At 41.7% G+C, this 72,089-nt stretch overlaps 3 protein-coding genes across 3 annotated transcripts in view; 1 reads left to right on the plus strand and 2 right to left on the minus strand.

The window, feature by feature from the left end:
* Positions 1-8,828, minus strand: part of iqsec3a (IQ motif and Sec7 domain ArfGEF 3a) — a gene marked incomplete at its 5' end in the record, with an annotated part of 83,325 nt that extends 74,497 nt beyond the window's left edge. Inside the window, 1 exon segment of the mRNA XM_068586109.1 lies at positions 7,984-8,828. Coding sequence (XP_068442210.1) covers positions 7,984-8,828 — 845 coding nt within the window.
* A 7,215-nt stretch (positions 8,829-16,043) lies between these two features.
* LOC137791378 (troponin I, slow skeletal muscle-like) lies at positions 16,044-17,889 on the minus strand. The gene is made up of 6 exons (XM_068586278.1): positions 17,849-17,889; positions 17,412-17,453; positions 17,073-17,204; positions 16,886-16,975; positions 16,608-16,790; positions 16,044-16,478 (listed from the first exon to the last, which is right to left on the minus strand). Exons 1-6 carry the CDS (start codon positions 17,870-17,872, stop codon positions 16,377-16,379), a joined length of 573 nt encoding a protein of 190 aa, XP_068442379.1. The 5' UTR covers positions 17,873-17,889; the 3' UTR covers positions 16,044-16,376.
* A 6,779-nt stretch (positions 17,890-24,668) lies between these two features.
* On the plus strand, positions 24,669-34,078 carry st8sia1 (ST8 alpha-N-acetyl-neuraminide alpha-2,8-sialyltransferase 1). Its single transcript, XM_068586330.1, has 5 exons — positions 24,669-25,487; positions 26,459-26,603; positions 29,901-30,010; positions 31,896-31,988; positions 32,312-34,078. Exons 1-5 carry the CDS (start codon positions 25,309-25,311, stop codon positions 32,790-32,792), a joined length of 1,008 nt encoding a protein of 335 aa, XP_068442431.1. The 5' UTR covers positions 24,669-25,308; the 3' UTR covers positions 32,793-34,078.
* Positions 34,079-72,089: the final 38,011 nt, after the last annotated feature.

Genomic DNA, 72,089 nt, shown 5'->3' on the forward strand with positions numbered 1-72,089 from the left:
GGGCGGCGTGACAAAAAAGAAAAGAAAGCAGATTTTTTTTTTACCACATCACTCACGTACAATAACGTCTTTACTCCAGTACCCACACGTATGACTCATTCAGACTTCATGTCTTGCTTATCGCATTTGCTTCTTTTAGCATCCGGGTTGAAACCTCCAGTGACATCACTGGAAGAGTCATCAGCCCCTCCCATGGCCCTGCGAACCTGATGATGTAATCCTGGCATCATGGGGTTGACGGATGATATAACCACAGTGGAGGGGAAGGGCACGCAGCTTTAATGGTCATCTGAATGTGATGACAATCTACGATGTGGCCAACCCAAAAGCTTTTTAAATATCATGAGGAAAAACACCAACAGGGGCCAACACACGCGGTTAGTCATTTCTACCCGCGGCCTCCACGGAAAGATTAAAATCTTCATTCAATGCGAGGCAAAAAAAACAAAAAACTTTTTGCAATATTAAGCAGAAAAAGCCCGAACGAGCAAGTATACACATTGTTAAAGGGACATGTCTAGATGAAAGGAAAGTAATTGGATAAAGGAATGTGTGTCCGCAGGTAGGAATAATGCAAATAAATGATCAAGTATGCGGGGAAATTAGAAGCTAAGTGGATGTATCCTCTGTTTCTTTTTCTCACACATTACAATAAATCACGGTTGAGCCTCGGTTGAGGCTTTGTGTGATGTGCTGAGAAGACCAGGGAAGCCGATTGGACATGCTGTGCCTGTTCCGATCAGCGCTGCAATGCCTCGAAGCTTTAGGTGGAGGGCTTTGAACATTACTCTGGGTTGTTAAGTTAACCATACCTGACATTTCCCTGGGCAAGTGTGTGCATGGCTCTGTGTGTTTCAGTATGCAGGGAAACAGCAGACATGGAGATTATGTTGGTAAGAGAGCAATGGCCCACAAATGAACTACATAGTATGTATATCAGTGAATATGATACGTAGTTTTACTACACACCTAACATTGGTCATTCAACAAACTGTGTTTTGCCTGTAAACTATGAATAATGTGTTTTACCAGCAGTTTTTCATTAGAATTAGCCAAGAATGCAGCCGTTATCATCATTTTTATCGGATTATTGAGCCATATCCTGCTCAAAAGACCGCAAACACATCATGAAGTCTAATTGAATAAAATACCGGTAATTGAAATCGCAAAATTAGGAAGAAAAATCACGTCTTCAGCCCCAACATGGGCCCATAATTCAACCGCTCGCCTAACACTCGTTGGACACACTCAGATACACACTGGTGCACATGGTGCAAAACAATTAGGATTGTCCGTTGAGGGATTTCCAGGGCTAAGCTCTCAGGGGGAGAAATCTCTGCGACAGATGGGTGGACATTTTTCCATAACTGCACACTGTTCCTTCTTTCAGAGATCCCTATTCCCTGAGCTGCTGCAGAGGTCATTAGCCCACTGCCCAGTGAGAGCCACCACACAGCATTATCTGCCCATGAGGAATCCCACCATATTGTAGGGAAAACACTGAAATAACACAATTTAAACTGTGCATAATGTCCAAGTCACCTGCATGTGTTAGTGTATGGTCAATATGTCTGTGCCATGACAAACACTGCAGCTCATGTTGTGTTGAAAGTTTAAAGAGGTTGTAATGCATTGCAGAGACATTAAAAGAGGGCTGTGTGTGTAGTTGTTCAAACTGTATTGTTGTTAAGCATCTCTTAAAGTGACTGGCTTCCTAAAATGTAATGTCACTGTATTTTCACCGAGGCTTCCCTGACGTCATCTTTAAACATTGTAAAAAAAAAAACTATTTTGAGTTCATATTTTGGGACATTACTATCAGTGAAAAAATTACAAAATGTAATCATGTGCGACGTTTTTTTTTTATATATACAAGCACATCTTTGATTATTTAATCAAATGGTCTGCTTACATTATGCAATCAAATGGAGTGACGACAGAACGCTGATATCATTCACATTTGCAACCACGATGCTGAAAAACGTATGTAGATTGCATTGCAACGACAGACACTGTCTGCTGATTTCTCATTACACCTCCTTTTCATTTGCATGAAGAAGACATGAAATGCATCAATGAGACATGTGAATAATTTACTCCCAACCATGAAGAGGACAAGTCACTAGTATGCAGCTAGTGTAATATGACTAACGGCAAAAGCATATTTCTATACAGAGCTGTTATATGGGTGTGTAATATTTACATATAAAAGACGGTGTCATCTGTGGCATCTGGAAGTGTCAAGGACGAGGATGACACATCTTTCACTGAGTCGGCGTGGTGCCCGAGAGACAGAGGACTGCCAGTTGGGAGCCGTGTTTAAAAAAGAAATCACGGTTGAGCCAAACTGTCATTTTGATTGATTGGGAATTATAGAGGCAGAGGATATCGGAAATAACTGTTTGCCACATTATGTGGAAAGTGGGAAAGCATTTATAGGCTCTTCAGCCCTGTGGGGCTTCTCGGTATGTTTTGTATTAGCCCTATTTTTTTATCTGTCTATTTATTTTGAGCCTTTCTGTCAATCTGTTGTTCTGTATGTCCTTTTTTTTTAAAATGGTCTCCGTAATCATCTCCTCTAGCTTTGGTCAAAATGTGTGGCAACATGAAAGGTGCAGCCAAGCAAACAACAACAAAAAAAAAGGAAAAGATTTATACCGAGTACAGTTTAAGTTTAAGCTAAATTAGTAATGGTGACATGATTCCTAAAAAAGGAATCAAACCAACACTTCAGACCAACAGAAGTGTTCAGTGAGCCAAAACAACTTATATCCTTGATTACCACAGAGCCACAGCATGAATGAAAAAGACAGAAACTCATCCCATATATCCTCTTACAACAGCTGTTCTCTTGTCCTTTTAACACCCAAACACAACACACACACTCTTTACCACACACGAACACACACACACACGGCTGGATTACCGACAACTGGGACTGTCTTTCGCCTTGCTCAACTTGTGCATGAAAACAGCTAATATTCTACCAGGGAGTCAGGAATCACCCGGCAGCTACATCCTCTGAGAAATGAAGCAATTTAAAAGCACTACGCACCAAATGTGATATTCATGATTTGGATTCCAGCAGCAGCCGAGCAAAGCCACCCTGTCATAACAGAGCAGACGTGATTCCCATTCAGACCGAGCGGAGGTGAGGCGAAGTAAAGAGCAAAGGGTTGCAGGAGAGGAGGATCCAGCTCTTGATTGTTTGGTGGCAGGATGGGAAATACAGAGAGAGAATATGTCCATTTGAACTCATCACATCCATCATCCACCTATCTATTTCGCTCTCAATCCCTGTCACTGTCCAGACAAACATGCAGCGAGGCAGAGGTTCTACTTTTCTTTTCGGCTCCAGGGACTGTCTATACAAATCATCACAAAACAATATACATTTTCACATTGTTTTGGTTTTCAACTCTGCAGCTTTACTATGCTGGTTCACTCTCATGGCTCTCATTAACCTTGATTCCAGCAGCCGGCAGCTGTTTCCAGCGAACAGCTCTTTAGAAATCCTCTGTATACTACCTGCCCAGCAACAACGGGCAGACAGAGAGAGTTAGCGATAAGCTGGTGAACATAGCGGAGCATTTAGCGGCTAAAAAAAACTCAAGGAGTTGGTGGAGACCAAAACAAAGCTAAATGAACAAAGGGAACATCGGACTTACACTCATGGTGGACACAAACATGACTCCAAATGAATACCAATGTTGCGTTGTGTGTACTGAATGTGAAGTAGGCAACAAATTCACCATAACACATGTAAAAGGAGGTCATATCATTGTGTTGTGTTTGATGGCTTGTCACACACACTGCCCAAGGTGACCAATAAATCAATGAATATGGTCATAATGTTTGGTTTAATGCTTCAGTGAAATAGACGTAAAAGCATTTGTGGCTTCTGTGCTGTAAGTATGAATCAGAGTGAAACAGAATATTTGAGCTGTGTATAATTACAAGAGATTTAAAAATCCTTTGCATTTGATTGGACCACTAAAAAGTGGGCGGGCTTAGAATGCAGTGTGATAAAGAGCGACACACACCTCTCTTGTTGCTTAATGTTGCAGATTGATGGATGGATGTTGTGATATTTTAGGTTTGAAATGGGTGGTAGCTGACATAAGTACATGTCTTATTTTGTTTAACATGAAGAAACAATCATTCGATTTGTATATCAAAATATATATTTTAATTTTGAGTTAGGGCGAGGACAGCGTTGCCTAGCTAGCCACACAACTGTGTAAGCTTCTGAAAAATGCTTTTTTAACAAAGTTCAGTGTAGCTCGAAGGTTTAACCTTGTATTGAATACACATTGCTCCCACAAAGTAACTCTAATATTTAGAGAAATTACCCGTGATAGATTCAGATAAAAGACCGCCTGGCTTTAAGATAAGACCTGGAGATCAATGCTAGAGTGGAGCCTGTGCTGGAAAATCCGCAGGCTCATTGATCTGAGAGCATCAGAACAAGGATACTGCAGCATCCAGCAGGCACTCAGCAGGGTTACACTGTAATGTATGCTAAGACGCATGTGTGCTGAATTCTCCATCTCTACATGTGCTATCTGTACATCCCAGCGTATGATGGCATGTAGTCTGCGCTCCAGCTGGTGCAAAACCCAGTCGGAGAAAAAACCAGGGCATGGACGGGCGCAGTGGGAGTCACGACCGTTGCGGAAAAAAAGATGCGGGCTGTGGCACGTGAGGGTTTGTGTGCATTAGCGAGTGTTTTGTGTGTGAGAGCGAGAGCTTAAAATATCTGTGAGAGTGTGGGAGGCAGAGAAACAGCAGGGAAGCACCTGCAGCTATATGAGAACCCTGGGATTTCCACCTTAGGCGAAGGGATTGCTGCCTATCAGACACGCACGCGACTCTATGTACACAAACACACCACCTCCTCGCCTTATTGCCACTCTTTTGACTCACACCACTCAAACGCTCGTGTTTTAACACACGCGCATCATGGCAACCCCCCCCTCCCATAGAGCGTATAGACAGAGGACCAAAGGCCGGGATCCTCCAGCCCAGCCAGGAGATGGGTCAAGTGGTGGAGAGCCTGGTGGTTAGAGGATGGGACTGGAGTGTAAGCCTCTGCTTACCTGAAAGGAGAGGTGGGGATAAGATGGTGGAGAAGAAGAATTGTAAGACTACACAGTGAGTTTAGATGAAGTGGAGATGAAGACAGTCAATGAGCGAGAAGGAATAACGACGGTCTCATTTCTCGGCTGACAACGAGGAGAGAGGAAACACCCAGCAATGGAGGCTCAGGGAGTAGGAGGTACAGATGACAGAGAGACGCGTTGAGAGGATTGCTGAAGGCTTCCCTCAGATCACACAAGCCCCTTAACAATCTTATTCAGACTGAATAACACAATTGCAACACTTCAAACTCTCCGTCTGAGAAGTTTGAGCTCGCACCAAAGCGGAAGTCTGTGAGGATGGAATCAACTTTTCAATCACATTGACTGTTTTAAGCTGAAGGCAGCTTCACATTTTTATTCTTCAAATTATGCCACTGGAAGAGATGGGGAACGCGTGACGTGAGTGAGCAAGCATTTAATTGTTCATTTAAAGCTTTGCAAATGAATGTGATGCTTTCTTTCAATCAAGCAAAAGCACAGATGAGCTGGTTAACAGCTGGATCCCAGTTTTTAGGGTTTTTTTTAAAAACTTACTGGCTTCCTTCTTTCCGTACTTCACTTCTTAACTAAATATCCTGTCTACGGTATGTTATTATTCCTAGCCCCTTAATAATTATGGGCGGGACATTGAGTTATTTAAGATGCTGTAAGAGGTTTATTTATTTTTTATTAAAGAAGGTGGAACAGAAACTTGACTTTCCCAAAGCAGACAGTCACATCCTCAAAGTCCCACATCAAGGCATCACTCAGCTAACGCTAAGCTAACTTCATCCCACCTAAAGAAGAAGTATGACATGTTGTGAAATATGCTTCGTGCTTTCTTTGAGCGTTAGACAGGAAGGCCCTGAAGTCTCTAAGAAAGAGGGAAACACTTGTACTGTGCCGCTAACTGTCTTAGGCGACGGATTCGCAAAAGGAGCAACCAAAAGGAAGAATAACCTGGATACATGTACAAACAAATATACACACAACCCTTATTATTAAGTTTGTGACATGCCCCTGTCATCCTCCCACTAATAGAAATGTATTACTCCCCTTGCGGCATTGACAGCACAGCGATACACCATCTTGTCTGACCAGGATCAATGCTCTAAATGGAAATTACAATGCTGCTTCACGTCTCCTGCTTTTCATGTGTCACTGCTTTTACATTAAGGAAATAAGACAGTGTACAGTACTTTCTCTCTCTCTCTCTCTCTCTCTCTCTCTCTCTCTCTCTCTCTCTCTCTCTCTCTCTCTCATTGTTCATTACTAGTATGCAGAACTGTCAGGGGGCATGGTTGGTAAATCACAAAATTAACCCACTTATTGAATCCCCCTCTGACATTTATCTTGTACAACTCATATCTTGTGTGTGTTTGTCCGCCTCTGGGTGAATCCACGAGAAAGCCGTTGTTTTCATTTCAACTTATCCTTGCTAATGCTTGCTATTCCTGACCCTCGCTCTTTAGGAATTATGTCTTAATGGCACTGAATAATCAATCTGGATTAACCGAATACAATGCAAGTGCAGCCGAGTGGAACAGACGGGGCTCAGCTCGGTCCGTTGTGTGTCACTCTGAGTGTGTGTGTGTGTGTGTGGGGGGGGGGAGCTCTGGTAGAATTCATTCATGTGACCTTGACAGTCGCGAACAAATAATATTCAACATCATGGACCGTTCTGAAGCAGATGCAGTGCATGTAAAAAGCAGTAGATTTTATGGAAGGGAATCTATTATTCCCCTGATATATTCCTCCTCGTGTGCCATCCTTCAGTTTGTGTCTTAATGAGGAACAAGCTGTAGTCCGGACAAGCAGACCTCAATCGGGGATGTTTCTTTCTTGTTTCTTTTTAATGTGACGATGTGGAAGTACTGACATTTGTCTCAAAGATTTGCTTTTAGGAGTTAGCGATATGCTGGGTTTAAAATTAAATATGGTTTATAATTTCTACCTCAGCTCAACTTAAAAGCAGATGTTTTTTTTTTTTTTCGAAAACGCTCGTTACACATTCAAAGAGTGGAAACCCAGGGAAGCGCAGTGACCTCACCGAACCGGACAACACATCACATCTAAAAGGACATGTAAAGATTATAAAAAATATTCACCGCATGATTTAACAATTGTCTCCAAAAAAACAACAACACTTAAAGTCTTCAGTCCCACCCAGTGGTGACAGTCTACCTTGGTGCAGAATGAACAATCCTGCTGTTAGATTGCCAGCCTGGGTACTTAAAATCAATATCTATTAAGCATTCAATTGATTCAACAGGACAACAACTGAGTGAATAATGTGAAAATACAGGAGGAGCTAGAATTACCTGTCAGAAAATTAAGCCTCAGCTTGTCAGGGGACGTGAAGTTAATCAAAGGCAAATCCAGCACAGGCCCTATACGCTCTCTGTGATACGACTTTACAATATTTCCGTTGATAAAATCTTTAGTGTCTTGCTTCCCTCGAAAATGTTTCAAGAGCTGACACCCTTACATGGGTGATAACATGCGGCAGCATTACATCTGATGGCCCTTGACGGCATCAAAGGATGCTCTGGCCAAACACACTTTGCTATATTTAGACAAGAAAATATATTCATAGGGTCACAGAATGTAGTATTGAGACTTTTTTTATGACAAGAGAAGAAGAAATACTGTCAGCTGATTTGATACATTGGTTCCAATAGGAGTTCATGTTGCAAACCACACTGAGATGAAAATCCACTAATTTGAAAAGGATTTGCATATTAAAGGTCTATCTTAGTTTGGTTTATCAGTAAAACCGTATTCGAAGTGTAACACAGTAAATCTTTGTTTCTTGTTTGTTTTTTTGCTGTGCACACACACACACAACATGAAAGCTACTTACTCCGCTTTCCTTGCGAGTCCAACTGAGCGGCAGAGAGTGGTGGGAGTCTGCGGAACCAGGGACTTGCAGCAGGGGCTCCTCTTGTCCTCCTCGGCGGAGTCCGGGCTGGCTTGGCTCGCTTTGGGTGACTGCGGCGAGGTGGGGACGAGCTGCAGCTGCTGCGGGTGATGGGAGGACGGCGCAGGAGGGGTCGGGTGGTGCTGAGGCTGGGCCGATAGACCGGGGATCTGCTGCTGTTGCTGCTGCGGCTGCTGTTGCTGTTGCTGCGGCGGCGGCGGCGGCTGCTGCTGTTGCTGCTGCTGCTGCTGCGGCGGCGGCGGCTGCTGCTGCTGCTGCTGCTGCTGCTGCGCCTGCTGCGCCTGCTGACCGAGATGAGCCGCCGCTTTGTTGCTCGCCGGGTGCTGATGGAGGTTGGCCGGCGCCTGAGGACTGGCGCTGCGGTGAGTCGGGTGGTGGTGGGGGTGAGGGTGGTGGTGGTGGTGGTGAGCCGGCTGCTGGACGTAGTGATGGGGGTCCCGCAACTGTCGGTTCTCTCCTATCAGGTCCTCCACCTTTCGCTCGAGTTCGTCGATGCGCTGGCGCTGCGTCTGGATCAGGCTTTGCTGGTTCTGGACGATAGTGGTGAGCTCCTTCAGGTAAAGAACGGCTTTCATTGGATTATCCAGCAGGCTCTCCATTACTAGCTGTAAATGTGGCCGTGTGCCCGACTATATGTGGACTTCTTCAGCTGTTTCTGAGGGCTGCGAAACGTCGATGGGGCCTCTGAACGGTGCGTAACCGGGATGCTCTGGCGGCCGTCTGACGCCTCTACGCTCTGCTGGGGTTGGGTAGACTCTCTCTCTCTCTCTCTCTCTCTCTCTCTCTCTCTCTCTCTCTCTCTCTCTCTCTCTCTCTCTCTCTCTCTCTGATATAAGGGAGGGGGGTGGGGGGGGGGGGGGGGCAGCATCACCAGAGAGCGGAGGCGGGGTCGTAGTGGACCGGTGACGTCAACACGCAGGGGAAACGGTGAAGCTGTCATGCACGTTTCACACGTAAATCCACAGTCTCGGCATCTCATTGCGTTCTACATGTGTGGATATGAGCTCCTCCCTCTCAAAGCCTAGAAACCACAGATCTAAGTCTCAAACGTGGTATGACATCAAAGTGAAAGTCGAGAGCTGCTGTGTATATGGACAATGAATGGGAGGCTGATTTTGTGGACCCACACCATTTTTGTTTTATTTTTTATATCTAAATTAACTTGATTCTATTGTACTCAGTTGTTCTCAGTGTCATCCACACCAGAGGTTTTCAAATGGAGGGTGTATGAGTACCCCTGGCAGGGGGTACTTGAGATTTAAAAAAATATATTGAAAATTAGCATCAATTAAAAAATCATGTGAACATAATTATTATTATAAATTATAAATATTTTATAATGTTTCTTATTTTACAAATATTCAAAAATATAAGTTATTAAACTGAATTGTATATATTCCCTTTTTATTCTCACTTTTCAGTGCAAAACTAACCACATGCCCTGTCAAGTTATGCTTCTTTAAATGTCAAACATGTAATAATCCTACAGACCGAAGCTCTGTATTTGGTTGTGTCTTCTGTATTTGTAGTGTTTTTCTCTCCGCTGTCAAACATGTTTCCTTCATTTGCTTGTGTTTTCTCAGGCATGCAGCACCTCTCAAACACGTCAAGCATTTTTTCTTCACAGTGAAAGCAAGGAGATATAGACTCGTTTATTGTGGTCTTTTACCAAATCTGGTAAAATTAGCATCTGGTGTTGGAAGATGTGACTTCAGCATGTGAAAAGCTTGCGTCCCTTTTGTCCATGTGAACGTGCACGTGACTAGTATCACCTGTGGTGCACTTTTTGTCACACAACACTCTTTGTTTATATGTCACATGGTAGCAGTTTTTGGGAGATTGCCCTGCAGGGATGGATCGAAAAGAATGGCACAGTTGACACTGCAATAGCCTCCTCTTAATGACGCTCACTTAGCAGCACGGTGTGAAAATTATTTGATGAAACATGAATAATTTTGCACATTCACACTCACCAGTTTTGTTCTTTCAAAACATCATAAACGTTTGCAAATTAAATCAGGCAAAGGAGTCTGCCTTTCAGTATGTGCCTCGGTATCTCTGACTTTACCAAAAGGGAAATAAAAAGCAAGTCAACCAGACAGATAGCATGCAAGCAGAGCGAGGAAAGGAAATGGGTTTTAGGTTTGCAGAGATGATCCCTCCTGATAGCGACTGAAGTGATATCTTACTGAGAGAGCGCTGGCTCTTCTGGTAGCTGCTGTGTGATGCTTTTAAGATTCACACTTTCATTTAGTTGTTGCAGTGCAAATGTGCACACATCTACTCCTCGTGTTCTATTGTGAAGTGGGGCCTTTGTGTTTGTGGGTGACTCACTTTTGTCACAATATGCTGTGATAAATGCTATAATATTGTTTAAAGTTGTAAAAAAGTTTTTGAAAAAACAGCTCAGAGGAAGTATTAATATCTTATGACCTTGAGACAGTGACATATTAGGATCACAGTCGTGAGCCAGTGTGGGTTTAGCCGGGTCCCTGCTTCCAAAAGGTTGCTTGATAACCTATAAGTGTAGTGAGAAATGGCTTGCGCACCCAACCGGCGTCGTTTGCTGGCAGGAGACAAAATGAGTTTTGCCGTGAGATTGAAAAAAATGGAAATGCTGCCAGCAGTTATTTTGTTGGTTGACATCAGCAAGGTCCAGCTTTACTTATTATGGACCTTCTGCTGAAAAAGGTGCAACTCACCTTTAACACCAATTATCTCACAGAGAGGTCGGCGGCCTGAGAGAGTCACACATCATTGATCTGAAACGACAAGGACGAAGCTCTAAGTGTGAGGCTTGGGCACAGCATTGCTTTGAGCTAAATGCTAATGTCAACCTGTACCGCAACACAGCAAATGCTAACATGCTGGTTTTAAGCTAAGCAAATGAAACTGTCACTGCCAACTTTTGCTCACAAATGATGTGGCCAAATTTTCCATCTTTAATCCAGATATTTAATCCAATAAGAGGGAGAGAAGCCCACAATGAATGTTTAAAATGAAGTACACTGCTGAGGTGACATCAGGTAAAAGTCATTTTTCTTCTTCGATTTTTTCCCAGCATCTCTACACCAAGATATCTGATTTTATTTTCTCTCACAGATAACGTCATATAGGCATGTTGGGTGCAAAAGCTTGACCAGGCAGCTTAGCAAAGGGTTGATTAAAACAAAATAAAAGCTCTATTGTTAAGTTGAATATAAGGTCTAATTTATATTTATAAACGTCCCCCGGATTAAAGTAAGGGGAACCTTTAACAGCTGCATCTTGTTAACTGCTTTGGTGTTGAAAACCAATAGCCATCAGCCCCCTCCGCCTCCATATTGGACCAAAGGAGATCAATAATGAGAAGACAAGGCCACAGGCACCTACTGTAGATTAATTTACACAATTAGAGGTGATGCATGGAAATGTGTGGATGGTGCAGTGCTGGGATTAAGATGCGCATGGGCAGGGCTTTGAACCTTTCCTTTGATGAAAAATGAGGAGCTAAAGTGTTCTTAAAAGGTCTTAATCGACACTTTCTTAGATTGGGTGAGAATAAGTGTTTAAGATGAATTAATTGTGTGAGGTACACAGTTTTAAACCCTAAAGAGTGATTGTATTTTACCGCCTTTAACAATGTATACACATCTATAAACAAGTCTCAAGTATTGCTCGAGGGCTGCAGCTCACTCCTGTATCGACTCACTTTCCTGTGTAATTAGTAGATTCTCTGTAGCAACGGCCATCACTCTGATGAACAATTAATCAGACGCCTCCATCTGCACCACTTGCACCATTACAAGCTTTCTGCATTAAATATCATTCCTTCATTCTCCATTGTTCTTGTCTATGTATAATATTGTACATGCTAGTTAACTGATAATGTTGATGCTTAGTTTCTGTGTTCGACTCTGTTGTCTTTAATGTATTTTTTATATTTCTCTTGTTTATTTGTGTATAATATGAATATGTACGATGTGTAACCGGAGTCAAATTCCATGTATGTGTACATAAATAAAGCTAAATACATAAAGCTGATTCTGAATGAGATTCATAGTTGGAGTTGGATATGAGGGGAACAAAGACAGACCGAAGCCTGTCACAGGTGGGCGGGGTGAGGCCTGACCTGCTGTGAACCTTCGCTGAAGCTGATGAAACAGCGCTGAAACCGCTTTTAGAAAAAGACTCACAAACACAGAAAATCCTCAAAGAGCTTCTCGCTCTGGTCCACTTAACGTGTCACCTCTTTCAACAAATGAAGGGTTTGACCTCATTCAAGTAAAAAAAACCTTTTAAAAGTCGACAGAAAACATGTTGGCATTGTAAGTGTCTCTCTGAACCCAAAGTATGTTTTCATAAATATGTTTCATAAAAGCCTCGTATCAAGTTTGCAGGAATTCACAGTGGCACATTGTGAAATCATTGGTTTGTTAAGGCAACAATATTACTTGGTTGAGTCGGAAAAAAGACCTTGGTTTGTGTTCAATGTACGTGCCAACATAGGGTAATATAGCCGATTTTCGAACTCAACATAACAAGCAAGTGCAACAATATTATGCAACAAGTTCAAATACATACACTAAATTACTGCTCAAAGCATAATAGAGATTTATTGTGATAGAATTACAAAAAAATGAAATAAGTCTGGCTTATTAGACAACTTGTAGTTTGAGTTCAAGTCAGGCAAAGTTCACTCTTAACCTTTTATTTGGGTCAAATGGATTAGCAATGAATAACAAATGTGTGCCTTCATCACTTTGCTTCCAGTCATTTCCATCTGCTGCTTGTGAATGTTTCATTGAGGTTGAAAAGGATCCACCTCTGGCTCTGAACTCAATTAACACCTTTTGAATGAGGGGAGAATATTGCAAAATGTGTGTGTATGTGCATGTGTGTGTTTAATCCACAAGTCTAATGCTATATTTGAAGCTCATTTTCTGTGTCATTACCTCCAAATATAGACTAACATTTAGGAAAGAAACAGGATTTGCCTCAAGCTGCTTATTTGTCGCATCACCACAGAAAGCTGTAAACACATACAGTAGCTAGTTAGCGCGACATAAGCCCAGAGGTCACAGAAATGGGATTGTTTCGGGGAGGTTGCCAGTTTGCAGCCTCAAACCAACAATGGAATGTCAAAGTGGAGAAGTAAATGAATACATCCTTCCCTTGTCTTCTTGGAAAACAATGTGTTTGAAGCTGTTATTCCAGTGCCAAGAGGTGTAGGAAGCTCAAATTGTCAACCTTTGAAAATGAAAAAGGCAATTTACTCATGGAAACGCAATATCCTTCAGCATAATATCAAAGGCTGTAATAAAAAATAAAAAAATATGGAAGGAAAATAAGAAGACTGTAGATATGTATGAGTGAAAAACATGTTCAACTATATGATGTGAATCATGTGGATTTCATCTATATTGATTTGGACACGTCATGGTGACAGCGGGTACTTACCAGTCCAATCTCCTGACTATCCACCTGTTCCTCGTTCCCTCATTAGCCACACCTCCCACTTCTTGTGTCCAGAACATCCTTGTTGTTCGCTCCAGCCATGTGTGTACTCTGTTGAACTCTTTCAAATGAGCTATTTGAGTTGTTTTAATCTGCTGCGTGTCCATGACCGGCCTGTCCTGCTTTTTTTTAGTTGTTTGTCAGATTCTGTCTGCCTCCATGTTGCTGACATGCCTGTTAAAGTGCTTTTAATTCAACCAGCTCGGCTGGAGTTTCTGCAGTACCTGAACTGTGACAGGATGTTGATAATGGGCGAATTTCATCGTAAGAAAATGTGTTGTGTGCCAGGTTTACTTTCACAACTGAAAACAATTTCACTGCAGTAACATTGTTTTGGGTGCAGTGGGGGGCGAGAGAGCATACAAAAAGGGATATTACATTTGTGTGTACCAGGTTTGTGATATTGGCTGAGTATCACTTAGACTAATTCTGACACTGGCAAACCTCTCTCGCTGAAGGACATTTTGACAAGATACATGACAACATTAGCTGCTGCTCGAATTGAGCCTGGAGCTCTCCGTCTCAGGGCAGCCCCTCTCATCAGCAAGCCCACTCTCTGTTACTGTCAAATATATTCCAATATTGTCAACCCCCCTAGACCCTGCAGCAATAAATACACTGCTCGTGTTGTATACTGAAGATTAATGACATCAATCACGCTCCCTCATCAAAACATTGTAATCTGCTTTAGTGTTGTTGTTGTTTTTCTTCTTTTCCTTTGGGTTATTCCATGAGTGAAATGAACTGGCGTTACTTACAGCCAACCTGGTAATTTTTTTATTGTCAAGCTCCACTTCTTCCATCTTACTACTTGTGGAAATGATGGACTTTGTCTCTTCCAAGACCGCAGAGTCACAGTTTGACTCCACTTCCTTCCTGCAAACATTTTCTATTCATAGAATCCACTGACACTAATATCAAGTGTGACATTTTCTTTAAAGGGGCAAAATTAGAAAGAGCAGATCTACGATTGAAGGATTGCATCCACACGGTTCTCAACATGGCGACAGCGGCTACAGCTAACTGTGATAACAACTAACAGTGTTTATCCGAGGGGGCTCCGGATGGTGGCCGTTAAGATTCAGCAACAAAGCCATAGTTTGGGACCGTGTTATCAGCGGTTATCGCTTCAATAACTTTAAAGTTATCAAATCAAAGAAAGAATCATGCTTTCTTTATGGACACCAGAGTTGTGTTGTTAAAACTCAAGACAATTGTAATTGCAAGTCAAATAATGAACATAATTGCATGAATTTCTATAGCTCAACACAGTTTGAGCTAACTTTTTTTCGTTAATATATAGCTGTAGCTTGTAGCTGTACTGTATTCCTTTGATTGTGGACTGCCACCAAGTGGCACTGACAATGAAGCACAGTGTGTTGCATCCCATCAGCACATGACATCACTGACTCTTTGGTTTAAGATTTTGCACATCAAGCCACACTTGAATGTGTTTGTCATCTTAACAAGTTTCCTGGAAGACTCCAGCGTCCTGACCTTTTGCATTTCACAGTCACCATGTGGTGTTGACAAGAAAGAACTCTGGATGGCACATCTGGAGCATTTGTTGTATGTGAAGGTCTCTCTCATCCCAATCTATTTATAGATGGTGAGTGTGCATTAAGGCCTGGGTTGCTTTTCATTATCAGCTTGCTAAGCCTGAGTGAAAGCGGTCATATATCAGCTTTTCAACGTCACTAAAGACACACATGAGACAGAATGTGACTTTTCACCTTCCAGGTTTTACACAATCATCAGACATTTGTTACTGGTCTTTGGCATGCGTGAGATATGTGCATCTGCTGTCCGTAACCCGCCCATAAAAGCATACAATCCACCAACTGAAGCTATTGTTGGTGATGCTGTCATACTTCAAATAACAATGGCTGGGTGGCTGCCAGTCGACAGAAGAAGCACACGCATGCATGCAATGTGTAGTAAAACAATGGCAGAGGGTTTCACTTTCCAAGGCTAGGAGTTATGGAAGACAGCATCATGGCTACGTTCCAGCGTCGAAGATTCAGGTCACATCTCCTGTGGTTTATTTCTATCATCAAACCACTCTAAAAATATAACTTATCAAGAAGTACTGAAGCAGCAGTAGTTTTTGTCATTATTTCTGGAGTGATTAAAGTCTGAAAAATTAGCAAAACATAATCCTGATGATGGTTGAAACACTGTTTTGGCAGTTATAATATTGGATACCATTTTTCTTTGTTCAAAATGTGTAACAATCTGTAAAAAGTCACCGTCTGTATCATTATTTGTGACTCGCGATTGATTGTTCTTTATCTTCTTTTATGGCTGTGTCTGTAAGATCTATTTAAACATTATGAGGTTGAATTTAGGAAGGTGACACATGTTGCCCTCTCTGGATTTATTGTGCTCCTTCTTAATCCATCATGAGTTAAGCTGCTTTCCATCGTCTTAACGTGCCGCACATAAACCGACATGTGCCAGTGAAATGAAACATGATAAAGTCAATATGGACGTGGAACATCAAAGACTGAAACTTTATTCAAATCCATTTTAATTGTCTCATGATGTCATAAACAAGAATAATGTACTTTTGTAATAAAAAAAACAATGGGTCTCTACTCAAGTGCTTTGAGTCATTGCACAGAAAATGGCCATTTAGGAAATGAAGGCACAGCTAACGTACTTTTTGTGATACATGCTTATGACCTTTGGATTCCTACCGCTTTCAAGTCCCTTAGCCTTCTTATAACTATTCCATGCTTCTATCTCGACTTTACTTTCCTTTTTCCCTATTCTTCGTCAACCGGCTTCATCGTTTGCAGGACTCCTCACAAAGTATCTCACTGTGGTCCTCCGGCTGTATCGAACATCTTCTTGCGGCCCTCCATGCCGGACATGGCCTCCACGTTCTTACGCCAGTCACCCACTTCAGAAGTGAGCACCTGGTGTTCAACAGAAACAAACAATACAAGTAATTAAAACACATTATCTCCCTGAGAGAAGTTGTTGGTTTCTTCCGGCGTGCTGGGAAAACCTGCAGGCTTCATGTTTGGTTGTCTGGAAATGCGTACCTTGTCCTGTTTGACGTCCTCCTTCTTCACCGACTTGAGGTTGGCTCTGAGGTCCATCGAGCCCTTGTGTTTAGATCCCAGGAGAGCTCTCATCATCTCATCTGCCGACACCCTCACCTTCCTCAGGGCAGGCTTTTTGAACTTGCCTCCGAGGTCCTGGATCTTCAGCTTCAGCTCGTGGATCTGAAAAATATGACAAAGAAATACATGAAACAAACTAAGCTTTCTATATGACTATGCTAAGACTGGAGCACTGCATACGGAGAGTGTTCACTTACATCTTTGTTGTGTTTGCTCACTTTGGATTCGCAGTCATATCGCTCCTCGTCCACAATATCAATTTTTGAATGAAGCTCTTTGCACATTTTCTGAAGGAATGGGGGGGTTTAAACACATCACTCAAACATGGAAAGACATTTTCCACGATTGAAAAATCTGTTCTTTTGTGTGGGGTATGACCCTTACTTGTAGATCATCCAGTGATAACCCAGACAGTTGCAAAGGGGGCAAATGTTCTCCGATATAGCGCTCTTTCTCCTCCTCTCTCTCCTGCTTCTCCCTCTCCAAATCCTCACAGGCTCTCGTGAGGAGAAGCATCTGATAGGACCAAACAGATATCAATTTAAAACGTTGGTTTGGTCATGTAAAAGTAGTGAACAGACTCCAAGTTGCAATGAAGTACATTCATAACATTATATGTCAAATGGTGTCTTGGTTGCACATACAGCAGTGATTCTCAACCAGGCGTACTTCTGCAGTTGCCAGGTGGTGTACGTTGATACAAAAGCTTATATCATAACTCACCTTGAGAGAGAGCTTGCGAGAAGCTGAAATCTTCGACTTGGGCTGTGAAAAAAACACATTTTATACAAACACGTCCACCAATGACGGGAAAAATTATTAAGTACATCTTGAACTACAATTTATGGTTTTAAAGGCTTCCATTTTGTAATCACTATGGTATGTTCTTGCTACATCGCCAGCACTTGTGATACATGGAAAGTTTATTAACTGTATACAATAAAAACGTGTACCTATATGGGAAGTCAAGCTCGCCACCACTTACTGCAGCCCCATGTGAGAAGATAACACTTTATTATTAGGATGAGGTCAAGGGGAAAGCTCTCATTGTTGCTGATAACAACTCCGGATCACTGCCAGATCTTTGCCGTGTGCATCAGGACAACATGAACCCCTCTCCATGCATGAAGGATTAACACAGTGGAATATAGCCTGCTCACCTTATCCCCTTTGGGATGATTCATGGCTCTGGGTCTGTTGGGATGCTGGAACACAAAACGGGGACAAAATAGTGTTCATATGAGAACATGAAGACTCATTTATCTATTTGAAGAGTAAATAAAGCAGTCAATTTAATAAATATGAAGCATAAGGGGATCATCTTACCTCACTGCTACTGTTGAGAGAACAAACAACACATGAGAGAAACATATTAGTACAGTTTAGGGGTAATATGTTGCCCCAGTGAATCACAATGTAATTTGACCCATCAAGGCGCCACATAGCAAACACTCCTCAACCCTTGACCATGGGATTAAAGCAAGGACATGGCGAGAACAATTCCCTCTACTATATTCAGCATCTCAGTTGATGTTTTGTTTTTTTTCTTCTTTTTCTTCAGTGTGACTACTGACACCTAACCCAATTTGTGAAAAAAAACTCCCGATCTGACCCGACGGACAGAATCGTAACAGCTGTAGTTGCAAGTAGAAAATCTGGCAAATCGAATATTCTCATGAACTGACGTATTTTACAAAGATCTAGTAATCGCCGCTGTAAAACTGTTAAAACACCGTCTGTAATAACAGCTCTGCCGGACAAACTCGGCCAGACTTTAATGTACATAAACCAGAACAAAATAATTACAAATGATTTTACACAATTTGCATTTAAACCACATACAATGTTTAGAATTGACTGAAAGACTTAAAACTCACAATAAAGCGTTGGTTGTTTTACCTGTGAATGGGTTTCTATAAAGATGTAGAGAGTCAAACGGTGGCCGCTGGAGACAATGGGCAGCTTTTTATGTGAGCCGTGTGGACAGCAGTTATAACGTCTGGTCCCAGGAATGTGCTGGCACGGGACCAAGCATGAAATATCACCTCCCCTGACACTGCAACAACACCAGGGGAGGGTAATAATAAGTCATGAGCATAACCTTAATGGAACTGTTTATCTATTTACTCCTGCTGTGCGCAATAATCATAAATATCCACTGTATCTTTTCACATTTAGGAGTTAATGGAAATGTTTGAAATTGTATTTCCTTTCTTGCCAAGAGTTGATGAACTGAAATCTTGAGCCAGAAGCTGGTTAGCTTAGCATAAAGACTAATGTCCAAAAGTCACATACTGGCACCTTTTCTGAAAGACAACTAATGAACACGCGAGTACAACAACCAAAGTGTAAATAGTCAATTCATAATTCTCAGGGTGATTTTGTGCCAGACTGTTTCTCTGTCTGTCTTATCATCCAACGCTTGGCAAGAAAGCGAATATAATATAAACTGTGCCGTAAACTAAACATTTTAGTAATTACGTTCATGACTTGGAAGTGAAACGAATAATGACTCATACGTCGTCAATATTTCAAACTAAGTAGTAAAGCTGAGTACAATGCACACCCAAATAACTCACACATAGCAAAATCACACAATCATATTCTAAGAATAAGTCATGCTCCTCTCCCATCACAGGCTGCTTATACCTGTCAACGCACAACATTAGATTGAAAGAAACAATTCAGTCAAACTAAATATTGTTCTTTTTCTGGCTGTTCCGGAGTATTTCATCAAACATGTCATCCTGTACAAAGGTTAATCACATGCAGAGCCTACACATGTGTCGCTGTATGGCAGCCATGCAGGGATCGTTGACGCTTGTCGTTGCCACTGATTTGTCCGAGGGGCAAGTGTCAAGGTTAAATAGCAGGAATTACTTCCTGTGACGTTTGATCTTTTCTAATCGCAGTTATTATGATGAAAATACTTGTCGGTGTAAATTACACGGTGCCGCAAAATAACGAGAGGTTGTTCCATGTTCGTCTGAGGAGGAGGAGGTGGAATAGTATAGGTTTGAATCGCTGCTATTGTGAAGATATATGTTTGTCTCATTGGGAAGATTGCAAACAGAACAGTAAAAAAAGATGAGACACAGTTTCTTTTGCAATGGCTGACGTTCTGCCAATGTCCAGGCAGTGACAAATAAACAGATATACATTTAAATAAATGTTTGTCTTTTATGTGTAGTCACTTCACGGCCTCTTTGTCCAGTGTGTTTTTGTATTTGCCTCCGCTGTCAACAGTTTCTTGGCCTTACTTTATTCAGATTCCAGAGCTAATCTTGGCCTGAGCGCTGACACAAATCACTTAACCCCGAAGCATCGTGTTGTTCTTCTTTCTACTGGAATAAAGCTGATGCAAGTGCTAAGGTGTTTTTGGCAAACAGGGCTTTAGCAACAAGGACATCTTCAGCAGAGTAAAGAGTCTACGCTGAGTGTTTGCTCTTTGTGAGTTGTGAGGGCTTTCTTAGAGATTAGAATCCAGGGTGAAAATGAGTGAGAATATGTGTCTGCAGGAACAGCGTGTTAAACTTAAGTGGTGCATTGTGTCTGATCCATCTGCAATTGTCACCTTGAATATCTTTTGCATGTCATGTCCCCCAATACACAGATCTAATATATGCACGGTTTTTAATGACACATAAAATATATTTATATGATTATAAAATAGATATGAACAATTTGTGAAACAAACATGGAATCTAGAGTTTAGTTTAGTTTATTAACTGACGCCTTAGTGGCCGAAAACGACAAAACATAATACATACAAAACATGATGTAAAACAAATGAATATGTCTTTGAAAAGACATTTAATTTAATATAGACTATAAAAATACTAAAATCATGAAATTCAATCAATAAATGTACAAAAAACACAAAAGTCAGTTGTTTTATGTGTAAATAAAAATGACTTGCTGATAATGCCTGTATTATGCAAGACAGTAATAATAAATTAATACACTATTAGCTTCCGTTTCCAAGGGTACACTTGCAGATATTTAACGGAAACTCTGATTGCAAATGTCAAAAAGATTATAAAAGGTGTAAAACACTGTGTGCTGTTGGTTCCTGACACTAATGCCACAGGAGGAAGTGGAGCCGAAGAAGATGCCTCAGTGGGCAATGAGGGCTAATAGAAGGAACAAAACGCGGGGGACAGCAAATGTTCTGTCATCATTTTTTTTTTTTCGTGATCCTCAGCAGGTGGGAGCTCTATTTCTGCTGCAACCCAACTCCTCTCTGTCTCCACACTGACACATGAAGACAAAAAACAAAACACAGGGAGGCCTTGGTACAGCATAGAAGGGCTTGTCATCCACTTTCCACCACCGTCGCTTTCATAAATAGGTAGTTGACAGCTTAATGTGCCGGCCCGTAATTCTCCTTATGCGGTCGTAAATCTGAACAATTGAACTTCACTTTGAACCTTTGTGGTAGACAGAAAGAAAAGGAGAAATTTGCTACAACTGCATTATTCTCTGAGGCAGGCTGTTGATGTGTAATCTTCAAGGATTTCGCCCCCTTGCCTGCTCTTTGAAAGTGTTATAAGTCCTGTCAGTTGTCTGTGTGATCCATCTGAACCCACTGTCATGACACAGCCAGCTCATTCATGAGATGACTAAGAGGTCTGTGGTATCATGTGACATGTGTATTGTACATCAGCATGACCCGGAGAGACACAGTGGGCACTGAACACTAGAAATTAAATGTTTCGGGGACACTGACTTTTCATACTCAGTGGTGGAAAGTACATTTGTTCACATCAAGCCCCAAAGTGCAATTTGGAGGTAATTATCTTATTAGTATTTGCTAATAATACTTGACATTTTCAATGCAGGGCAGGTAATGGAGTACATTTGAACTGCAGCATAGTTTCATTTGAGTAAAGCATGTGAATACCTCTTCCACAACTCGATACTTACTGATATGTATCAGTGTTCTCCATCTTTCTGTATCCACGCAGGCCTGTCTCCTCACCCTTTCTAGGTCGTGTACGGGCCTCCTTAGTGGCACCGTTGGCTGGACACAGAGCAGAGGGAACAGCTGACGCATGACTTCAGCCAAGTAGCCGGCCACTGCCCGCTGCTCTAACCTTCACGCTGCCCGTCAAGTAGCCGACATGTCTCAGCCACCAGCACTGTCACCTGCTTGTCTGTACAGATTAAAGGGGAAGTCCTGCGCAATGGTTCTTGTACTTGTTTGCATGGTTGTAGGCACATTTTATTCTTGTGTTTAAATGGGTTTTCCCCATATTTTTGTGTGTAATATTGTATATTAGTGATTTCCTTTATTTTTATTGTATTGTTATTTTATTAATCTAGTACTAGTAAACTGGTAAATAAAGCAAAACAAAAACATCTAGAGCTGGTAAATTAGACAGCCCTGTTTAAGGGGCTTATCTCCCGGATCTATCGTTGTAGTCATTGTAACACTAAACCACTAATTAAAATGGCAGTCAGTAAATACAGTCCCCTGTGCAGTAAAAATGGAGTAATGTAAGACACAGCCCTGATGCATCACATCTGCAGGCCTGCTATTGGCTGTAATGCTCTGCAATGAAGCGGCCTAAGACATTGTATTGCAATGCTATCCATCAATTTTCTTTAAGATAATGAACAAACCAACATATATTTTCAAAGATCTAAACACAGGTAAATAAATATAATGATTTTAGAATTATACTTCCACATTGGGACACAAGCAGCAACACAGGGCAGCCATGATTCTTCTAAAGAAGTTTCTTATTGTCATTCTTTCAGGGTGACCATACAGGCTGAGGCTGCAGCAGTATCATCTGTTGGTTTTGCTCCATCAGAAGACCAGAATAGCAGATCTTTATCACAAGAGAAGGGAGGCAGTCCTCCATCAGCTGAATCTGCAGCATAGGTGTAGGTAAGCAGTCCTCCATCAGAAGAACAGACAGATGTATCAGACTGGATGAAGTACGACAATCAGTGAAACAGTCAGTGAGTGAATAAAAGCATCAGCGCATCATACTTCATGTGTTCTCTACTTCTAGTGTCAGCAGACAAACGGTCTCTTAGGCTCTGCTGTCTGTGTGCTCAGTCAGGTGGGACTTTGTGATGAAAAAGTTCTGCAGAGCTCGACGTGGAAAGATTCTCTGAACGCCGTCAAGATGCAAAAGATGTTTGGTGAAGTTGACAAAAGCCTTTCTCTCAAATTCATCAGCCTCGCCTTCTTTTTATTTATTTCCGAAAACAGATATAAGTGTCTGCATTTATGTACGGATGTTCTAGTCTTGGCAGTCGCTAAGTCACTTAGTTTCTGTTTTAATATGTGCTTTTTAAACAATCATTTTAAATGATAATATATTGAGATCCTGGACCTCAGTTAAAAGCAACAAGGCAACAAATCCGTGAGTGAGATTTTTTTTTTAAAGCAGACACATTTAGCATCATGGCAAATGTAATTTCAACGTGTTAAGTCTTACCTGACTCACCAAAGGCATCTAAGCTCTGCGATGACATTTTACTCAGTTTAGTATTGCAAGGTTGAGAATAAACCTTCAAGCTTGAATCTTTTCACAATCAGAACGTATCACTGTATTTATGTATAATATATAGCGTGTTCAAATTTGTGATGTATGTAATTATAGTATTACATTGAAGATACCATCTTCTCACATACTACTTCCAGCAAGAAAGTTCACAGCCCGAATGCAAAGTTATTTTAAACGCCTCCAACCCCATGTGATTTCTTTTTTTTTTTTTTTTTTTTTAGAAAACAGACTTTGTCCACACGAGGGGAGCAGAGGGTTTATTATACATCGTTATTGGTGTGCAGGAATTTCAGAACAAAAATGAAAATGTTTAAATATTATAGTACAGAATAGAGCACTGAATAGTTTTGTAAAATATACATTCGGTTAAAATGTCGGGATTGAAAAAGCTGCTCATAAGGTGACTCCATGTTGGATTTGTTGTGTGACCCTCCGCTGCAGCAGCTTCTCAATCCATCATCCTTTTTCCTTCAGTGCAGACAGAGACCAGCAGGGGGCAGCAGCGCGACACATCACTGAGCGGGATGCTTTCATTTGCACATTCATTTGCAGCAGCCAGTGTCAAGTTACCGGGAATACAAACGAGACGCTGAAGCAGGACTTTCAAAATAATACAGACGCTAACACGTGGCTTAGTGATAACACATTGAATGTTGTGTATCTTCAGTGAATGCACAAATGGAAATCATCAGTGTGGAATTGTCTGAGAGTTGAAGCCTAAAAAAAAAAGCACATTTTAATTATGACACCGAGGTTTCTAAAAAGTTACACAAAGAGGTTGTGCCATATGATTAAAGCAGTGAAAAGTGTCCCTTTTGCCGTGGACAGTTGATGAGGTAACGACCCTGTGAGCACAGACACAGACATATTTGAAAAAGGAAATAAACAAAACAAAACAAAATTAAAAGGCTCAATTAACATCGTTGAAAAAAAAACATGACCTAGTAAGCCAGTTTATTCATCTATCCATGCTTTTATTGCACACATGATGAAAGATGTATGCAACCTACTTCATCTATTTCAATACATTCCTGTTGAATAAGCTGTAGAAATTTGAACTTCAGCGTCTTCAGTAACTATCTGGTCACTGATTTGTTTAATGTTTTACATCCTGCGCTGATCTCTGACCCTTTTCGCAACCCTCTCGCATTAAAACAGTCAGCAGGAGACACGTTTTGAACTACGCTGACAGACGTCTAGTGTAAAAATGGTCTAGTCTACATGAGAAGAATAGCATGTGATCCTGTTTCACGTGTTCTCTGTGTGTGTGTGTGTGTGCTCTTATTTTGAAGGTCCTTTTCCGTCGTAACCCGCGCCATTTCTGGCAAACTTGAAGCGCCTCAGAGAGCACAAGAAGCACTTTGTCTCGGCGGAGGAGGGGGTGTTGACAGGAAAAAGAGGGGGAGGTTTTTTTTTTAGGGTGGGGGGTGGTGGTGGTGGTGGTGGGGGTGAGACTGAATTGGACTGGCCCAGTTCACTCTGTACCGCACACCCTGCAAGCAGGACGAGGACCAGCGGATGCCCGAGGACCAAGACCCCGGCGGGCAGGAGAAAGTGGGCACAACGTGGACCGCGATTTAGGATACCGAGAAAGCGGGGAGAGGAGGAAGAGGAGGAGGAGGAGGAGGAGGAGGAGGAGGAGGAGGAGGGGATCCGACTCCGCATGATTCCTCACAGGCAGGCTGTGATGATGGTGGTGATGCACCGAGACCAGTGCGGCGGATTCCTGCAGAGCCCGACACACTGCACCACAGCCCCGCAACCCAGTGTGAGCTGCTGCAGGGTCAGACGCTCCTGCTTCTCTCCGTCAGAGCCTCACCAACGGAACCCGGTTTTCCAGACCGAAGCGTGACCCGAACCACCGGGCAACATCCTGCCAGCTCCGTTCATACTCCACCCCACTAGGACGGGAGCAGGAGCAGGAGGAGGAGGAGGAGGGATGAGACCGGGATTTGCAGCGGGACGGAGAGAGCTTTGAACGGGAGTCCACGTTTTTTGTATTGCACCGGTTCTAATTGGCATGCACCGGTTGTTTTGATCTGTGCAATAGACGAGAGGAGGTGTGTGTGTGTGTGTGTGTGTGTGTGGAGGAGAAGATGTTGGTGCGATGCTACCGGGGAAAGCTGTCGGTGTGGGCCGCTATGTGCGTGCTGGTGCTCTGCTGGTTTTACATTTTCCCAGTCTATCGACTCCCCCGAGATAAAGAAATAGTGGACGAGGTGCTGAGTCACGGGGACGTATGGCAGAAGAACCAGACGGGCATCGATTTCTACAGGTTCGTCTCAGGTCCCACTTCTGTGCCCTTTTTTGTTTTAAAGCATGTGTTTCCCAAAGGATGGCCCGGTGGCCCCAGCTGTCCTTTATGCATGCTTCAGCAGGTCCCTGGGTTAAATAAGAAGACCATGTAATATGTTTCCTTTTTTGTTGATTTTTTTTGTAAACTTTAGAGCACACTAAAGGTAAATAATGGCAATCTATAATAAGGTATATTAAAATTTAAACACAGGGGATAATTATTACCACTGAGTGTGTGTGTGGCCTGACCTCTTTTGTCTGTATTTCAAGTCCCTGAACAAATGGGCATCCTGCCAAAAGACATTCAATATGATGAGACTGTTTATCCAAGAGAAAGTGGTTTCTATAAGTCTTTCAAAAAATACCCCCAATCTTTCAAAAACACCAACTGTTATTGTACCAAACACATATTTAAAGCTTGGCATCGGTCAAAGCTTTGTTTGATATCAGACAGGAACATTTCAGTAACACCAAAAGAGATGCAAACGTATCGTAAACGTTGAAGCAAATCAGATGAACAGGTTGTGTTATATAGGCACAGCTCGGCAAACTCGTTTAAAACATATTCAGTTGAGAACATTCTCCAGGGCAAAGCCAATTAGTATAATAAGAGACAGTGACACCTACAGAGCAGCGGACAGGGAGGATGTGTGATTATCGCTTGGAGCCGTGGTTTTAAAGTCACAGAGCTGTAAAGTCCAATTTCTATCCAATGAATTACTAGAATGTACAGTCCCAACTAATTCACTTATTTCGTAAGCCTGTTACTGCATGTTCATACCCTTAGAAGCTCCAACATGTGATCCTTTTCTTCAGCAAATAACAATCAATTATTATCGCCTGTCTATTACCAGATTCCCAGCCAGCTATCTTGTTGAATCCAATTTGAGTTAAACTGTCCGCAGACCCCCACAGACCAGATTTATCATCTCCCACATCATCTCTCCGCAGGAAGTTGCTGACAGAGTGCTGCGATCCTCGGAAAATGTTTGCAGTGACCAAGGAGAACTCGCCGATGGGCAAGGTCATGTGGTACGACGGGGAGTTTTACCACTCGCACACTGTCAACAATGAGACTTACCCTCTGCTTGTGAAGGTATGTCAACAGAAACACATGGTTTGGTTTCACCCCTTAAAGAGCCAGGTACGTCCTCGCCACAAAACACATTGAGTTTGGTCTCGAATAGGAACTAAGATCCAATTAAATTCAGTCTGGTCTGATGGAAATTGATCTCTCTCCCACTCAGCGCGGAACAACTCTGTTGTGGGACCCGTGGGTTTTTAACCGCGGGTCCTTGTTGGGCCATAATGGAGTCGGGGAGGAGGGCAGTGGCACAGAGAAACCCTCTGAAGGAGAGAGGATTAGCGGGAGAGAGTGTGTGATGGGTCATTGTTAAAGATGCAGACACCGGTTAGAGCATCAGGACACAGTTCCCAGTCATGAAATACACTCCATCTTATTCTTTCACGTCTACATTAATCACCTTGATGTGCTTCTTTCACTTTTTTTCCCGTTTCTATTGTGACATGGTGTGTAACAGTTGGGGAGAGTTTATTTCTCTCGGTGTTTGCGGCTCGACAGGATATGTCCTGTCCTGTTATTTTCCACCTCGGTCTACTCCATGATATAATGTTTCAGACGAGGAAAAAAAACTGAATGGGGATGTTCTTCAAGTGTCTCCTTCCTATGTTGTTTCCCCTTTCCTTTCCATTTAGAGACTCTACTATTGTACATTATGTATGGGCTATTTTTACATGGCGACCTGCCTGTGTGTGGGCGCGCATGTGGATGAGGGTGTTTGCGCCTGGAAAGAGCAAAAAGAAATGAGAACCTCTGGTGCCGGTGCTGTTGCTGTGGTTTTTGTATCCAGGGGCAATGTATCTCTCTAATAATGAAGATTGGATCCCTATTACTGATGCCACAGATTTGCAGGCTAATATCCTGGTTGGTAAATGGTTGATGAATATGTGACCCAAATTTGCAGGCGTGAGCTATGCATGTTCATTCATGAGGGATGGGGGAGGTGAGGGCCAATAAATAAATAAATAAATAAGGAGAATATGAAGAGTGTGTGTGTGTGTGCAGTGGGTTTTAGACCCAGAATTTACTGTTGCAGGTATCGCTACTATATGTGTATCCTCTCAATTCAGAATACATTTTGTTCATCAAATTAGAGCGAATACAATGTGTTGAATCACTGAGTCAGTCGAGAAGATTCATATTTGGATTTTGCAGAATTATTTGCTTTGAGGATTTTCTTCTTTTTCTGTTTTAATATGATTGTGAGCTAAATATTTGGGGAATTTTGACTGCTGGCTTGACAAAACAAAATCAATCACCAGTTTGATGGCATTTTATTGATGAAAATGTTGAACTGATTATGAGAGAAAATCCATAATATACACACAAAAAGAAAACTTTTAAAGAGAGGTGTTGTATCTGCTGTGAAGATATCTGCCACTCCATTTCAGAGGAAAACACAGTTGTAAATGGTTTTGTATTGACATCTGAAAGAAAAAAACAGCCCAAGGTTATGGTGACTCTGCAACATTTTACAACTTTGTGCTTGTGCGAGTCTCCATCTATCGCTCGTGCGGTCTAAATTTGGTAGAGAAGAAGGAACGCAACCAATAGTTAGGTGGGATGGACTAAGCACAAGCTCACACACACATTTATTATGTGGCTTCTCAACTACCAGTGCTGTGATTGCAGGTTCGAACACAGCGAGACAGCCGCACCAAGCTGGCAGCAGCCACCGTTTCTGGGCATCTCTCAGGGAATGTGCCAATTAGGGCTTCAACAGTTAATTGCTGGTTAGTTCAATGGCTCAAACAGGGCATCCATAAACACAGTTCACTGGACTGTACAGTAGATTCCTGTGATTTTAACCAATGCTTCTCAGTTTGACATCACAGTAACGTGAATATATATTTGTCTTCTGGCTAGTTGGTCGGACCAAACAAGACTTGCGAGGGGTATAGGTGTTAATCAATATATCATAGCCAATTAGCCATCAATTACAATGAACAATCCAAACTAAAATATGTCAAGACATTGGATCAATAGCGTGGACCATGTGCTACTGTAAGAAGTGTCCCCCTCTCAAAGTTTAAGGCCAACTTGCTGGACCCCCCCTCCCCTGCTGGATGTGCTGTTAGCAGGGCATTGTCCTCTGACTCAACCCCCCTGTCACGGTCTAAAAGAGACCCTGAGGCATGAAGAGATGCGTGGGTGTGTGTGTGTGTGCCTTTGTGTGTGTGTATTCTTAAGTGTGTGCACTACAGGGGTAATAATGAGCACAATTGTTTCCGCCATCCCCGCTTAATCCATGCCGTTACTTAAATGCAGCCAAGGCAAAGAGTAGGGACATGTTAGGCTCTTTGCCTCATGAAGTGTGGGATTTCAGTGTTCTCTGTAGCAGCTTTGATATGATCCTTTACAAGGATTTATTCAAAAATGATGATAGAGCAGTGATCCCATCCTTGGGGTTACTTGTGGCCTCGTCCTACTTCCCGGATGGAGACTGTGGGTTTGTCAGTCTGCCAATAAATATGAATCCACATATCAAGTCCGCCAGTAGAGAAGCTAAACCATGTTAGATGTGATGATTAAACATTTCAATTAGCTCAAACTTAAGTAATTAGCTAGTAAGCTTTAAAAAAAAGGGCTTCATAGATAAACAGTTGAAATAGCTAAAGTGAGCTAACTTAACATAATGTAAAAATAGAGGAAACGCCCACCGCGGCCACACATTGTAGTACAAATGCAAATTTAACAGCCCTAAACATGACGGTTCATTTGTATTCAAAGTGTTGCAAAATTACAGTTCAAAACAATGAGCATTGACGGATGCTATGATGGACGACTTGAGTGTATTTGTTTGTTTGTTCCCATCGTTGACATTTCTTTTCTATGAGAAACTGTGGGAATGTGGGAACGTTTAGCTCAAAGTTCTCAAGTTGTTCTTGGCCCTTTTCTGCATCCAGTTATTTTAGAATTTGTTTTTTTTTTCAACTTGCCAGTACATCCTTTCTCTTTAGGGATTTACTTGTTTTTTCATGAAGTTATTTCCCCACACAATACAAGACTAAAGCCAGAAATGAAATCTGACTCAGATGCTGTATGACCTCGACTTGGTTTTGTCCACTTCCTTACTTCATATTTTCATGCCAGTTTGTCCATCAGCACATGGCGCTGAGAAGGGAAATTAGCAAGAAGCCAAGGTCCTGTCCTCTGCTGAGCAGAGTGACTCATGCACCTGCATCAATTTTGGGGTGCCGGTTGAGAGAAAATTAATATTTGCTTTTGTGCATGTGTGTCGGTAGCTTTTGTGTGTTCATGTCCGGTCGCTTTTGTGTGTGCTAACAGTGCTGCATCTCTCCCTCTGACCAGGACAACCCTCTGCAGCTGGCGCTGAAGAAGTGTGCAGTGGTGGGCAACGGTGGCATTCTCCGGCACAGCAAATGTGGACGCGACATCGACCAGGCCGATTTTATCTTTCGGTGAGAAAAAAAAAAAAAGGGTCCGTGCGGGACTGTGAGTGCCCGCGTGTGCATTGTATATGACCGGATGATGAGAGCCGGTGTCGACTGCAGCCGAGAGGGAAGGACAGAGACAGAAAAATGGGCCACAGCGAGGGAGGAGAGAAAAGAAGTTGGGCGTGAATAAGCAAAATAGGACTAAAGAGGAGGGAGGAAAAGAATAAATCCATAAAACTCAATGCTATATATATAAAAAGTGAAGTGATGACCAGTTTTCAAAAGGAGAATCATTTGCATATTTTGAATATGACGCCAAGGTGCTTTTCTTGTTTGAAACACATAGTCGAATAGATGCATTTATAGAGCTTTTGATTGAGAAACCGCCTCTAAGAACGGGGCAACTATACTACACCAGAGTGTTGAAGCAGAACGAGACAGGAAAAATTAATATCAGATGTTGGAATTTTAACTCAAACAAAAACATTCTTTGAGAGCGTCGGGAAAGTGACGCCATTGAGAAACAGCTCCATGGGTTTACATTGAAAAGCATTCCACAGATATAGACGGATCTAGAGCAAGCAGAACATTACAGTCATACAAATACAGTTTTATTCAGATTATAGCCAACAAAATGGCAGCAAGGCAGCATCTTCAACACTTTTATGGTGCTACAGATGTCTTGAAGCTCTGTTCTGCCTTGACTTTCCATTTACTTCACAGCAGTCTCAGCCACAAGACACAACATGCAACAAATACCTTTTATGCAATATTACAACAAGCTCACTACACATTGTGATGAGTCTTTGGGCAGCAGCCAAGAGGGAAATCTGACCTTAAAACTGCAAAGGGGCGACCAAAACTATAGACACGGCAGAAACCTATAGAAAACTCCTCGAGCCAGATCTTTGTTCAGGCAATAATAAGGCATCACGATGCCCCCTCAAACTGCATAACCAGTCTGTTCTGAGACTACAGTGCATAGTTGCTCATGAATCAAATAGTTTCTTTCTCGGAGCTGTAGGTTTTTTTCCCAGTTAAAAGTCGAGTGGCGCTCCAATGCGACACTGCATGAGGAAGTTGGAAACTTGTTGCAATCTAGAATATCTGCTAATCAATGCCTTTCCTGTGCTCTTCTTATCATTGAGAGCATTCATTTGTGCACACATTAAACCCATTGAATGATCTCACTGTTAGGCTCTCAGTTTCGCTGCAGGGTTGTTGTAAAAAAAAAAAGTCTGACTAAGACACAGCAACTAAAAGGCTTAAAAGATGTAGATACATCACAAAAATACACAAAAAGACCCCATTTGCCTGCTACAACATATTGCACTCTCCACCTTCAGACCCTCTGCCCCGCATACCCAACTGTCGGCACATCTCAGGAGCTGATTTGATTGTCCGAGATTGCTGTCATGATGTCATTGGCATTCCAAATGACGACGTAACGGCAGATTCTCCCTTGACCCAATGCCCAAGCATCGGCACACCTCTGTGATACGAAGGATGAGAACGTGTGTCCTGCAACTTCATTGGTAAAATGGTTAAATTAACGGATGATCAGAAAAAAAAAGAGTATTTTCAATAAATGCAATGTACTGTAAGGACCAATCCATCCGGTAACACAGAATTACATTCAGCATTTTAGTTTTTAGACCAGCCCGTCCACATTACCATACGTTCTGTCTGGTAGAGATATGAACATGTCTTATCATCATTGAAGCAGAGAGGAGTCGTCTCACAGTTTCATGGTCTGACCCAACAGCTTGCAGAACAGATAGTGAGATCAACTTTAAGCCAGAGCTGTATTACGTTGTTGTTTACACTTTCGGTGCTTCAGCAAGTAACCATTTAGACGACATTTTGTGTGTGACATCTTCAATAAATAATGTGTGTTTTGGTCATTTAGGTGCAACCTTCCACCACTGTCAAAGGAATATGTGGAAGATGTGGGAACCCGAACTCACCTGGTTACAGCCAACCCCAGCATCATAGAGAAAAGGTGATCAGGCCGAATCAATCAAAAAATGCATCAAAAAATATACACATGAATAGGATTAAAAGAGCGGTTGAATAAGAATTCCTACTCTGACTGTTCATTATAAACTGTAACACATTTGTTTTCCTTTGAGTCTGCAGTAAGTGGGTGTGCCTGAACCACCCGTTGTGTTGAGCAGTGTTGCAGCGTTGTATGTGACCATACAGGAAGCTCATTTCCTCCCTAGTCAGGCTTCAAGCGAACCGACAGCTCTACAGATGAGTCAACCGCTCATCAGGTCACATTCAGCCTTCACTCCCGCTCTTTCTCTCTGTCCCTCGCCTCAGATTTCAGAACCTCCTCTGGTCAAGGAAGATCTTTGTGGACAGCATGAAGGTCTACGGCTCCAGCTACATCTACATGCCGGCGTTCTCCATGAAGACCGGCACCGACCCGTCCCTGCGGGCGTACTACGCCCTGGCCGACACGTCCTCCAACCTCACCATGCTCTTTGCCAACCCCGATTTTCTGCGCACGGTGGGAAAGTTCTGGAAGACCCGGAGCGTGCACGCCAAACGCCTCTCCACCGGGCTCTTCCTGGTCAGCCTGGCCTTGGGGCTGTGCGAGGAAGTGACGGCCTACGGCTTCTGGCCCTTCTCCGTGGGCCTGGACGAGCAGCCGGTCAGCCACCATTACTACGACAACATCCTGCCCTATAAGTGGTTCCACGCCATGCCGGAGGAGTTTGTCCAGCTTTGGCACTTGCACAAAAGCGGCACGTTGCGCATGAGACTGGGACACTGCCCCCGCCAGGAAGGAGGCAGTTAGAGCTTCCGGATGAGTGAAGCCAGAGCGGCCAGTGGAAGTAAAGTGGGCTGCAGGAAGCGGATGAAAACATTTGGATTGTGAAGCGGCAGAAAGTTGTCGTCACGGGTGCCCATATTTGCCTTGAGGAACCTCGGCGCTGCATCTGCGTCCATACTCGCTCCTGCTGTCCCGCCAGCTAATCCCTAATTATCATGAGAATGTCCTCCACCCAGGCCAGCAGCATCAGGGACAGGATACACACATGCAGCCAAACACACACACACACACACACACACACACACACACACACACACACACACTCACTCACACACATCACCCAATCTTGCCAAGTCTCTTCTCCTCCTGACAGTGTGTTTGTTTTAGGCCTCAGCTGGGACTGAAAATGTGTGGGGTTGGGTGGGTGGTGGATGTTTTTTGTTTTTTGTTTGTTTCCTATGTTGACTACTGTATCCGTTTGATATATGGGGCAGCTGAACCAAAACCCCCTCGGGGTCTTGTCAAACAGAGACAGAAGGAGCGGCGGACCAGGGGGAATAATAAAAGGTACTGAAAGACTGGCGAAATACAAGGAACAAGGGAGAGATAATGCCATCCTGGTACCTAGTAGCTTGAATAGGACCGAAATGTAATAGAGGAAAAGAGAAAAGACTGGCAGAGGGAGACGGGTGGAGGGGAGAGGGGGTAGGAGTGAAAACAGGCTGTATGTGTATGAAAGGATTTTCCTCTCAGCTTTTCTTCAACCAAGCGCTTGATTGGCATCCTCTCGTTCCAAATAGAGCTTTAGTTCAAGCAGAAGCCATTAGAAACCAAGTCTTAAGTCCTACGTACCCCAGAATGTGTATCCAAGTTGCATTTGAATCCTTTTCTGAAAAGGAGAAATGTGTACACTCTGGCGTCCACGTATTGTGTTTGTTTGCCAAACAGTGCATCGGAGGCCACGAAGAGAAGGTCGAATGCCTTTTTAATGTATTTAGTCAGAGATGATTCTCTTTTTTTATTTGTGCAAACAAACCTCACACATCGGTACCTCATTTGAAAGTGGAGATCATCACCGACAGACTATTTGGTACAATTCACTCCCAAGAAGACTCCTTAGATGGAGTTGTTACCAAGTCATCTCTTGGTATCTGTACTATACTTGCCAAGTGCCAAGCCAAGGGAACAGTGGTCTCTTTGATAGCCACTCCAGCACGGTTCTTGTGCTCTAAATTGGCTGGACACTGATATAAAGAGAGGTAGTGGCAGAAAACAGACTGGATGTCACAAAGTGACGAGGGAGGAGGGAGGAGGGGAGGGGGGGGCAATAACAAGCTAAGGCGACAGACACAAAAGTTGTTTTGTTTTCTATACTTAAGTGATTTTAAATAGTTTCTTTTTTTAAACATGTTATTTAAGTGATAAATGTGACCGTGCCATATTGTCCATACCGCAACAAAGGATGACTCTGCATGGAAAGTGCATGGAGTGTACCACAATCATTAAAAATACTCCTTGGACTTAAGGTAGAGCTCATGTGGATCGTGTAGTGCTTTATGCGTTTAATTTACTCATAGTTTGTTAAACTGAATAAGGTCCAGTGCCTTTTGAGACGTACTAAGGCACATAGGATGATATTTCTAATGCTGACTGAGCCCTTGGCTCTGCGGATCAATCGATATGTGAAGGTGACCCCTGACATTGTGTGAAATGACCTTTGAAAGAGAGCTACTTACTCCTGGACCCGTTTAAATGAAGAGAAACTTCAGAGAAAGTCCAAATGTTTCACGTAGCTCTCCGTGACTCGACTCTTGATGAACACTTTGACCTCTCGTTTTACTTATTGTGTTGTTTTCTTCTTTGCATCGTTTTTTATTTTCTCTTCTTCCCAGTATTGGGAATGAGATGTGACATAGTGTGAATTTTGAGAAAGCATGCTTTTTTTAACCGTGTATGTGCTTTTGGTACACAGATTTTGTATCTATTTCCATTATGTTCTGATTCATGTGCTCGTTCCGTCCTATCTGATCGATGGAAGAAGCTGACGATTCTTTATCAGAAGGGAGATTCATCCGTCATGTAAATATTGGTCTGTTAGTGCATTGGACAATTAGTTTTAGATCTCTAAGCGTTCTTTCAAATTATGCTTTTTCAAAAGCTACTTCTGATCCAAATGAAGTGCAGTTGTTGCCAACATCATGATATTTGATGCTGGGGCTCTTCCTGCTACAACCTGCACAGCTTCCATATCTGTTCAACTTGTCAAACATTGGCCACCAGACATTTTTAACAGTTTTTCTAATTGATCTAAAGTGAAAGAACATGTAAGAGCAATACCATCACCAACAAGGGCAGCGTATCACCGGTGCTGTATTTTTTTTACATTCCAATACAATGGTTGAACACGCCAACATGTGCTCTGCTCTGTTTTATTGTCAGTATCACACTTCAGAAAATGTATGGAGATTGTGCGTCATTTTGGGAAATGCACTTATTCGCTGTCTTGCTGTTAGATGAGAAGATTGATGCACTCTGTCTGAATGGTAAGTATGCAGCTTCAGCAAGTTAGCTTAGCTTATTTTAGCTTAACGACTGGAAACGGGGAAACAGTTAGCCGTCAAAACCCACTTGTCACCGTTTGTCAGATTAACTTGGATTTTACATTAAAAGCGAGATGACCGCAGAATTTTACTGAACTATAAAAATGTTTACATAAATAAATCAGCGTAAATCCACTGATTTTATTTGGGGTGGCAGGGAACCGGCATGCAGTGAAACCACCGAGCTCACAGCCACGCTGGAAGCCTTGATCAAGCCTTCATGATAAGTAATTATTCATCATTTGCAAGTATGATAATACATAGGTTCAGAGCCTAAAGACAACGCTAGCTGTTTCCCCCGGTTTTCTTGCTGTTCCTTCATATTTAATATTGCACGTATGAAAATCATGACGTAAAACTATTCCTTTAAAGCATTAACATGAGGTCAGTGAAAAAGAAAAAAATGCGGCACTGTCTATTTTCTGGGGACACTTTTATATGGCAGTGTGACTAATTTGCTTCATGCACAGGTCACATGTTTGACCTCCGTAGCGGCCATTTTATCGGCCACAGTGTCCTTCAGCAAGGCATACATGATTTATGAAACCCGTCGCTGTGCTCTTGTCCATCGACTGGTTGTGTATGCTTCTTTCCCCTCATGATAATGTTTGATGGGAAAACGGCAAGTTCATGCTGACGTCTTCGTGCAGGTTTCACACAGCAGAGGGTCTCCGCATGTCGAGACGTCATCATTTCTTCATGTGTGAGGACGTGCTGTGTCACAAATGACAACCTTAATGTGAAGTGGGTCAAGTGGTAAATGCAAATAAATGTTGGTATTTGTTTGAATCTGTTGAAACTACTGATTTTTCAGGCAGAAAAGAACAAGTTAAAGCTGTGATATGAGGGATTTGTAATGGGATTGTGTGATCTTTCAAATCATTTCAAGACCATTCTGGTGAATATTGGTGCAGTACGAGTTGCTTTCAGCCCTTTTATCCTCGTCTACTTGGGTGACCGAGTGGAGAAAGGGGGAGAGTGACGGTGTACTGATGACTGTCTTTTTTGTTTCTACCACAGTCCTGCCAAAATCATGAATTTTCAAATTCTACACTGCTTTTAAAACAAACTCAAAATAATTCAACCTTAAACAAAAAGTCAAACATTTGACTATATTTGAGGTTACACTTCACGATGATTCTCTGACTTATAATTGACAATTGGGGATTTTATGCAGTACATTCGGTTAAAACAAATCCAAATAATTTGTAAAAGACTGTTTGAATCATTTTTTTTTTCTAAATACCCGTCCAGAGGACTCAACTTTCCTACATGTTTAAATATTTGATGTTATGCCAAGCTTGTTTTGGTTGTTTTCAAACAGGTGTAAATGTGCTTTATTTGCCTTGACTGCCTGATTTTGTTACATAAAAAAGAAAAAGAAAAAACCTTCTGGAAGGCATCGCTGTTTGTGCCACACTGACTGTCACTCTGCTCATCGGATGTGAACAACCCTGCCTGAGCATGTTCAAATATATCAAAACTACACTTCCAAATGGACTAAACCAACTGTATGTCACCTAAGAGTAAACTGGGAAGGATAAATAAGAAAGCGAGCAATTAAATCAACGTCATCCATATAAAAAGATAAACACTGGTATCCAATAAAAAGAAGTAGAATAAAAGAAATGATCTCAGCCGTGTGGTTTCCTTTCACGTGATGTTAAAGCACCACACGGTCACGGATGTCCTCGTTGCAATGAGTCTTGTTGTGTTGCCCATTATGACAGTGAAACAGAAGACACATGTACTTGTGACATATGTGCCTGTCTTGTCTTGTTTTGTTTTCTGGCAATTTTTTTTTTCTTCTTGTGCATTCACGCTGTGTGCGCGCACAGGAAGTGTGTCGCCCACATTGTTTGTTTAGCGGTTCAGAATATTTCTGCTCCTCCGCTGGCCACAGCACGGTACAGTACGGTACAGCACAGTACGGCCTGTTTTCTGGGCCATGCATTTTTGGAAGATGGGTCAGCAGAAGCCACACAGCTGTTTCCCAGGACACTGTTTTCCGCTGCACCGTTCAGCTCCACACAGCTGTTATTATTGATCATTGTACGGATTATCAAGATTAATGAGGCTGCATTATTTGTAAGCGGAAATTTCCACCTTGGATAATGTTGTGGAAAATTTCTTTGTGGTTCAGGAGAAGAGTCTAAGCTCTTAATCAATTTAAATATGAACAGAGTTCTAGACGGATCAGCATATGTCTCTTCATTTATGGAGCAAAGCTTCACAGACACAAATCCAGTGACCTGTGAAGAAGTTTTCAACGTTAACATGTTAGATCACGGTATTTTATAGGAACTTAAGCGTCTCTCCTATTAGTCCTAGATGACCACATAAGGAGGGAAGAGAACGCGTGTATCCATTAGTATATAGGTTTTACCAAAAAAGGTATTAGAATACATACAACATCATCCATAGGTCTAATGTCATTACCAAATAAGGAATCAATGAAGCAAGTAGCATCTTTGAAAGAAGACGTAATATCTTTAGAGAAGGCAAACAGCCAAGGGAGTCATGTATACATTTAAGATTTCTGTGTACATTATCCACCTCTGCCTGTTTACGTTTTAGGGTGTGGTGTGATCTGGTCTTGCTCTTGAAGGCCCAGTTTTTCTGTACTCTTCTCAAGTTAAAACCATTAGAAACATTATAATACATATTCTAGTATTATACATTATTATTATAACATATTTCACCATTACAATAATCATGTTTTTCTTTTTAACCAGGATAGTGCACATGCAACATTATTGGGTGTGTTGGCATTAGTTTACCTAAAACTGAATGGCATGAATATAATTTTTACGGATGGATTGGTTCAAATTAAAGACCTGCCTTTCAACCCAAAGTGTTGTTTAATTATTTTGAAGTTAAGTCAAAAATGTGTTTTTTTAAGCACTTGTCTTACTGAGTTTATACCACAATGTTTTCCCAAAACCTAACTAAGTGGTGCATCATAGTTTGATGCCAAACTGAGATGGTTTACATGGTAATCACAGCTTCTTAAATACCAACATTTTCATTGTCAGATATTTGACATCAAATAAAACCATAAGAATTGTCAAAATAGGAACTTCATGCTCTTTTTCAGAAGTATCATGTTCTATAAAGAAATATGAGTGTGGCAGTTTGAAAACAGACACTCCTCACTTTTGCTTCACTAGCCAAATGTATGTTTATGTCTATTTATGGCACTACTGAACCTACCCAAAGAAAGTAGCAAATGACAACTTGAGGGAGGATTAAGAAACTCTTCATGCACATCAGCTCTGCTCTATTCAAGCTAATAATAGCAACTCTGGACACGGATGAGTGTTATTGCCTTTACATAGCAAACGGTTCAGCTCCAGAATCTGCTCATGCACATCACATGAACCTGAATAGAAGCGTTTGTGTGTAGTATGATGTTTACAATGAATATGCTGTAGGATATGGTGCTTCTGTTAAGTTACACTGAAATCTAAAATACACTTAATTGAGAATCTCATATTATTTGAATTATTTTAAATTTGTATGGATTATTATTAATGTATGTACCACATATGTGTGGTATATGGAGCTCCAATCTCTGCTCGATTTCTTCTCTGCTATGAGACTCAGCCACTGTCTGGCTTTGCCTTGTTTTTATTTGCGTCCCACAGCATCACTGGTGCTCTTACTGGGTGATTATGCTGCTCTTTAGATTCACCTTACATCAAAATAAACTGCAGGATTAATTTAGGCTTTTATAAGCAAGTCCCTTTCGGCATCTACATAAACATACAACCAGAATGCAGGCTTTTCAAAACTTTGACCCTGCCAGTGATGCCGGAAGCAGATATTTAACTTCAAATGGACTTCCATGTCTCATTACTAACTCCTGTATTCAGCATGGTTAAACATTGCCAGTGCATTAAATCCTTATATCTTTCTTTTGTGACATCCTATAACATGGTTACATTATTTAGGGAACTCCAGACTGGCAATTCTAGGGAACATTGATTTTTATCATGAAAAGAAAACCTTTTAATAACCTGCACCTGCTTTGCTTCACTATTGAATCACCCTCATACGAATTCATGATGACCTTCAATCTTTGTTGAAGTGGTGCGAGAGAAAACAACTGTAATTCATCCTGAGGGGATTAGAAATGTCAGTACAAAGTTTTATGGCAATCCATCCAATGGTTGGTGAGATATTTGACCAACTGATAATCCCACCATCAATTCAAGTCGCTAGCATTGCCCCAAATCATAAACTTTAATTTAAAGTTAAGATACAAGAAATGTACTTAGAAGTGCACTCATCAAGTACTATTTGATACTCTGCATCATCACCAAATCAAAACATTAGGTAGCCTAATATGGACTGGGCCTTTCAGCGCCTGGCTCGGATGTGCTGCGGCGCTGCTAAGTATCAGCAGCTCTGCAGTCTGAAGGACGTCTCTGAAATTGATCAATAGTGTAAAGCCACTTTGTGTTGGCCGTGAACACACACAGTTGAATAGTATTGTGTTTCAGGCGCACATAGAGATGCATACTCCATTTATGCATCCAAGAGATTTGACCATTGAAATAATGGAGTTTGGAACTGTGAATTTCCCCTAAATCCCTCTTCCTTCTGACGCCAATGTCAATGACACTAAGCACAGTGTCTCAGCTGCTGGACATTTCTGGTAGATGGTTATCATCAATCAGGTCCAAGCAATCTTCCAAGTTAATAAATATAGATGAACTCTTGTAGAATTATGCACATGTCGTCCTTCCCGCCTCTTGATACAAACGATATTTACAGAAGGTATGGTTGGTATCAGGAAAACAAATGCAAGCAGTGTTTCTGTGCAGTCTCAATGTTTTCAGTGTGTGTAATATCATCTCTAACCAATTTAAACCAATGTCACAAGCAAACTAGCTCTCAAGCAAGCCGTACCGGCAGCAACAGACAAACACAGCAGCTGTGCAATGAGAAAATAATCTAGTAGGGAAAAATAATACATTTGTGGCAAAGAATTTCATTATAAAACAGCTATAGCTTTTAAGGCTCAGAAGGCTTAACAGGCCCTGACGGCCACTACACTGTCTACTTCATTATGTGCATGTCTGAAATATATCTGGCAGTAGCATAGTTGTGTGATAAATGCTGCTGCAAAGGGGCCTCATGGTAATTCAACTATTACTCAATATATTTTCGATGTGAAATATGATGTCACAGTGCATTTATATGAACATATTTATAGACTGCACATGTAGCTGTTGCTTGAAAATGCTCCTTATTGTGTTACTCTCCCTGCTGCGGCCAAGGAACATTGGAAGGAATCAAATAAACGGGGTCCTTTTATTTGAATAACTTTTCTGTCTTTCCATTTCGCATACACCCTCGACCATATTGAATGTTCTCCGGTGATATGGGGCAGTACTCTCGCTCTTTTTGTCTGCACATGCATGCCCTCATTGTCAGACACATGGCTTTGCTTGAGCTCTCTGGCATCCTGTAAATGCACTCGGGGAGGTAGAGGAGGGGGACACAACCCCGAGGAGAGACCGTCGGGACGTGCAAACACAAATATGCCCCCCCCCCTCTCCGGTGCCCAATGTCAGCTCTCATTACCAGCAGCAGAGGCCACTGGGCCAATTAGAGTAGAGGGCTGCACTCCTAAAAGCTATGGGATTGGCGGTCCCCCTCTCTGTTGAAATTATAGAGTAACAATAAGGGAGACTAGTGGGAGGTCAGCAGTGCACAGGAATGTTTCAATTAGTGAATGGAGGACGTTGACAAATGCTTCAAGGGTTAGATGCACCATCTTCAATGTGCTCATATTCTTACTTTCTTGCAGGACAAAAGCGTGCTGAGAGTGAGAATCACCTGAAAATTGTTCTAGAAATCCAAGGGAGAGAAGGCAGGAGTGAGATGCCTTTTAAAGAGCTTTCCGTTTTTTATTCAAGTGTCATGAGGCAAATTAAATCATGAAATGTGTTTTCGATTACAAATACTGAAAAATAATATAAACAGATTATTAGTTCATGCTGGGCTCACACAGTTGAGGGTCAAACAATGGGCCTCACTTCAGGATCCTTGTCTTTCTCCGGTGTTTGTTTAATTACTGGTGGTTCGCAGGCTCATGTCTTCTGTGTCTCCATATGACAAACGAGAGCTCAAAAAAAGCAATCTGTTACCTCTTTCATCTAGCGCTCTCCCTGATTGCATGCCATTTCCCCCCCTCCATCCAATCCATAATGTATCACATAGCCAACAGGAGGGAAAGCGTAGAAAGCCCATTGGGATGTTTTCCAAAGAATGAGGGCTAATTTGGAGATTGCCCATGTGGTATATTTGAATTGACTAGAAGGAGATGAGATTTAAGGGCTTCAGTTCAACTTTGGCCCCTTTGGGAAGGAGCTGATTTAGCAGAATGTGATAGTGGGTGATAATAAACAGGATGCTATCAAGGGAATTATCCTGTTATTGTAATGTGCAAGATTTGGATCTTGTACATTACAGACTTTGGATATATTGTTAACTTAATACTATGTTTGAAGTCCATTTTGTGCAAACAATCGTGGCAAACCCAGAAATATTTATTACTTCTGCTTTCTTTCTATCTGCCAGTAAGAGTGTGCTGTCAAAAGAGGAAGATGAGTTAAATATAGACAAAAGCTAGTTGATAAAGGGGAATCAAGTTGTCCTGCTCCTTTTGGACTAATGAGACACCCTCTCTCTGAACCAGGGCTCACAGAGTCTGAGTATACTACCTGGCTTGGTGTCAGCTGGGGACAGAGGATGGACAGAGGGAATGGAAATTGCTAATTTGACTGAAGGTTAGGAGTTCAGAATACAGAAAATAAAATCAATGTGGTTAAAAGCATTGGTAATTGGGAGGAAGATCATAAAATGGAACTGCTGACATAACAATCCAGCCATCTGTCTGAGAGCTGTTCTGGCAAATCAATGCATAGTACTCTCCATCAGAGAGAGAGAGGACAAAAGAGAGTTGACCCCTCGTTAAATTCCACCACTCGAAGGCAGACTGGCCAGTTGTAGCATAGCATCAAACCAGTGTCTAAAGGAATCTTTAAGATTGTCTTCATCTTCACGGTGGTTTGGTAGATTTATTAAAGGCCTAGTGTTTGAGATTTAGTGGCATCTGGGGGTTTGCTGCAGATCGCAACCAACTAAATACCCTTCGGCTCAAACCTGCTTTTCCAAGTGCGTTGGGGAACTATGGTGGCCTACAGATATGTATATAAGATTGTATCACTGCATGAAGCTACTCTTCAATACACTGTGTTTTGTGTCAGTCATCTGCTGTTACATTCTCTTACTTCCTGTCTTCTGTTTGCAGAATAGTTTCAAAGCTTAAACCACAGTATTTTCTTCATATAGGTCATGACTGAGATGAAGGCACATCCGATTGCTCAGCTGAAAAAGGCATGTGCCATGTGACTAGCATGTAGCCACAATATCCTTGGTTTAAGTCTAGTGATGTAAAAACGTGTCTGATGCCGACAAAGTCTCGCTCCAGTGTGTGTGGTGTGAAATCATGTTGCCACCAAAGGAATAACCCTCTCTATAACATGCTATAACGTGACTTAGAAGCTGAACATGCAGTTAATTTCAAGTCATAACTACACGTGTGACTTTGCTGAATAATTTTGATACACAAGTTTACATGTTGTGACATTTTACCAACCTTTAAATGTGTCCTTTTACTTTCCACTGTACCTTCCTAACGAGTGCATTCAATTCAAAGTAGCAGGATAAAGAAGTCATATCCTCTTGGCCTCCTGAAAGTACTGAATATTTTCTCCAATCAGTAAGTTTTTTGTTTTTTTAAAGAGGCACAATAGTGGTTTAGTCTGGAGAAAGTGAAAGCAACAAACAAAGCCCCACAATCTGTGAGGGTCATTTGTGTATCATGTTTGTATGGCATGGCTATAAACTGCCTTGATTGATTAATCTGTTCGCACCACCTATTTTCGCTCCAAGCCTCCTTCCTCCCCCCTCTCTTTCATTTACAGTTGTTGATGCTATCACAGGCATTGATGGAGATATTTGACTCCCACACAAGCAGCTGTGACTCATAATGATGCCGCTGGAAGGTATCTGTTTGGAGAATAATGGTAAGTGGGTGGAGAGACAAGTAGGTGGGAGAGCAGGCGGGGGGTCTGCGTCTGCTGAAGAGCTTTGTTCATTATTTATTTGTTTCTCCCTCTCTCTCCCCTTCCCTTCCTTGTCATCCTCCGTAGGAGGAGGAGCGATGGGAATAAGTGCATGCCTTTATGTGTGTGTGTTTGTGTGTGCAGAGGTTGCAGTCCAGCAAAACGCCAGCCATGTCTGTTCTAGGATATTTATAGCTCTCATTAGACACATCCCGTTAGAGCCAGGGTCACAGCAGTGTGAGGTGAACACTGAGGGAGACTGCATTCATTTCACACCAGCAGAAAACACACACACACACACAAACACACACACACACACACACAGACGCCTGATTTGAGCCAGTACGCTGACACAGGCAGGAACAAAATGTACAATAGTGCACTACCTAGATTTCCTATTAGCAGAATTAAAACACTTCCTCCAAACCCATGTTTTAAACCCAAAAACTCACTGTCTGAGCTGATCATCTGCTCAATCTATCTGGTTGAGAGATCCCAGCATGCATTTGGTGCAGCAGGTGGCCAGTGGGCGTAGGGAGGGGGGAAGCCTGCTGTGGCCAAAAAGAGACATTGTGGAGAGAATGGAACAAAACTGCAATGTGTGAACACACACACGCTCCCACGCTTCCATGTGGGATTTCTACATTGAAAGATGGAGATATTTTTCTATGCTGCCTATTCTGTTGTCATGGCAACAAGTACCAAACCTGAGACAACAGGCCTTTTTCATTAGATACATGTTGCCAATGTACTGTAATTATGATCATGATAAAGTCTGTTCAGACCAAATCATAAAGCAGAGAAGAGAAGAATAAATGCTTGACTAAGAAAGAAGATCATTTCCAGATTAGTCTTTTGAAGCGATATCAAAATATGGACATTAGATTCACTCATCGATGACTGTAGTTGTCTAATTGTTTCAAAGAAAAGATCATTTAAGAATTTCTTTAATTTGGTCATAAAATTATAAACATCACTTAGGAGAAGGATCGTCAGTAAAACTGTGGCAAATATGAAATGAAAGGTCTTTCTTCTCAAAAGAATATGCTATATGTATGGTCTATGATGTCAGAAAGCAATGTGCATTCATTTAATCGAGCATAGCGCAAAGACTAGGGGACAAAGTCTTTCTTTAGACTGTAAATCTGCAAATCCTATTTTCAGCATGAAGATCAGGAAGCACTCTCCATGAAACCGCTTGGCTTACATGCCTGGCATACACATACAACATGCATCTACAAATGAAACCTTCAAAACATGGATGGATAACATCTGATGATACAATAAAATGGTGAAACATGTATGTTGTATAAATATCTAGCATTGAAAGAACAAGTCATCCTAACGGCTCTTTCAGGCTGTATAATAGAGCTCTGAGCTCGATGCTAACGTCTGCATGCTAATGTCTTCACAGTGGCAATGCTAAGATGTTGATGTTTAGCGTAGCACATTCAACCTTTGCACGACTTTAGTTTAGCGTGCTAGCTTCCGCTAACATTTGTTCATTTGCGCCAACAGGCTGATGATGAGGCTAAATGTCATTACAATTACGATTAACCCAGAATTGCGAAGGTTTTAAGGATTCATAGTTCCTCTAAAAAAACAAGAAGCAAAAACCTGAGAAGTATCCGGACGAGTAACAATAAACGTCCCGCTACTGCTCAGCTTCATGTGAATGTTTTATGTCACCACTTAGCTCGACTTTCCAAATGTTTATCCAACCCTCTCTGTTTATTCAATGTTAGTCTCGCGGAGCTAAATCTGTGTCAGAGGTAGCAACAGGTCTGGCTCCAGACATTCTGCTTTGAGGGGAAAGCGCGTTGTATTAATTAAAACCAATCACAATCATCTTGGGCGACACAAAGCAAATTATGGAGCGATCAATCAAACACTGCCCGGGAATTCAACTTGATGTCATTGTATTGAATCACAATCAGTTCAATTGTTTGTCAGTTTATGTTCCATGATGAGGGAGCTTGTTTTAAATCGTTTTCTCCCATGTGCACAAACCCCCACAGGCATTTACATGAAGCCAGACTATCTCTCTGCCGCTGGCTGATGCCATTAGTGCTTCTGCTGGAATGAAAAACTCACATCATTCAGTCGTTTGCTATGAGCAGAGATTTCAAATAAAAAGCTCAGTCTTCCAGGCTTTAGCGTAACCTATAAATCATTCATTCTGATATTCAGATGACCTCTCGAGTGAGTCTGTAAACAGGACAGCTGTGGGCAACCTGACACGAGCGAGGACTGTCTGTCCTCTGAAAAAGAAAGTGAGATTTGCACGGGCGTGATGGGGGCCTGCTGACAGAAAGAAATCAAATAAACTGTAAATGAAGCTGCTTGTCGATGAGAAACAGGGAAATCAGAACTATTTGGTGGAACTGCATTTACATCAAGATTAAGGGCGTCAACCGTCAGCAGACGCAGCAGCTCAATGCCTTGGACACACAAATGCAAAGTCACATCAAATCAAATCAAATTATACAAATGTTGATCAAGCTGGTGGTGGTTTGAGTGTGTGTGTGTGTGTGTGTGTGTGTGTGCGCGTGTGTGTGTGTGTGTGTGTGTGTGTGTGTGTGTGTGTGTGTGTGTGCAGTGAATGATTTGTTCTTATCTTGTGCACTTGGGCAGTATATGCAAGTCATCTTCTCTCTCTCTCTCTCTCTCTCTCTCTCTCTCTCTCTCTCTCTCTCTCTCTCTCTCTCTCTCTCTATCTCTCCAGAGCCACTGCACTGCGGAGGAAACTTGAACTGTGCCCAGCTCTCGTGAATATCACTTACACACAACTCTGTGCTAGCCTGCATGCAAAGCCTGCATGCAAACACAGACACACAGACACAGACACACACACACACAGACAGACAGACAGACACACACACACGCACACAAAGACATACATGCATCCCACAAACACCGTCAAAAGAAAGCCCCATGTCTAGTTTCACCATGTTAAAGACGTCAAAAGAAAGCCCCATGTCTAGTTTCATCATGTTAAAGACGTCAAAAGAAAGCCCCATGTCTAGTTTCATCATGTTAAAGACACTTTCCAGAACTCGGGAGATTGAAATTGCTTTTATAAGAAACCAGAACGGCGGATTAGCCGGCTTATATATTTACAGCTCTCTGTCCATTTTTGTGTTAAAAGGTCAGTATGTGCAGTAAGTGGAAATGGTGTTTAAGACATGCCGATGTGGCAAATCTTAATTTGTCTGCTTTATTTCCCTGTAGAAATTGCATCTTTCTGCTTAAAGGTTGTCCTTATATTCCAGTTATGAACACAATGTAAATGTTTAGCCCCTTGTTTCGCCTTGCTTATGTAGCTACCAAGTCGTAAAAAATCTGTTATGCTCGGTTTCCATTTACATTTTGTTAACTTTATGTATTTCTTCAAATTAAATTGTATTCAATCACATTAACTAGAGCTAACCAAGTATGATCTGCATAGTAGTTCTGGTTGGGTTGCACTGTCGAAACACATTTCACAGAGGACAGTAGTTGGCAATTTTTGGCTAATTACATAATGACAACCAGCTTGTTGGTAAATACAGAAGATAGACAGAATAACCCTTGAACCATGAATATGTGCAGAACTCTTAAAACTGACTTAGAGTAATATTACTATTAACAATGACTTTGTATGAGTGGGCCCTTACATTGATAACCTCACTGACAAATACAATCCAACTGCACCTGAATGCAGATTGTACAGCTCCTGTCATGATGTACTGTTCACTAACAATGGATGGGTCAAATGCAAAGAAGAATTTCCCCAAGGGGATTAATAAAGCTTTCAATTCCCAATGCAAACACTTCCAGCAAACAAGCTCAAGTCAAACTGTCAAATAATAATTATATTAACAATGAATCATATTACTTTGTGTAATATGAGAGGGCCGCAGACACAATAACCTCTCTGACAAATAACAGCTAACCCTGAAGCTGTATGCATAGCTGGTTTCTGTTATGACTGTATCATTAAAGCGCTCATCCCCAGCCAACACGTTTACAGCCATTGCCAGTAAGCAAGCTCAGAGATGCTAAAGTTTAGACTCACTGTCCAACATAAAATAACAATGAGGAATCTGTGAGTGGTAAAGAAGTTAAAGCATTGTGGGAATTTGGGGACCAAGCCAGAGCTAAAAAGATTAGTAAATATGTCAGCCGGATAGATAATTTAACCGTTTAAACATTGCAACTTGATATGCGGACAGTTTGTCAGGGATGTATTTTGTAAGAAGAATGTTCTTTCCCCTCTGGTCTAAAATGATTTCAATCAGCTTGAATAACTTGATCACAATGATCTTGTCGAGAACTTGAGTTTCATGCGTTATATTTCATATTATTATTGGTGTTTTGAAAGCCATGCATAAACCAGAAATGGGACTTAGCACGGGCAGTGAGTGTTGTGTTGGAGAAGCTCAGCGAAACATACTCTGATCCTTTGTAAGTCCCCACGGGAGATATTCATCTTTTGGCTTTCTGCCCTGCACTAAGCACAGGGTTGGCTTCACGACAACAGAAATACGTATTCTGCATCTTGCTCAAGATATCATCAGCAGTTGACCATTTGCGAAAACCTTCCCTGAACCAGGCGAAACCAAATCAGAACATGAGCAACCGTAGGAACAGCAGGCCGGTTTACACCACAGCAACTCTAGCCAAACTTACGTCAGACAGTGTTACATTTAACAAATGTTGACCCATACTAATACACTTAATTACATTGTTATGTATAATGCTGTACTATTATACTGGGGATAACTAGTTCTACTATGCAAATACAAGCTGTTACTGTTTCCAAGTCCCGCTTCTATGATTAGCTTTTTTTGAGTACTAACTTTTGCCAGCTTTTGGTATTATGTCAACTGAACATTTAGTGCATATTTAGGACATTGGATATTTGTTATTTATTAATCAGTGAGTAATGTTAAAGGCTCAGATGAAAATTGTTTTTTCAACCAAATCAAAGAGTTTTAGCATTAGCAATAGCTTACACTAGCTAACTACGCCTGATAGGATTAGCCTGCGACAGAAGTCAAATGAGAAGCTGCTTTTGTTTGCTTCTTTGTGACATTAAAAAATCTTTTAAAAATGATAGTGAAATATATTACTGTTGTCATTACAAACTGTAATGTGTTACATGCAAGAGAATAAAACATAACAGGCATAGCAACAGAAACATTGCTCTTTAGAGCAGCACAGTGATGCAGCAAAGTCATGAAACAGCTTGGAGGGTGTAAAATAACTGCAAGTATCTCATGGCAATCCATACACACACTCACATGCACACACACACACACACACACACACACACACACACACACACATGCACACACACACACATACACACACACTTGATGACTGCAGGATATCATTTGTTCAAAGATATTCACGAGAGTGTATAGGACATGTACTTTTGCATGTCGTCTCTGTCGTCTTCATGCTGCCCTCTGGTGGTACATTAAATATGTATTAATTGTGTCCAAGATGCATTGCATGTTGGAGTCTGCCATCCAGTGGAACACATGCATATAATTTCCGAAGCGAGTCGGACAAATTTTTTGAAAAATCACTTTAATATTGCTGTACATAATTACACTTGTAATATATGTGATTTAACTCTTCAATCATATCACTGTAATCGTCCTGTGAGATGTGGAGAATGTATTGTGTTCTGGTGTGGATGGTTTGATATCATGTTCTGTATTATGTAATAAAAAAGAGACCACATCGAGAATACATTAAAATAACATTAACATTTGAAATATGATGAGTATGATGATTATTTGATGTTCAATAACCATAGAATTAAATATTTAGAAATGTAACATGCCAAACCACACGATTTCTCATTCCCACACTGGAAATAAAGTACTGATATGCCCTTTAGGCTTCCTGTGAAAAATATGAATGTAAAATATTAATTACTTCTTCATGCGTTGCTTCTATTAGTTCAGAATGTGTTGCAATTTTGTAATCCAAGACTGTGCTTGGATTACTGCAAACTCTATCTATCTATCTATCTATCTATCTATCTATCTATCTATCTATCTATCTATCTATATGTATGTAAATCTAAAGTGTTCAAAATAAATAAAGACTTTAGGAAATAAAATGTTTGTTTATTATTTTAAAATGGCACATTTGTTTTATTTAGTTTTGAGCACACGAGGTCTCCTTGTTGAGTTATGAGGGCATCGTGTATCTCATTCCACACTAGTAGGTGGCAGCACCGCCATGTGGCTGTACTGTTTCGGAAAGCAAAGGATTGTGGGTGTTTTTATTGCATAAATTGCGACGTGTGCCCTACGTTGTAACGTATTCGAGTAGGAGGATCGTTGGTAGAGACGTGTCGAGTCAAAGCTCCGGATATTTAGTAAATAAGTCGTCTAGTGTGTTGCTTTTGAGATTAAAAAATAGCAGTTTGTTTGAGAAGGTTATAGACACCAATTTTCTTTTTTTTTCTTTTAAACTTTTGACTTTTTAACCCGCTCTCCAGATAGGATAAACGAAAAGCGCCAAGTCACAGTCGACATTTTTTCTTCTGCCGTTATTTTTTTGGTCGGAGATGTGTATTGACGCAATGGACACCAGATCGAAGTACATCAGAAGCGACTGTCTGCGTAAAACCATGAAACCCGGATCAAAGTTGAGGTGGAAACTACCCCGCGTCTTCACGGAGGAGGACGAGGCCTTGACGCAGTGTCGAGCCGGCGCGCTGAGGACCATCCGAAAATACCTACGCCGGGAGCAGAGGAGGCCGCAGCTGGCTAAACTCGCCAAACTATTGGGAGACATCGGGAAGAAAGAGAAACGGGAGTCCGCGTGCGAGGAGAGGCTCACTGCGGCCTGCATGCAGCGCTTACCGCCTGGGGCAATGGCTCCGGAAAACACCACGCAGTACCTGATGGGTAATGTGTACGAAGACATGACGACAGACGACGTCCAGCCTGTTCCAGTGTCTCATGAAACGTCTCCAAATATGTACAGTGCATCTTTTCCATCCAGAGTGTTTGCTCCACAGGACCCCGACTCTGACGGCTGTCTCGCCTTTCAACAGCGGGACTTTGAGGAAGTGTTTGACCTGTATTGGCAACCGGAATGAACTGGTCTGTGCGTGGCCTTGTGAAACTGGTCTGGCCTCCTTTTCGAGCTGTGACTTTACGATAAAGGGCAGATAACAAGGTGTGACATTTCATTGTAAATGCGTGACATTGTTGTGAAGTTATTTTTATTTTCTTTCCAGAAATGTTTTTTTTTTATGAGGCCGTGTTTATGTGATTGGCTGCAATGTCGCATAATTCATGGTTGGGCTTTATTTGTCTCACAGCGGCGCACTGGATGGTGCCCGCCCAGTAGGGAGCGCTCCCGAGCCCTGCGTGGCGCCGCCCCGAGGAACGAATCAAACGCACCCTCAAGCACTCGCCTGTCCACGGATTGTGAAATCCAGGTAAAACCCGGGCCAGGTATTGTTGCACTGCATTGTCATTGACGGCAACTGTAGTACATTGTGATGCAATGTTGGGGCTGAACGTGCTTTCCACAGTTACTGTTGTCTGAGCGTTTTCCAGGTCCACCTGCGGGGACACATGACTCTGCTGTGAGAGGAGCGGGAGACCGAGGAGGTCGGTCTTCACGTGACTGACGCAAGGTGACATTTAATGCCCTTTGGTTATCTTGACTGTTTCCGAGAAGATTAAAGTCCAAAGTGTGTCGTGTGAGGGAGATATAATCCTGGTGATTACCGTTTATTGTAAAGATAACTGTATATAAACTGAAATAATAAAGTGCTAGATCCTGAGTCTAGATTAAATAACTATGTTCAATAAATATTTTATATAAGAAACCAATGACTCTTATTTTTTTGTTTCTACAAATGCATAACGAATCCCATAAGTAAATATGTAATGCCATGTGACGTAAAGGGACACAAAAAAACACAAACCTGCATTGATTGTGTAGGTGTTTTTTGGTTAAAGTACTATCTTTTTTTTCTTTAAGCTTGTGTGCAATAAGCAAGCTGATCACGTTTTCCTGATATCTCACAAAAACAAAGTTTATAAAGATATTTTTAAACGCACTCCAATAAACATTTCTGTTTGCCAGAGGCCCAAACTAAAACCAAATTAAGCTTAAGCTACTCTGCATTATGAATTACTGTTGTAGCCCCCTCCATGCTACACAGTATAAATTGATATTCATATTTTAAAGCATGAAATGCATATTATAAGTGCTTAAGGAATTGAAACATTTGAGTAACCTTTACAGTTGGTAATATTTTGAAGTTTAACTTAATTATGCCAATGTATCTGGGGCACGGCTTTCAAATGAAAAGCCATGATGCTCATGTGATTTTCATACAGAGTAGAAGTCATTTCCCACAAAAAGCCGGTGGCTCAACCCGCAGATGTGTGGCGCCACACTACTTACACGATTTAAAGCAAGTGGAAATGCAGCTTGAGTAATACCTGAAAAAATAAGAATCATCGAATATCAAGTGCGCATCAAGCCATTCATGGTGTTCATCTGTAGTATTTAAAGCCGCCACAGGGTGGCAGTAGTGTCAAACAAACCTGGAGAGCCCATGCAGGTCACCCGGTTGATGCCGGAGGGAGTGCTGTTGATTATAGGTGGTCCACTTTTAGATCTTGTTGCAATTTCGCCAACAAATTGGCACACTGTTACTTTAAGGACAAAGTCTTGTGGCACCAGAGCCAAACGTTTCACGTTGCAAGTGTGACAACTGAACTAAAGCTCAAAAGAAATCCCTGTTTGAATTGTTGTGATTTACTGTACGAAGATTAGCTAATCTACATCTGATACGAGGGGTTTTAATGGGGGAACTGTTATGCCGTCTTTGAGGAGCTTATAAGGCGGCGCACTAAAAGTTCCATGCCTTTTTAAGGCAGAAAACTCACCAGAGGAAAGGGCCGCGGTGCGGTTATCTTGATTCACCCTCCATCTCGGCCTGTCTGATTCAGAGGCTGATTATTCTGAGAAATGGCCACAGTTGTTGCTCTGTGGTGACGCACTGACTTCACCTTCTCTTATTGCTGCCGGGGCCCGAGTCCACTGTTTGCCGCCGGGATTCAGCACCTGTCAATCTAAAAAGATCACCCTGTGGTCCGACTGTCAAGTGTGACGGTCAACAATTAAACCTAAAAGTGGTGTGTGTGTGTGTGTGTGTGTGTGTGTGTGTGTATTTGTGTTGGACAGGACAGCTGCTGGCTGATTAATGGACTCTGGACTGCCACAGCATCGATCCCCTTGGGATTGGTGCAGTGCTGTACAGATATTACCTTGTTTCACTCCGGGGTCCAGCTGATCATTTTAAACAATAGTTTATTCTCTCTGAATCTCCACTACAACGTTGTCTGCAGATATATTTTCATTTGGTTACAATGCCTTTTACAGATCTTGTAATTTCCAAGAAAGTAGCTGGCATAGACATAGTAGAGTATGTAAAGGGATATTTGATAAAAGTTGCCTATAGATCAGCTAATTTTCAGCATTGTGCCGTGGTAAGTCAGGATGTAGCTAAAATGAAGGACACTAGGTAACCGTTAACCTGCTTACCAACATTTTAAACACTAACACATCTGTGAGTCAAAGATAGATTTCCCTCCTAACAAAGCTTTGGTGCCCAAAAAACAACAAACAAGAAAAAAATATTAAAGAATATCTCAAAACAATGAGCACAGATTTGTTGTCTGTGAATCCCAGCGCCAGCACAGACTGACCTTTGACCTCCCTCCTACAGGGGACGAGTGGAAAAGGAAACTACAGAGATCGAAAAAACATCCAATTATTTTCTTTCCAGAAAGAGTCGCTTTCAGCAGTCGCCTGGTCTGTCCCCACCTCAGCAGAGACACTCACTCACGGGAGGAAGTTTGGGCACTTGGCTCCACATGAAGAGAGAGGGCGACCGGCCAAGAGCTGGGATTTGGCTCGGACGGGACTTTTGGACTCAGCCTCCTTCTAATTGGAGCTGTTAAAAGAATCTGGTGAGTGAGAGGATGTGTTTGTGTTGGTGTGAGTTCGAGCCCGACTTAGAGTGTGAAAACACATCAAGGATAAATGTCAGGCTACAGCATGTGTGACGGGAATTACGGGGTAATCTCCATCCTCAAGTCCTCCTCTACAACCCCGCGTGAAGGCAAAAAATACTTAGCTGACAACCGGCGATGACTATCTGTCTGTGCTGACGTGTGTTTCGGTGTGAACTTCAGGACGCACCCCGGAGAAATCAGATTAAAAGAGTTCTCCACATGAATCAAAGCAGCGGAAGCAGCTATTTAAGCTCCCGCAAGGAGGGATTCTGGCAGAGATCCTTTGTTGAGAGAAGTGACTAACTAAAGTGTAAATATTTCAGCCTTTTTCCACTCACGGGTGGAACATCAAAGTGATTCTCAACTGGAAATTGGGGGTTGGTGAAGGTGGGGGGTGGAGGTGAGGAATCAGCATGCTGAATGATTAACATGAAGAGCACACGGTTGTCATGTGAATGCTTTGGGTGAAGAAAGGTGTCAATAGGTTTAACACCCTTATTTAAATATCTTTGTCTTTGGAAGAGGCTTTGTCCACAATGCTATTGGACCTCAAGGCAGATTAAATGTGATGACTATTAAATGTATAAATCTATAGATTTACCTGTTGACCAGTTTCATCTTTGAAAAACAAATCCCTCAAATAAAAATAATCGAGGGGTTTGGCTATATTCCTGAGCAGTAGGTGGCAGCAGAAAGATTGTCAAAGCAGCCATCTTGTGATTTACATGCAGGCAAGAAATTTGTGGGCCACAAAAATGCCTTTTATTTTTGCAGTTAGCATCAAGGTGAGACACTCGTGTCTTAAGAAAGCAACATTTCTCTAGTTAAAGATTTTCTTTCATAGAAATGTAATGCAAGAATTGCTCAAAACCAAAAGAACATACAGTATATAATGAGTGTCTAGATAATTCTTGACAAAAAATATACAAAAATGCCAAAAAAAAGTTCCAAGGACTACAGTATGAGTTTTTAATCTGACAGGAAGAAATCCTTCCGGTTATAGATTATTCATTATTCATATTTACTTTAGTGCGGCTGTACAGTGTTTCTGTTTTTCACTCGTACTCATCCAAAATTGACTCACAGGAAGAAAATCTGACTGGGAACTTTTCAGGGTATCTCGGGGTCCAAATGGTGGGGACTGAGGAGAAGTCCTGCCTTGTTAAGGGACACTGAGGTGGTTGTGTTACACTCATATCCAACTTACCTGACCCTGAAGTACTCACATGCAATACAGTTGTAGTCTTCATCCTGCAGTGTGCGGATGGATCCTAGTTGTCCTTCCTTTTTTAAAGGCCAAGGATACTGCATTGTCCTTGCTAACAGGGTTTTTTGTTTTTTTTTAACTTTGATTTTTCAAGGGTAGGTGTTTGCCTGGCACTAATTCACCCGGCGGCACACTCACACAGTGACACACATTCACACCTCGGCCAAGTACGAGTACACTGTGGTCAGTTAACCACTTAAAAAACTCTCCTTGAGCCGTTGGGGGTGTCTGTCTGTCTGTCTGTCTGTCTGTGTGTGTGTGTGTGTGTGTGTGTGTGTGTGTGTGTGTGTGTGTGTGTGTGTGTGTGTGTGTGTGTGTGTGTCTGTGTGTCTGTGTGTCTGTGTGTCTGTGTGTGTGTGGTCTCAAGCTTATTTCCTCAATAAATTGATGACTTCTTCACCAGTTAATGCTGCTGTTTCTAGTTTCCGGCTTCCGTCTCCCTCTGATTATTAAGGTTATTACTATAAAACAGTGTACTGGTCCTAGACCCACATCCGCTTTTTCTTAGAGATTAGACACCCACATAAGAACAGCTAGCAGTGTCCAACCCAGTGTGAGCTTTTCATGACGAGCACACACATTATCACGTGCTCAGACGAGCACACACTCAGACGAGCACACACAAGCGCACGAAATAGGGCAAGAAGATGGGGGCATTGACGTTACCCTGTGCACCCTTCGGGAGTTAACCCCTCTGCTACCGCGGCTCATTAGTCAAAACAGTCCGAGGCGAGGAACTGAGGGATGATTTGTGCCACATCTATTTCCGTCCTCATCTCCCCATTTCACTTTGCTCCTCTCCTCTGCAGAGACGGAGCAGGGGGCGTTGACCCAGCAGTTTTAGTGAAATAAGCAGGTAGAGTGTGTGTGTGTGTGTGTGTGTGTGAGACACTGTGTCCAGGGGAGGAATTTGCAGCATGCGGTGACAGCCCTCTAACTGTGTCAAGGACGTGAACAGATAAACCTGCTATACCCAGAGAGAGCAAGAGAAAAGACCTGATTCCGTCATACCACGAAAATACATCCTCCGGAGTGCAAACATCACTCTCAAAGGTAAATAATCGTTGCGCTGTTCCACTGAGCCCGAGCAGACTTGTGGCCTCTTTTAATTTGATCCTCTTTTTCAGTGCTTCCTCTTGGGCGTTTGAGGAAATATAGAGTTGTTGTTTTTTTTAGACAGAGAGTTGTGTGCACTAAGGACTAAACAGCAGGGAAGTGCAAACAGGATTCACACAATTTCTCTCCTCCTACATTGCCATGTAAACCATGTATTTGTGACTACTGCACAATACATACGACCCTTAGACTATACAAGTGCACACAGCATCTTCCCTCAATTCCATCTATTCTGTGTTAATTTGTGAGCACAGCGCAAATTGCGAGTGTGACTCATCACACACACACAACACACACACACACAACACACACACGCGCACACACTAGGTTGCCAGTCTTGCTTTCTACTTTTACTACTACACTGTAGCCCGAGTGGCAGATTCTCCTGTCAGATTCTGTTACATAAAAGATTGATGGGGGGAGGGGGTCAGAGGAGCAGACTGTCGGTAATGGCTGCTGATTGGTGGATAAAGGCGAGGAGGAGTGACAACATAACTCACCACATGGCGAAATATTTTTTTTTTCAACTTATAGTGTGATTTTTTCCCTCAAACTAATTGCCTGACACAAGGTCATGTACAGTTGTGCTATGACGAACAGCCACTCTTAGTTAGATATCCCATATTACATGTTGTCATGCAGCATTTTAAATCCCTGTCCCATAAAGATGACATAACACACCTGTACATTGAGCCTCTGAGAGGTCTGAAAGGACTAACAGCATGGGTTAACTATGACTTTCATGAATCTCTGTTAGCACACAATGAAATGTAACAACCTCAACAGGTGTCTGGCAGGACCGCACCGCCCATGTGGTCTGAAACTGAAACCAACTAAGGTTTTTACAACGTCGGCAAGGAAAGAAGTCAAATAATGCGGAGACGGACAATATAAACATGTCGCGTGGAGATAGTATTACAATGTGTGTTTAAGCATAAACATGTATAATTCTTTGTTTTGTCTTGCAGCTGTGCTCGTTTTTTGGAAGAATAATTCAACCATTCTGGGCATCGTAACAGACGTATCTGTCAGAGCTCCTCGAACCAACTTTCTTTGACCATTGCAGCTGAGGAAAAGTGTAGAGGAGATCGGTGACAGCGCTCTGTGAGCCTCGGTGTCCCTGCCACTGCAGAGGCAGGAACAACTGTGTCATTGTCAGATATTGTCGAGGGCAGCAGAGTGTAAACAACAGATGGTTGAGCTGGTACCCGAACGGCATGTCAAGTCCAACCATTCAACATTCAGCTCCGCCCGTAGATACTGTCACTGTCTGAGAGGCCGTGTATGAAATAACCTCTGGGTGTGCGGGATCATGCTTTTATGGGTTGGGGTATGGATTATGGTTTGTGTTCGACCTCTGAGTTCTTCCTTTCACTTTAACGTCCAACGAGGCAGATCTGCCTTCTAAAACCATCTTCAAATAAAAAAACCCTCCGTCTTTATGGTTTATAAAACCATATTGACTTCGTAGTGTGCTCAGTAGTTACAGATTGGTAGCAATCCTCCAAGAGCAACAAGTGACATTCCCTTTGGAGCCACCTTGATAGAACTGACACTCTCATGGTGCTGTATGGTAGCAACATGTGATATATGATGACAGTATGTAAAGATACAACCTTGAAGTTTAGATGACTTTTTACAAGAGCTTGTGAAAGAGACGTAACATTTGTATAAGCTTGAGTTTTGAGTTATAATTTTCCACACAAAATATGAAAACTAACATCCAGTAACATTTATTCATTCAAAGACAGCGAGGCAGCTCTGCAGTATAGATTGAATAGTTCACAGCACTAAATACAAACACTTGATTTGTACAAATGAATGAATTAAATGAGTCAGTCCTGTGCTGGAATTTTTGAATCTGTTTTGCTTCATTAGTTGTGCTCCAGCTGGCATATTACACTAGTACCCAACCTGAAGGTCGCGACCTGCCTAAACAAATAAAATATCCTTTTTCAATGCATTTCAGGTTTTGATAATGTTTTATACGGGTTTAATCCTTTAATTGAACTAAAGCCTCAGTAGCTGTCACTTAAATGAATGTGTTTTTCACAGTGAATGTTCACCTCGGGGGTTGGGCCTAAAAGCAACCGACCGCCTCACAGAAAACAGAGCAGCGTTCTCCAGGGATGACTGAGTAACTTCTGATGAAAACACTTGTTTTGGAGGCATTCAAGCTGATTCCACCAGCCAGCGGTCGCTTTGTTCTGACTTTGTTGTGTGGCTGGGTTAAAATGAGGTGTAATAAGCTGGAGTCAATGCAGACCTGTGAGTTTTAGCAGGAGCTAAATGGATTGGGATCGATATGGCGAAAGAGAAACGAGGACAATGTGAGCCCGCTCCACCCCGTCGCCTGCTGCTGGACACGCTGCCTGTCAGCTATCTGTCACCCAATGCTCACATGCGGCGAGAGACACAGCATCTCATACATACACACACACGCACACACACACACACAGAGGTATCAATCGCCACAGCTTACATTTGTGTCAAGGCACATGCAGTGTAAGTGAATGCACGGCACATGGAAATGTCACTGCATAAACATCAAATTACGCTCTCTGTGTTAATAGTAAAGGCCACTTCTGTAACAGACTATGATAAGTGCAGCAATGAACGTCCACAGCACACACGTGTGGAAGAAGATGGCGGCAAGAGCTGCGGAATCGATCCCGCTTACTCTGCTTTGCCAGAGCCAGGAATAAAAGAAGAGCATTGATTTTTGCTGAGGGATGACTCACGCTGTCTCGTCGTCTTAAGATGATGATGTGTGAGGAAAAGATGGAAAAGTGGCAGAACAGCAGCACGCAAACAATCCTCCCGCACCCCGCGGATGAAGACAGATCGTCATCACCTTTTTCGATTCGAAGCCATTCAATGAGAAAAGGGGTTCATTTATTCATGCTGTGTCAATCAGCCGGCCTGCAGCAGCGTATGAGACAGTAGCACACATCTTAACCCACTGTGGTACTTTCGCCCTCGGTGCCGCTGCTGTCAAAAACTGTCCGCACTCCCTTTCAGCGGCCGGGTCTAAATTGGTTCTGTTCTATCCTGAGACTTTTGTGGTTCTGCGAGCTCTCCCAGAAGAAATGTGTCAAAGCGTCGCTCTGGATCTGCATCAAAGTCAGTTATGAATGCCCCCACAGCCGGGATAATCTGTCACCACAAATGCAACGTTACAGTATGTATCTAAATTGTCAGTCCGCTCAGGCAGAAAGATCATATTGAAGAATTGTCAACAACTGTGAGAGAGACGGCGCCCGAGCTCAGGGACAAGAGTACTACACGTACAACACAGTACACAAAAACGTACACATTATACCTCACGTGTACATACGATGTCCACTGGTAGCATGGCCGTGTCTTACTGGATATTAATAGAACACTAACGTTAAAAATAGTAGCACCATCACTGACGTCGGGTATATTTTAGCCGATATAATGTACCTGATAAAAAATACCTCTCATCAAAATATATTAAAATACAAGACGAGGCAAATTCTAGTACTCTTCCTTTATTTTACCAAGTAGAACTTTTCATAAAATAAAAAACAGGTATCACGGGGGACCCTAAAAAAAAGGCTCAACATCGGGTGAAAAATCAGGGAATTGTCAATAAAACATGATTCAAAATATAAATAACGGTGGTATGAACTTGTTGTGGAACCCATCCGAAATCTTTTCACCTGGATGAAGATCACCCAAACATGTGCACGGATTGGAGCAGAGAGACACGCCCATAAGACACGCTCACCTTCAATGTCAATGAGCTACAGAAGGGCCCACATATCTCACACAAAAACAACACAATGAAAATAACGTACCCACAATCGCTCCGGTGAAAATCCCCCGATGTTAGTGTTCTAGAGTTAAAAAACTCATTTCAACACCAGATACACCCTTTAACTTGTGTTTATCCAGGTGTTATTATCTGAACATGCATGACTCTTACACTCAGTTACCCATTATTTAAAATGCCAGTAAAGCTATTAAGATTCAAACTTGTTTTTTTTGGGAAAGATGGGGATAAACATTGACACGACACTGAGCCTGAAGCCCAGTCGGCCTGATCAGTAATCATCCGTGTGTGTAGAAGCTTGATTAAAAAGAAATGTGAGCTGTAGTTGTTGAAGAGGGTAAAGATGTTTGGTCAAGCAAGATGAGACACAGAGGTTCATTGTTCTACTAAATGCTCATGTTTGCTCACACCGTGAGCCACGTTACCTGCGCAGGCCGTTAGACTAAACTTGCTCCCAATTAATAGCACAACAACTGGGTTTTTTTAGCAGCGGACCTAGGAAGCTTGTCATGTCTCCTTGGCCGTGTTGCCCTCGTTCTCACGTGTGTGATTGCTTTGATTTGGCAAGTAATTACTTTCCCAGGCAGCCAGTTGGTGAAGTCAAGTCACTAGAGGATACCCTGGACACATTTTAATTAGTTTAAAACTATGATCGTATAAAAGCAAATATTAAGGTTTTCAGGGTGTTATGTAATTTGTGGTCTTCTAACACATTAGATGATGACACTTCACAGCCTGTGCAATAAAGTCATGAAGTTTTGTGGCGAGCTTCAGTATTTACTTTAGTTCTTTATGACTTGGCGTGCTGCCCGTGGTAATCAGGAACAGGTTTTCTGGCTCGAGGGCTGGGTGAGTTATCTGGAGTGGATTTCAGCTGCTTACATTTTGTGTTTCCTCTGCCATTTGATCAGATTAGGTCCAGATAGTTAACATTGTTCAGTCCACATTGTGAGCACTGGAATGTTATGTCACTGAAGGATTGCAGACTAATTTACTTTACTTCCAGTATAAACGCCTCTCGCTCAACACCAGCTTTTTGCGACAACAACGAATGTTTATTGACATCTAAACATATGAAGACATGTTACGATACTTCACAGATTCAGGGTTTAATTTACAATTAATTTGGATCATTCAGACACGACTGCAGAGTGTTCCTCCTCAGCGTTGCAGCTCTCTCTCTTCTCGCTCACATCCCTCCAGTCTGTTTCCCTTGACAACCATATCTGCTGTTCATAATTATGCAAATGATATGGATCTCAGGGCTAAATAGATACTCATAAACAACCAACCCCTTCAACTCTCCCTGTGTTTGTCTATTTAAAGTGGCTGTGATAACCGGTGCAGGTGGAGGCGTGAGTTTAATTGAATATCTCATTTCTTTTTCCACGTTCGCAAAAGGTCTGAACACAACTGTACACCAGGACACGTGGGTGTGTAATTTCTCTTTCAAATGTAAGCCTCCTACTCATCAAGGGATGGACGGAACTGCAAAGAGACTGACGTTTGGGTACTTTTCTTTCCCACACTTTGGAAGACTCCCGGAGGGTCTATTTCTGTAGCGCCTGAAGTCATTTCTGGTCCGCTAGTGCTAATACTTTATATCAACCAACCACCCAAACCGCTTCTTTTTCCACTCCCGGTTCCATTTTCAGGCAGAACAAACAGTCCTTTCTTCCCTTCCATTTTTCCCCTCATCCGTCCATCAGTGTAATTGCACTCTTTCCAGCAAGAGAAAGGAGCTGCCACGGTCCTGTCAAGGACACGGTGGTTAAAGCGTCCTTCAGGAAACCATTCAGACGCTGTAGAGTTTCGGTTGTTTCGGAACAGTTTGTGGCGTTCCTCACACATCCGTTGTGTCACCTCGGTTGCTTTTTCGAGACTTGAACTCACCATCAAGTTGTTTTGGGTTTTTCTGAATCAGCTGCTGAATCATTCATGTCAAAGTACACAACATATTTTCCTGCATGAATGAGTAATGCTTTTTCCATGACAGCTATAGCTTGATGTACCTGTATTTAAAATAAATAGTTTCATAAAATGAGCTTTTACACAAGTTAAATGTAATTCACAGTTCATACAATTTAATAATTGTACTTTGAATATCAAACATCAGGGATTTCAAATTGGCTGCGTTTAGCTTAAATGTTGAATTTGTAGACTTTAAATTGTATGTTCCTGTTCTGAGATGTTTTGAATCAGCAAAGGAGATGAAAGATGATTAAATATATTCTGGTATTCTATGGCTGTGCGTGTGAAAATAACAGAAATATATTCAGGGAGTCCACACTCGCAGAGCAAACAATCATTTGGCTAAAGCTAATTTTAATGTGAAATTGCTTATCTAAATACACAAGAACAGAAGCCTGTGTGATCTTAGCGTTCACTGTGTTGACAGTGCAAGTATACAGTGCAAATACAGCTCCATCCCTGTGTGGAAGCTACACAGTGCTGAAAGGTGGAAGAATAAGTGGCTGTTTCGCCCTCTCTGCTGTGCGCAGCTGTGACTCACTCTTCTTACGTCCAGCAGTTGCTTTGTTCATCTCTCCCAGCTTTAGTTTTCAAATTCAGCCGCTTTAATTTATCATCTAAAAGCATTTTTAAGCTGCAGCAAGGACACCTCACTCGCCAGTAGAAACAGCCTTGAAAGTATTTCCAGTCTCCTGCTCTGTTTGCTTCGTCCTTGTTCATCGCTCCTCTTGCTCTCTGTCCTTCTGTATTTTCTTCACTGCAGTCTGTGATGTCATCTCTCCAATGTTTTTCAAAAGATGGAGAAAAGAGGGAGATCCGTGTCAAAGAGTTTTACGTACTTTGAATGGATTATGTGAAGATAAATTATTTTCTTTCTTCATGGATAGTTACATGACTACGGCTGGGTGCAGTTAGCTTAGCATAAAGAAACAGTGGGGAAACAGTAAGCCTGGCTGTATGGATGACTGTACACATTTAACATAAGGCAACACTATGTCGTTGTGTGTTTAGCATTGTTAAATAGAATACAAGCAATGTGACTTTAATATATGACTCAATCATATATAATACAATATGCATTGTATAGTACAAATTACAGGTTGCTAAAGACCTGAGGTGTTCGAGAATGTTTAAAAAAAAATACCTGTGCATGTATGTGTTAATGTCGCACAGATTGTAAAATGCTAATTAATGTGGTAGTCCCACAATTTCACCAAAACTGACAACTTTATATCCTGCTGACAATATCTTCAGTGGCTTTTTCCTGCTTATTTCTCTTCTTTTATGAATGTCTTCCTCATGTATTCAGGCTGTCATCCGGCTTTAATGCCCAGCCACTGAACTGAAAGCAACACAGTATCTCCCATAGCACAAAATCTTACATAAACATATTGGATGGATAATGTGGTCCGATGTGACTCGAATCAGAGTCATTCTGCACTGTTGGTGCTAATTGCCTTGGGCTGGCATTTACCTGGCCTATTAAATCTCGGTGTACGGCGTGTGTATTTGGAGGGCAGGGGGTAGGGACATGGAAATCACACACATTGCGTAAACTTGTGTTTGTGAAGGAAAGCAGCCTTCACCCTCGCCCTGTCTGTAAATTATCTCATCTCTGTCATTAGCCAATCTTGTGAGTCTGCCTCCCCGTTAGGCTCGCTGTTAAAATGCTAATGAGGACCGTGCCCTGCAATTACAAAACACACACAAACGCAGAAACACGCACCTCTCTCTGTCCCCAGATAGGGGGGGAAACTGACTTAAATCGATGAACAGACTCCACTTTGGGCAACATATTAGTCCAATTTAAATCTAGGGAGGAGCATTTGGTTTGCTGTATCTAGTCTGGGTCGAATTAGATAACTAAAAAAAAATCATATTTCCAGTGAACTGAGGGATGAACTGATGCCGATGGGTCATACATTGAACTTGGAAAAAAACATAATTCTCTCTCTCTCTGGCTTATCCTCTTTCTGCCTTTTTTTTTTTTATCTTAAACAAACACACAAACACAGAAAAACTGATCCTGGATTGCAAAACATCATTACCCTGCGTAAAAAGCAAATGTGTGATTCCTTCAGACTCTGTCCAAAGTGTGTTATCAAAGGTGAGTCATTCAATCATGCAATTTATTCATCTGAGTATTTCTATTTTTTTATATGCTAGATTAGAGACACACATAGAAAGGCACATGTGACAAAGGTCCTAGTCTGGAATCAGACTGAGGACGTCACAGCCACATGATAGGTGCCTTTAGCCAGCCCAGCCACCCACACAGGGATTATTTGTTGAAAAAAAAAATGTAGACGTGGAGACAAAAAAAATGTAGTTCAACATAGCTGGGGTTGGTAGCTGACTTAATTTATGCTGATTAATCTGTACGGCTCAAAACACACTCCTCCCAGTGCTCACTGAGTTATGCTTTGCTTAGTCTTGTCAACAGCACATATCATATTCCATTTTGAGGTATTTTTATTTTACTTTGTATTCTCTGTATGCATAAATAAACACAGCGTTTTGAGTCAAGCATGCATATTGCTTTGTGTGAGACAGAGAGGGGGGAAGAAAAAAAAAAATCCTGTTTGTGTGCCGTTGCCAGGTAGAGCTCTGTGGGGATTTGGTTATGAGTGTGTGACTGTGCATGTATGTGTGTATTTTGGACAAATTACTATGGGAGGCTGTGTATTTACCCTGCATGGCAAAACCATTCTGTTGACTCGGTGGAAAATCAGTGACATGTCTCCGTCTCTGCCTGGCTCTGCAAAGCCCAGAGGCGGTCCACGTGGTCCACATGGTGGCGCTCTGAGCCAACATCAAATCTCCCTTTATTAATGTCCCTGACACTTCCTGTCCGCTCCTGTTCTCACCTGATTCCCTCCCACTTCTCTTTCCATCAGCATCTCTCATGTCCTCTCGTGCTTCTCTCTGTTTCCTCTCAACTGTTGACAGAGGCTGAATGTCACACCATCTGCCGTGCCATGTTGCTGCGTTGGAGTCTTCGAGGGGGAACGATGTAGCAGTGCGGCTCCTGGCATACATTTAGGCCTGGCCTGGCTGCACTTGCTCTCAGCAGCGACGGACACAGAGAAAGAAAGACAAATGAGCATATGAGTTGAAACAGGTTTAAATTCGAACTGTGAGCGGAATGATTTACATTTTGGTTTAGCCAAACTGATGGAGGGAAGTGCACAGGGGGGTGGACTGAGGAAAAGAAACGAGAGTTGTTAATTCTGTCTTAGCTGGAAGCCTCGGCCCCCAGTCAGCGCATGGGGGCTTGTCTCTTCTAGTTCCAGAGAGCGCAGTGAAATGCCCTGTGGAGGAGACGCATGGGCAGCAACCAAAGGAAAGTCGGCGTGATCAGCACAAACATGCCTGTTTTAGGGGCGGGGGATCTTAATAAGGCTATTCAAATGTGTTTGTGTGTGTGTGTGTGTGTGTGTGTGCAGTTCGAAGAAAATGAGTGTAGATTGGCTCTGATTAGACTCTGCATCACAGAAACACACACCTACACACACCTACACATACGCACACACACGCCCACATGCACACATGCACACACGCACACACGCACGCACACAGAGCCTACACACAGGGTTATTTTTAGCCACTGTCGCACTCTTCGCCCAACCCCTGTGCTCTGTCTCTCAGCGCAGCCCCCCCCCTCCACTCCATAGTGAAGAGAAGGACAGCAATTCATCAGGATTTCTGACAAATATCTTCTCCCCACTGCTTTTTTTTTTGTCGTCAAATCGCCTTTGGAATGAGATGTTGGAAAGAGACAACCGGGGACAGAGATGGAAGTTAATACAAATCAGGAAACGGAGTGAAATGGGGAAAAGGAAAGACACAAATCAATCCTCTGTCACATCCACCCTTCCCTTGGAGGCTGACTCTGACACACAAAGATATTGATATGCGTGTTGTCTCCCAAAGCGCCTCTCATTGTTGTGAGCATGGCTATTAAACAGTGACCAGTAGTATAATCAATCTAACACCTATTGCCACAGCCACTACATAGTGTCCATCACTATTTGGGAGATTCATCTCTTGGTTTAACAGCTTATGGAGCTCAATTGTGATTCTGTGAATTCATATCATATCTGCAATTTTTTTTTACTTTGCACATGATTGATTGACGACTGACATTCCACCGAGAGTGATCCTGTTTGTACAGTAAATGAGGCAATTTCTATTTTGGTCATACACTCACTTTCCTCTCGTAACGCGATGCAGATTGTCGATAAGAATTGCATCTCGACATGTCTCTGCAATGATCGATATGTTTTGTGCTCCAATTGATTTATGCCTCCGTATTTCTAAAATTAACTGGTACTGCAGCTTTATCGACTACTTCATCTTACATCTGACATGTCACTTTGTCAGGCACGCGCAGACATACATGCAGGGTGAGTGAATGTTGTGCCAGTCAGACTGCACTGCGGATATACTCCGTCATACTGCTGCTTTCAAACACATGCTATTCCCCTCTCTTAAAAATAGGTGTACAGATTATAGTATGACACAAGAATGATAACTAAAATTGTATTTTAATATGATTAGACGATTTAAGAATAATAATCAAGGCACAGAACATGCAGTTAATAAGAATGAGAGAGCAATTAAATCACCATTATAATTATGGAACATGAATTAGAAATTACTGTGAGCAGTCTAACCGCTCTGAATCAAATTAGTATTTATACAACAGATTGCCCATTATAAATTTAACAGAATAGCATTACTTTAACTTAAATGTTTGAGAAATGGCACGATGCACTTTCATTATTTGAATATGAGACCTTCAGTTAGATATACATACAGCATACTTACTCAAGTATTGTACTACATCTTTTAATTACCAGTGTGATACTATTTTTACTTTCAAAAGGTTATACTGTTGTCTTTAATTTTGTTTGTTTGTCTAATATTTTATTACCTATATGCAGGTTTAATCTTGACATACTGAACATCGAGGAGTTTATGAAAAACGTACATTATAACCCAACTGTACATGAAGTATTTAAATTAGCAAAACAAATCTCCAAGCCCACCAACAATGTTGAATGACTCCAGCAAAACAAATTTAACTTGATTAAAGAAGCGCGAGATGTAATGTTATGAGTCAAGCATATCAACTTAACGATGTCAACAGTAGTGTTAGCTACGTGTTAGCTAGAATGTTAGCTTAATGTGTATCCACATGTTACATAAAGGTAGAGCTGCAGGTTCTCAGGTGAGGCTTCGGAAGAGGTTTTCTCCCCCGAATTGCTGCGTAGTCTTCCTTGACGTTTCTCTATCTAACAGAATGATTTGGAAAATGTTTTCTTAGAAACCCAATTCAAAGAAACCAGAAGGCTATTATTGTTGCTTCACGCTGTTTTCCCGCGATAATGTTAATGCACATTCCTAATAACCCATTTCCTCTGGAAATACATTATAATACAAAGTTTATAAAAAGAAACGGTAATAGCCCTCTCACTGTTTTGGGTTTATAATATTACATTTATCAAATAGGTGCATAAACCAGGTACCGGTAGCTTGGCAGAGACAAGAGGACAGAGGCAACAAGGTCTCAGGTGAGTGCCACTGGGTTTCAATTTTATGGATAGGAGTGTGCTATATTTAAGCTGATACGTGTTTCACATCTTCTTATGGAATACACCATCATTTTGAAAAAGCAGCTCTTCTCGCTTGAGTGGCACTTTACCATTTTATCAAGGGTGTGTTGCAGGCTGTACTGTTTCTGAAATTATAGTTTTCTGAGCTCACCAGTTCAAAGAGGAAAAAACTCCTTTTTGAAGAATTCCGCTTTATACATTTCATGTTTGGGAACACAAACATAATCAATGTGCTTGATTAAGCTTACAACATTTGCTAAATTGACTATTAGTTGAAGCAGAGCTGCTGCAATAATTAGTGCATTATGTTGTGTGTTAAGTAGTGGCAATCACAGGATTATGTTGTTTCAATGCTGCCATGTTGTGTGGTGACCCATTCTGGTCCGCCTGACTATGTGTCTGTTTCACTTTGGTGTGAATGTGTTTGTTTTTCCCCATCATTGTTTGATGCATTGTGCACAGTTGCATTTGGCTTCAGGTAATCAAACTGTCAACCGCAAACACATGCTCATGACGTCGATAATGTCCTACAGTCTCGATCACTTTGAGTTTACGTTAGTTGGTACATCGCACCCTGGGTCCCTAAGCTGTATGTATGTTTGTGTAAAATCATGCACATCTCTGTCATGTTGCATTAAGGACCCTCTTTAGCCCTTTCCGATTCTTGTGTTACTGTATTGCTTTAAGCATCATCACACAAGTAGAAATGCAAAACCACAAACTGCACAGCTCTTGCAATCATTATCTGGGATACATTTCAGGCATTTTCCATGAGAAAATGATTGTCATACTCAAGCAAATGTGATCTCTGACTCAGGGTGTACTCTTATGGCTATACAAATATATTAATTCTGATCAGAGGTCAACATTATTTATTTATCCATGTTTCGGGGCAGAATACTTTCTATTGCACTCTGACATTTTAGATTGTGACTGTGAATAGTCTATGAATAGAAATTGCTTGTTAGATGTGCCAATCAGAGCGGTGAACACAAAGAACATAAATACCTCCCCAAATATAGTTATTAACTATGGAAGAGAAAACCCATGATCGCAGTTATGATACGATTCATTTTGCAGTCTCAAAAAATGATTCATAGTTACTCTCTCTTTGTGAGCGCTTCGTGACGGCAGAGAGGATACATATACACAAAAGAAGCAATAAAGTTTGGAAGAACTTCAATCATGTAGCCCCTAAGATGTCGGTTAAAAGTGAAAAACGCTCTTGGTTTGTTGTGTGAAAACGATGAAAAAAAAAATATTCATCAAGTGTTTTTCCACCCGCTGAAATGGTCATTTGTTTCTCCCACTTCAACATTCTCTACACTACCCTCTATTTTATTACAACCAAGATATTCTGCAGGAATATTGATGTGATTGATGGCGCTGTGTGAAGATGAGTGGAACATGTTGTTTCCTTCCATAGGTCATTAGAGCCCGTAGACAGCAGGGACCTCATAGTTGACACTTGAGTCAGAGCCCTTTCAAGTTTGTGTTTTTTTTTTACAAGGTCCAAGTGGTGAGCTCTTGAAGTCACCGTGCTAAACCAGCATGAGAGTGACACTGATAGATATGTGTGTCTTAAAGATGAAAGAAATTAGTGCATTTGAGGGGAAGACGTTGGCCTGCAAATATTTTCTGATCTTTCATTGCCCCAAAAAAAACCCCTGTCTTTCATGTAGCGGGTGGGATGTCTTCTGGGAACGTTGCAGCAGTATGTGAAGCAAATCTTCAATTATGTTTTCTTTTTTTTCTTTTTTGCCGCACCTGCTTCCATTAGTTGGTTTAGCATGTTCGCGTTTTTTTATTTTTTTTATGACTAAGCCTGACTGGTATGATATATGATTTAATATGTTCTACATCAACTATAGAAATTATTACCTTTTAAATAGTCAAAATTCTGCACCATTTGGGGAATCAAAAAGAATTTTGCATTAAAAAGATTGCAACTTAACTGTATCTGTAACTTCTTATGGTAGCTTTAAACAGTCGTTTTGTTTATAAATAGATCACTGCAAGAGGAGGAATGATGAGAGCAACGACATTCTTTTAGAATAAACTAAAAACGTAATTTTGAACCCTATTAAATCATTGCAAAGATAATGTCGCTCATGAAAAGATACTGTACAAATCAATTCTTAACATCAGCTGTAGTATCTGTGTGTGTTGTGGTCTGGTATTCTAACCTCCACAACACATGAAGGATATAACTGGAACATACTGTCAAAGGCTTTTGGCAAGAAGCTAATTTTACTGTTCGGTGTACGTCTACCACCTATCGACAAACACACACACACATACCAACATCCTTAGGGAGTCAGTTCTAAGTTTGGATGCTGCTAAGTCTTGCCAGGAAACCCTATACCCCTCATTGTCCCCGGGACGCGAGCACTTCACATATGACATTTGAAGAAAGATGGTGCTACAAGAGGGTGGGTGTGGATATCAGAGGTCACGTTTGTGTGTCGATGTTTTGTGTCCTCCGTCGCATTCGAAGGGATGTGCGGATTATAACGTGAACGTAAAGGGTTGACTGCATCTGCTTGATTGCTGTATTTACTGAGTGTAAAGCTCCACATACAACAAGGTGTGAGATGTTTGATGTTCAGGAAGAGAATCAGAGAGAATGGGAGGACTCCATTTTCTGACTGTCCCGAGGAAGCCCGACGCGGTCGGCTGCAGGGGAGGTGACATTTGTCCGAAACAATCGATAGCTATTGTGCTAAACCTATGCCATGGAGGGGTGTAGCCAGGTGAAGCCGCTTCAGATCCGCCCTTGTCAACTAAAAGCTCAAAGGTCACATCAGCAGTTGTTAAAGACTAAATGCTTAAGGTCAGCCAAAGGTTGTGTGAGTGTATAAACAATTCATTTAAGCAAACTATGTACGCTATGCAAACAAAATGTCTCAAAACACACTGCCAAACCGCTAGATGATATCATTTGAATGCTAATTTGGGCAAATTAGCTATTAGATTAAGGGAGCTCTAAGGGCTTGAACTTGGCTGCCTCTTAGTATTGTCATAGTGTCTTTTGCCCGCATACCATTATGGGAATTGGGGAATTTCTGTAAACACACCTCTGTTGACCTCTTGGCCATGATGCCAAAATGAATAAACATGAGAGCTCTGTTACAACAAAGGGCCAATGTTGCACACTGGATCAGCTCCCTCTCTGCAGCCAGCAAAGCCAGCTAAACGTTTTCCTCTATTGTTATTCCAGCAATGGCTCTTTCCCATCACTGCGTCTTCTTGGACTCAGAATGTTTCTCCCTCATCTCAGTATTGAGATAAACACCGCTATGCTCTGTTGGCTGCGCACAATCTTACCTCATAGTTGTTGATTATCGCTAATCGTCAAAAATAGATTGCTTGATAAACAGCAGTCATTGTTCATCTATAATTAAGCTCGGAGAGTGAAGAATACTGTTAAAAAGATTTCACCTCCCAGGCGTAAGCTCGTGATGTCGGCTTAGTTGTAATCAGTGTGTTATTTATGTGGTATGCTCACGGAATGATTCATGACTCCACTAAAAACCTGCACACACAGAGGATTTTCCTGGCATTATATGTGCATGATGGATATGTAAAATGACACATAAGTACATCATTTAAATCTTAAGGAAGTCAACTATAATTTAGTTGGTAACATTTTACAATATGGTTGCATAATTCAAAGTTCTAGATGAATTACTCCTTCAGACTGCTCGATGCATAAAAACAGTTACGGAATAGTAACTAATCATTACTGCCACAATTAACTATATCTCCCGGAAATGATTTTTATAAACCTGTTCTATTTTATATTAGCAAAATGAAAAACATTCATCAGCTTCTCAAATTTGACGATTTGCTTCTTTACTTTCTCATAAATTACAGAAAAGTGAATATTTTAAGATTTTGCTGAGTAATTGTAAAGGTAATTTTACTCTATATTTACAAATGTATTAACAGATTAATTCAGCAACTATTGTCAGATTAATCAATGATGAAAGTAATCTTATATTTCACTCGAGGAAAGAATAACATTCTCCTCCCAAACTAACTAATTACGTAGTACTTAATGTACCATTAGCTCATTAATAACACAAGCGTGAGCTGCAGAATCTTCCAAAAACTATTTGAATCATTATGTTTGAAGCACATTCATGTTAATATTTATATCCATATCTGATATTGTAAACTCACACCACTACTCTACATGCCTGCAATTAATTATACATTTGAATCTACGGTATTTCGTGTGGGTCACACATGTTTATGTCGGTTGCTTCCATGCATTTATTATCTTTACTTCAAACAGCTGCACGAGTTTCGTATTTCAACCTTTTCAATAATGAGCCAACGACTGCGTCTCACAACTTGAAATTCATCAGAAATATCCTCAATTATTTTGCCATACAAATGCATATACTGACTGTAAAGATAAATTACAGACGTTAAGTTTTGCTTTGATCACACAATAATGTAACCGATTATTATTGCAATCACAATATTCCAAAAAACAGACCGCTTTGATAAGTTTTTTTCATTTTCTTATGCACTAAGTATTTGAAATGTTTTGGTTGTAAGCCTTCCTCAGAGACTGAGTCACCATGTGGCCATCAGTAGGGGGCTGATGGTCCATCTGAGTGCTCAGTGTGAGCCAGTCTCCCGACTGAGAGGCTAAATGAGTGTTTTCGAGGTAGAAGCATGGCGCACTTTGCTATTGATGAAACCACTAATACACCCAAATGCACACTGAGCACAACACACTACGA

The sequence above is a fragment of the Clinocottus analis genome, unplaced genomic scaffold (assembly GCF_023055335.1).
Source record: "Clinocottus analis isolate CAN_PGR_092001 unplaced genomic scaffold, fCliAna1.0.p SCAF_20, whole genome shotgun sequence".
Taxonomy (NCBI): Eukaryota; Metazoa; Chordata; class Actinopteri; order Perciformes; family Cottidae; genus Clinocottus; species Clinocottus analis.

Coding starts and splice junctions, on each gene's coding strand:
- LOC137791378 (XM_068586278.1), bottom strand. CDS start 17,872: ATGAATCATCCCAAAGGGGATAAG. Junction 17,454..17,848: donor ATCATCCCAAAGGGGATAAG/GTGAGCAGGCTA, acceptor TTTTTTTCACAG/CCCAAGTCGAAGATTTCAGC. Junction 16,479..16,607: donor AGGACGTCAAACAGGACAAG/GTACGCATTTCC, acceptor GTTGAACACCAG/GTGCTCACTTCTGAAGTGGG.
- st8sia1 (XM_068586330.1), top strand. CDS start 25,309: ATGTTGGTGCGATGCTACCGGGGAAAGCTGTCGGTGTGGGCCGCTATG. Junction 25,488..26,458: donor ACGGGCATCGATTTCTACAG/GTTCGTCTCAGG, acceptor ATCTCTCCGCAG/GAAGTTGCTGACAGAGTGCT. Junction 26,604..29,900: donor CTTACCCTCTGCTTGTGAAG/GTATGTCAACAG, acceptor CCCTCTGACCAG/GACAACCCTCTGCAGCTGGC.